The 72,089-nt window shown below is 45.5% G+C and overlaps 1 pseudogene; it reads left to right on the forward strand.

Annotated features, from left to right (window-relative positions):
* Positions 1-9,522: 9,522 nt before the first annotated feature.
* Positions 9,523-28,335, forward strand: LOC121835905 (annotated as a pseudogene).
* The last annotated feature ends 43,754 nt before the right edge of the window (positions 28,336-72,089 follow it).

Raw genomic sequence — 72,089 nt, forward strand, 5'->3', positions numbered from 1 at the left:
CCGGGTCTTCTTACTACCGATCACGCGCACTAACCACTCAACTAACTGAAGAATCCGGAGACACGAAGTTTGAATTTAGGCCCACGCTCATTTTGAGCTTTGTTTTTCAATTGTTTCTTAAAGTTCAACTTAATTTAATAGGTGCGGTTCTTCATTAGCGTATCTGGTCGAGTTGATTTCAGAAACTAGGAAAAGAGTGCGTGAATACCATCTGATACCTTGTCTCACACAAATACAGAAACAAAAGGGAATATAATAATTCAAGAGAAGAAAAAATAAAGACGTTTACTATACTCTGTAAGGCCGAATGAGAGCGCAGCTCTTTAAAGGGAGGAGGGGAGGCTATGCCCATCCCCCCTCCGTACCCTCCCATCCTGCTTTCCTGCTCCCCTCCCATTTGGGGCGAAATCTTCGCTACATTTTCCGCGGAACTTAGGGGGAAATTTAACAGCATTTTCCAGCTGAATTTAGCGTGAAATTTAGCGAGAATTTTTACGCTAAATTTAGCGGGAAAACTGAATTAGTGTTTACGTCACGTGACTTCAATTTCCCTACTAAATTTAGCGGGAAACTTTTTCCGCTAAATTTCACGCGTCGTCACATTCATTCAGTTGACGACACATGTGATGCCACAAGGGTAAAATTTTCCGACTAAATTTGGCGGGACATATTTCCGCTTAATTTCCCCGCTAAATTTACGGGAAAAAGTTTCGCCAAATTTAGGGGGAAAATTTTACCCTCGTGACGTACACGTGACGTCACGTGTGACGTAATTATGGGAAACCTTCCGTAAGCACCGCGCGGTTAAGCCGACGGCGACGGCGACGCCGCTCAGCCCGGAAATGGTCTTCTTCCAAAAGCTGCGCTCTAAGAATTTAGCGAAAAAAATTATTCGCTAAGTTTAGCAGGAAACTTTTTGCGCTAAATTTATTTGCTAAATTTATCGCAAAGAGTTTTCTGCTAAATTTATTCGCTAAACATAGCTAGAAAATTTCCCCGCTAAAATTAGCGGGTTCCCGCTAACCTTAGCGGGAAAATTTTCCCGGGTTGAGTTGCTTCACGTGCAACGTCACGAGGCAAAAGTCTTCCCGCTAACCTTGACGGGATATTTTTTCGCTCAATTTAGCGCAGAAATTTTCCCACTATATTTAGCGAAATCATTTCCTGCTAAATTTAGCGAGAAAACTTCTCAGTCAAATTTAGCAAACCAATTTCCCTGCTAAATTTAGCGAAAAACTTCCCTCCAAATTCAATGGAAAAATTTTACCTTCGTGACGTCACACGTGACGTCACTAGTGACGTCATTATGGGAACCTCCCGTAATACAACGCGCGGTTACGCCGTTGCAATATGGGAGTATGCCGCTAATTATGGCGTAACAGCGCCGTCAACGGCGCGGTTACGCCGTTGACGGCGACGGCGTCATCGCTCAACCCGGAAACGGGCGCCTGAGTGCTGCGCTCTAGAAACATTATCTAATCCACACCTCGCACAAGACTAGAAATAGACAGATCTTTGAAATAAATTTGCATAATTTAAGGATGAGCTTGTGAGGGATGAGACACATATTAGAATTCATTACTACAAAATAACACATCTGAAGGCACACATATTAAGGCTCTTTTACTCTCCGACGTAACGCGTTCGCGCGTGCGAACGCGTCACACCGACGGCGCGTCGGCGAAAAACTGGCGTCGTAGCGTAACCGTCTTAAAATAACAAATAGCCATAATAAAGCAAAAAAAATCGCACCCAGTATTTGACATTGCAACGGGTAATTCTTGTTTTATGGCGATGTCAAAACCATACTGTGTTACAGTAATGATAATCAGAATTGTACCCTATTTCCGACTCCGCTCTTTCATCTCACGTCTCTCTTGCAACATAAATATCTCGCAAAAAATGTTTTCCGGTGACTATTTATTTTGAGGCATGCCTGTCGTCTCCAGACAGTAGGAATGGCGTATTTATAAATTTATTGTTTTTTAAAGCAGTGTAGCGCCTCTATTTTAAGTTACAAGAGAAATGGCTGACACGTTATGTCTTTCACTATTTCATCACTGCAGTAGAACAAATACATGTGAAATAAAAAAAAAAAACAACAACAAATCGAGTTCAAGAATGAACACTTCCAGCACACAAAGTAATACTGACACAAGGAGCCAAGCAAAAAAGGTTTTACACGCGCAAGTGCTTCTCAAATAGTGAAAGTGACTGGCAAATGCAGTGCAATATGTCCAAATAAAGCAGTTTAGAGCAGGCAAGATGAAAATAGTGTCTGTTTGCGAAGGAAGATGGTAACACAGGGTCACGTATTAGCAATGCCTGACAACTTTCAGCTGCCCTGGTAGAGAACCTTCTGCAGACATGAAATAGTCTTGGATCTCATCCCTCATGTCTATGGCTGCTTGAGTAGGGCGCTTGAGTTGCCGGCCGCATCAGTGCAAGTGCCGATTTGCGCTACAGTCTGCCTCCGCTTATCTTCCTGCACTGTCCGCCCCTGTGGCCTGTCACCATAAGCATTGGGACAGTAAGTATGCGTTGTCAGCCATGAGAAAGTTATGAAGACAGACGGCTGCCTTCATCAAGTCAGTGACAAGTTCGACGTCACCTTCGACCGTTCCAAGGAACGAACGCCACCTGGAGACTAAAATGCCAAAAGCATTCTCAACACATCGGCGCGCCCTGGAAAGGCGGCACTTGAACACTTTTTTTTATTGTCATTCCAGCTTCTTCCAGGGTACAACCGCATTAAGTAAATTCGCAATGGAAAAGCAGCGTCGCGGAGTAAACAGACGGGCCACCTAGACACACCCGACGGCAGCCTGAGAGTGTTTGCTTCAAAGTGACGTCTGATGGCCCTTTTTTTTTATGAAAAAGCCATCAGCCATACGTCCCTGTGCCGCTACATCGGCTAGAGTAAACCTCTAACTGGTGTCTGCGACAGCGAGCATAATCAGAAAATAAAACAACTTATAATTATAACAATCTGACCCACTGTTGTCTAGGCACTTAATAAAAAAGTACTTCCCGTCGATGCTCCGGATGGCATTCGGGAAATTCCACTTCGCACGAAACTCTTGTTGTATGTTTTGCCACTTTGAGGTGGTTAACTTTGTCAGTACAACAGGAGACAGGCAGTCCCAGGTGGCTGGCAAGGTTTCTTTCAGGAGTCTTGAGACTGTCGATGCGCGCATTCAGTAAGTAGCCCATGGCGAAATACTGCATTGATCCTCCGACAGCCAGGTATCTACAAAAAATATTATTCACATATTAACAAAAACCTGATGTGCTTTTCCGATGCAGGATTTTGTGAGAGAAGTGTGGCATGTTCTATTACACTGTGTTGAAAACAGATTTAATGGTTTGTGCAACCAGCGAAGTTGTAAAATATTTTTCCGCCGTCCTGTTGCATGTGAAGGTAATACATTCACAGAAGTAGCACAGCTTGTGGGAAATCTTTTGGTATCTCTCAAATTTATTCGCGAGGGAATGAACGGTGATTAGTGTGAAGTATGAAAAAATATATAGAAAAATGGAAAAATAATAATTTTGTTAGGAAGACGAACATACCCCATTTACCTCAACGTAACTGCGAGCCTTTCTTCAGGGGAGATTGACCTCCTGTGCGTTGGTGCGTGGAGGATTCGGTGATACACAAGGCACAACGGCCGATCGCATGATGCCTTGGTCATCCTGTATGAATACAATGACACTGGGGACCCACATGAACAGCTAATACTCAGCAAACGTTTTAATAAACTACACTTTTAAATACAGCTCTAGGCAGCATTCCAATCTAAACATGTTATAGGAGTTTCCTCCATAGTCAACCCAGAACCTCTAACATACGAATGTTTCAGAGTCCTGCTGGTCCTGTCCCATTTCCTTCGTACAAAGTAACGAACAGGGACAAACTACTAAGGTTAACGTTCCTTTGTTTCCATTTTTTTCACCTCTTCATTGCGAATCAAATCGTTTGGTAAGCTGCCGAGCACCTCCCCCAGGAAATTTAGTATGTAACCTAGTGTAAATAACTAAAAGAAATTTTACCCTTCATATGTCACTCTCGTCCTGTTGCTCTACAACAGTTATCTGTAGGACTGTCAACACTAGAAACAGGAATCGTTCCATTACTCATGATTAACAAGAATGAAACTGTATGAAGCAGGTTTGGAGTAATTTCGACATCATAAAGCACTGCATTAAGCAAAATCATCAACGCCTGTTCCCCGTCAAGGATCTTCTGCGGTCATACAATAAGCTGCTTAAGGTGATGCTTCAGAGGCAGATTCTAAAATGAATAGAGAGAGCGAGGGGTACGTGCTTTGTAAAAACTGTTGTCATGTATTGTCCTCATTCGGCCAGTCCCATAAAAGTGCTACGCCGAAACGTAACACCAGACCAATCGATGTACTAATTCGGGCTTAATGGGCGCATGCAGGAGATGTAATCTTCAGAATGAGAAGCTCGCGGTCGAAGCTTTGTATCAAAGGTGGAATCATGCCGCTGGAATCGCGCAGCCGACCACTTCACTTTGCTATTTTGCCATATTTTCTATACAAGCTCTGGGATCGGAATCATGAAGGCCAAGGGGTATGCATGCCAACCACACGTTTTGTTCCACCACAACACTGCAGTGGTAGTGCGGCCCTCTGAAAGCAGCAGGAGCTGTAACCAGTATTGCTGTTGCGAAATAAAGCTAAGAGCGGTCAAAGTTGGTTCAATTTAACGACAAGCATATAGAGCTTTGGTATTTTCACTTTTTCCTACTTTTTTATTTACGTAGTGCATGAAAGTCATTTGGCTCACACTTCTTGCGACAGTTCGCCCCCCCCCCCCCCCCCCCTGAATTAAGCGGCATGCAGCTTCAAATTTTAAGAAGCATGTACCTCCATCAAGCACGAGAGAATTTTTGAGACGAATGATGGAATGGTTGAGGTGTATGCAGAGTATGTATGGCTGTCCTTGAGACTGCTTTGCGACACCCGAGAAAGCTGTCGATGTCCAGCATTCAGAAGTTGATAAAAAACGAAAACCTGGCTGGAATGTGGAGGACGTGCATTCAACAACAAACAGGATATTGTTGCTGTCAGGTGACACTGCAATTAGCACCAACTTTCCAAAGAACTGGGAAAAACTGCCTCCACCGAGGACAACGTACTTTCCGGGCTTATAAGTTGTTCCGCGAGTTGTCACTTCGGATACTTGTCAGGCTAATTGCTTCCCTTGATGTCCTGACCTCTAAACGTCTTAAGCGTCCTCATCACGAACACCGAGAGGATATGAATCCTTAATGTCTACTTTTGGACGTCAAAGACCACTTTCGAGGAGGTTACTCTACAGCAACTAGTGCTTGACTGACAAAGTCTCGGTTACATTCTTGAAATATACAGCCCTCCTAACACAGCGCTTAAAATTTGTATGCTTGCATTCAAAGCACATGGTCCATACATGACACAGATGGCCAAGCTGCAGGAAGAAGAAGGGATAATGCGTGACATAGTGTTGCTTGGGAGCAAGTGGTACTCTTGGAATCAGCCGCCTTCTTTCAGCGATGTGCACTGAGACGAGCGACGACAAATAGAAAATCTGGTCCTCTGTAATGACTGGTGCCATAAATAACTCGACCGCCTCCTGAAGTATAAGAAAAAAAGGCACTGACTTCATTTGTTGTGTCGTGCACTTCATCTTCATCACCAGTCATAACCGGCAACAGCAGCAGCAACTTGTAGTTTTGGAGAGCTTCATTTCCTAGTTTCAGGCCAATAACAAGAACTGGTCGTGGTTTGTTGCGCAGGTCTGCAGTATTGTACTGTATTGTACTGTAGAAATTGAAATGGGAACCATTTCAGTTTCTTGATCAAATGCTGAATGATCAGGGCTACTTCAAAGTCAACAATGCCTCCTAATACGTCGTGGCCAAGGCAGGGTGGTAAACCTGCCCAAGTAGTACAGAATTTTGCCGTAAAGTTACTCCAATGTAACGAAGGTTATCTAACGTTATGGCACATTCTAGCATTGTTGTAGAAACATTTCAAGCATAACATTGCAATAACGTTTTCTACTAACGTTTCCTTGACGTTGCTAAATGTCATGCAACGTTATGAAACACAAACAAATGTTTCAGGAACATTAATGAAAGGACATTGATATAACATTTAGAAATAACGCCTTGGTAACATTCTGTATGAACACTGTGGCAATGTTTTTGGTGTTGTGTCTAATATTGCCCAATGCAATATATACTGCATATACGTATATGTATACTGGGATTCGAGCACGGCACAACCACTCCAGACCATAGCCAGCCTGCACTCTAAACTGCGCACAGTGAAAACTGCTGACGGTGCTGAGATGACACTGCAATCACACCGCGCGCCTCGGCTCGGAACCAAGCTGACCGAGCCACAGATGTAGTGAACTTGAGGATACGGCACTGCAGCCAGTCACTGCGGCAGGACGTGTTGGATGCAGATCAGTTTTATAAAAAGACTTTTGATAGAACTGCAAGGTAAGTTTTAAAAGTTTACTAACTCTTAATTCAAGGATAATTTACGTGTTCACTTTTCAATCATTTTTTTACTAGATGACTACCGTAGTCACAGCGGTACCCGCAGCCAGCCCACTCCTCCTAAAGCCCGCGAAGCGATGGCGAAACTAGCCAAGCCAGCCAACGGTTTCTATGTCTTTTTCATGTTGGTTTAGCGGCTCAGCGTGGAAACAGATGTGTCATCAAGGTACGTTGGTCATACTGGTTTTTCTGTTGGTTATTGCCATTCACGCCGAAGCCGAAAATGGAACGGGTAAATCGTTCGTTGTCGGAAATGTGCGAGCGACATAAAAGACGGAGGATAGCTGAAGGCGTTCACAAGGAACTTCTAAACTGTTTTGAAAGGAGCGAAAGGTTTGCGAATGTGGACGGCGAGAATGGCGAGGACGCCTTTCCAGTGGAAACTAGGAACAGATTGCGACGGATGAAGAAAGTTGTTCTGAAGAAGCCGACTGCCAGCTAGCGTCTGAAGTTGGATCCGAGATGGACAAGTTTTCGTTGTATGACCGATTGGACGACTCGGATCGTGAATCTTTCTTGTGCGAGGACGAAATAGAGCAGTCGCCATGTCTCAACATGCAAATGCTGAGACATTTGTCTGTACATGTTGTTCTTGCCTGCAGTCTCGGACTTATTAATTAGGGTGGGACTATTTTGCCGGCAGCCGGCACAATAGCCAGGGGAAAAAAATGCCGGCAGTTTCGGACGGCGCGTGGATCATGGGGAACGTGTTAACCCCCCCGGCTTCCGTTCACGCCGCTTCGCAGCGACAGTCTAAGCCTGCTCATTAGAGAAATATTAACCCAATGGGGCGACCCTTACACGCCCCCGCTGTCCTCCACTCGTCCCTGGAGAGGGAGTCTCATACCATTTAGTTCGGCGAAGTTTTGTCAAAAACGTTAGTTTTTTTTAATCGTTTTCACAATTCGTTTTATACGAGATTTAATAGGGGACAACTGCCGGCATTTTTTTCCGGGTTATTGTGCCGGCTGCCGGCAGGATATACACTTCCTATTTAGTATGTTGTTCAATTGTTGCAGTACATTGTGGTGATTAGAGAAATGTGATAACCGAAGAGCACCTCACTCGATCGTGGCCTTTGAGAGTTTCTGCTCAGATTAAGGTGTTTGCAAATTTGCAGCTGGTTAAGTAGTTTGCTGCTGCTAAGTGGAGCACGTACTCTTCTACTTCAAAGTAAACAAGTTGCTCGATTAACATGGGTAGCCTGAAAGCAATTGATTTTTGTTTTGTTGTGTCACTCTTCGCAGGAGCAGATTACTCCTCTTAAGGAGTAATCTGGAGACTACCGTAGGTCGAAAAGGCCTTTATGCCTTGACCTTTATGCAGTTCTAAATGCAGCTTTACTTTGCTTCCGAATTATTTATCAATGTTCATGACCAGTTCCAGTATTTTCATTTTAGCTAACTCTTCGAGCATGAAATTGGCAATGGGAAACCTCCAATTTCCAGCCTTCTGAATTGGAAAGCTTTCATATCTAATGATTTACTGTGTTTTTTACAACCATTCTATAACTACCGGGCTCCTGCTGTTTGCATCTTTTCGTCATCTAGCAATTTTAATTTACGAAGGTGGTGCATTTCTTTATGCACCCTAGCTCAAGACAGTTTTATTTGACGGATGATTATAGGAGTTTTTGAATTAATCATGTGTACATTTGCTTTCCATTGATGCAATTTCTTAACGGTTTCCAGCATTTAGATTTTTTTATTTATGTGATTAGCCTCAGCTTGGTCAGTCGCAATTGTGATAATCAATGATATCGATATCGTTTATTGAGCGCCTGCTGTTTTGGTGTCTTGTTTTTATCTAGTCGTTTTTAATTTACAAAGCTGCTAATTGTGGTATGCATTCTCACCCAAGGGTGGTTAAAGCCTGAGGGATGGTGAAGGGGAGATTTTTAATCTGATGGTGCATATGTTAGATTTATATTGTCGCAACCTTATGTTTGAATGTTTCTGCTGTAGTAGTCATTTTTAATTTACAAAACTAGTAATTGTCGTGTTTATTTATGTATGTTTTCTGGTCAAAGGATAGTTTTGGCATAGGGCGAGGCGAAGTGAGTTTATTTGACGCTGTGTATGTCTCCCTTGTATTGCTGTAATTAAATCTTTCAGCAGTTACATTATTTTCTATATGATTGGCATCAGCTTGGTTAATCACAATTTCTATCGTAAATGGTCTAGAGTTTGCTTACAATTCAATGCAGCGCTTAATAACCTGTATAAAATGTATAATAAATAGCCTGTAACTTTGTAAAAAAATTTATTTTCCAGTATGTTTATTTCAATTAATTTTTCTTGCTTGTTACCAGTGTCTAAGTTCTTCCACTTCAATGTACCGATGTTTTAGTAGCACCCATTTGTTCATGTCCCACATTGGACAAAGGGCGATCTTTGCTCTGATATGACGAGCTTGCTGCTGTTCTTCAAACACACAGAAAATGCACAAAACGTTGGCACTGCCAGTTAAAGAGGTGTCATTTTCGTTCATCACCCTTTGTATCTTTCCTTTGTATATTTCATAGAAAATCTGCTTCATGTTCTTAACCCAATATATTCAGTAATTTGATGTTTGTCTCCTTTTTCAATCTTGAGTATGAATAGCATTTCAGAGCATTCTACATTCACATTTTCTGAACACCTTCCATTGGCCCTCTGTTGGATTTCAGTGTCAACGCGTTTTTAAAACAACATGGAAGCGACTTACTGGTTTTCAAGTAACGTGCGTTGAATCCGACATCATTTTTGTAAGAAAATGACGTTAGTTGCGCCTTTAACGAATCGGAGGTATCAGAGGCGGATACGTCACTTCCATGTCGTTTTGAAATGCATTGACATTGAAGTCGAACATAGGGTCCTGGTGTAACTAAATATTGAGCAACATTATTGCAATGTTTCAATGTAACCTTACTGGATAGTAGATTTTTTGGACACTAGCAACGTTTGGCGATGTTATCCCAGAACGTTCAAGCAACATTCTTGATGCAACATCCAGGTAATGATAATAATAATAATAATAATAATAATAATAATAATAATTTATTTCCTCACACTCGATGGCGGCGACCAAGGGAAAAAGCTGCATACACAGCTTGACGAGCCCTTGACCGCCTACAGTACACGGCGACGGAACCACAACAGGAAAAACAAAAACAAAAAATACATACACATAGAGGTTGCAACACGCGAAAATTCACCATGGCAGATAAAGCAATATAATAAAATACGAGAACAGTGATTTTAACTAGTTATCATGACCACCCATAATATATAATGAACGGATTTCCCCTATTGACATTTTATTCCAGTCCAAGTTTTTCGATTCGTAAAGATTTAGTAAATTAGGAATATTGTGCCTCAGCATTTGAGTGCCATAATTTGTTCTTGGCGTGACCACCCCCCAACATTCAGCGCCACGAGTAGGATAAGTAAAAATATTTTTTGAGAGGCGGCCAAGGGTTACTAGAAAGTTTGTGTTCCTAATTAGCTCTATCTTAAGGCTTGTACTGAGCCTGTAAGAATACAAAGTGTGCACATTGATAATGCAGAACTTTTTGAATACGTCAGATGTATGCGATTGAAATGGGACATCGGCTATGGCTCTTATTGCATTTTTTGTAACAAATGAATCCTTTCAAGATTCGTTGAAATGGTGGTACCCCAAACTAAATTACAATAATTTAAGTGCGAGTAGAACAAGGAATTTAAGTGCGAGTAGAACAAGGATTGCTGCTACATCCTTGCAACGTTTCGATGTAACGTTACTGGAGAGTAGATTTTTTAGACATTAGCAACGTTATGCAAAGTTAGTGAACAACGTTTTAGTAACATTGTGGGTGCATTTCGTGCTACTTGGGAGGCTGACAAACATGAAAGGACAGCACTGCATTGAAGGGAGAATCAAATTTGTTTCTCATGCAGACATTTGCTTCGGGCTCTTCTTGCAACCTTTGAATTGCGTCTTCGTATGATTCGACTGTCCTTAAGACCCTTTCAGTCCCACCAGCTTTGAACTCATTCAATGTCAAGAGGCAATACCGGACAAAATAGGAAGCACTCGAAACGTTTTCAGTGAACCATCCAATGCAGTAATTGCCAGGGTTGTCGCCTGCTATAAAGGCAACAGATGCCTTTCACTGCTTTCTGTGTACCTCACCACCTACATCTTCAAGGTCCTTCAAATCATTCAGAAGGCGCTCAAGTACATTGCAGCATCAAAAACGTATGAAGTCCTCTTCAAGACAAAGAACTACCAACTGTTGGTTATTCAGTTCTTATCTTATGTATGGAGCAATTCTTCCCAAGGTGATGTATACTGAAAGGCCCTTAAATTTGCCCCGTGCTGCACCAAGTGGATTGATTATTTCAAACGCATCTCGGTAGATAATAGGCAGAATGTGGTCTTCTGGAGCAAAACTCTGCGATCTAAACACTACGCCACCAGCAAAATCTGAATATATCAGACCGTTTCCCTTCTCTAGGCTCAAACTGATATCCTCAGAGAGAGTGGTCATGCATCCTTATTTCAAGAGTTTTCATAATAGGGACATTATGACAATGTGTTTGATCATTTGTGTTATATATCCCAGTGAGATCTCCAAAGGTTCAACGAAGGAAAAATATTCATGATAGTACCTCTTCCGCGTCTAGCGTGAGCGAAGCCTCTCTTGATCGCTTAAGATCCAGGCAAAAGGTTCAGCTTTGAGAATATTGTCGGCATGGCCGGCTACCTGTCCTGAATGTCCAGGTAAGAGTTCGGTAATCAATTCTTCATGGATAACTTCTTGGGACAGCATGTGAAGTTGAGTAACAGCTTCGAGGAGCTCTTGTATGACAGGTGTCGGGAGCGAATGTTTGGCTTCGAGCTTTAATATTGCAAAGCTGTCATTGAAAGTCCTGGCAGGAAGTTGAGAGGGTGGGTGCAGCTGGTGCGACTCTTCCCTGTCAGAAATGGATCGCTCACCGGCGGAGGCAAGATCACAATCCTTGTCTCGAACACTTGCCTGAGTGGAAGTGGCTGGAATCTCGCAAAAACGATTATCACCAGTAGCACGTTCCTGCTTCAAACGATATATGTTTGTATTGACTGCCATCTAATAAGATGAAAAGGTCGAAAGTGTGAAAGCTATGAGTTATAGTTGTGGAATTCAAGGACCCATCCGTCAATCGCACAAGGCACACTCTCCAGTGTCGTCCCTTCGTAATGTAGTGTGTGGTTAAAAAAAACTTCTTTTGATCTAAATATTTGCTCACAAAGTTGACATTGATGTCTCATCAACATGGGACAAGAAACAACCAGGTCATTCAATCAGTGTCACAATCATTGCAATACTAAAAAGTGCGCCAAGATTAAGAGGTAGACTCTCTTTGAAATACCCAACTGCTTGGTGGACATTAGATGGGAATATTACCATCACCATTATCACACTAATCAACTAATTTTTTAATTAACGTTTTACTTGATGGAATTAGGTGATATGCTCATTTTATAAATTTTGAGGCGGTCGTATGCTAAGACCGTTCCATTTTGTAGAACTCGCGTAACTAACCCGTGTTCCGAGATATTTGACCCCGAAGTTTTTATGTAATCCGACTTCTTGTCTACTCATTCCGACAATTCCGCAAAAGGTGGCACTGTAGCCGAAGCTCGCTACCTTAGCCAGACAAATGTTCGAAATTCGGGGACGCATACAGCAGAACACGAGCTGGTTACGCGAATTCTACAAAATGGAACAGTCTTGGAGTACGACCGCCTACAAGTTTGTAATATAAATATATATCCTAATTACAGTAATTAACACATTAATTGACACATTTTTAGTTAATTAGCTTGATTATAGTGAAGGTTAGTTTCCCGTCTAATGTCCACCGAGCCATAAAAACCTGCAGTGATAACATTCATATAACTTCTTCCCCCTTAATAAAACACAAACTGATGCAGCTAAAAAAAAAGAGACACCTTGCATAGGTATTATCGGCTATTTTCGAAATACCAGAGAAGAAATTGAGACGTCAGCGTCGAAAGCAAGACGCGTTCTTTTCTTATTATTAGACACGCTCACAAGAGCGACAAGCTGGCGCGCTGAATACTGGGCTCAGAACTGGGTCCCCGCCATTGCTGCGCGTGGTCGCGCGTTGGGTCTGCTGGCTGTCACAACCCAACTGGTTGTAACATCTGGGACTCGACATTTATAAGTAAGGGAAGGAAAAAAAGACGCCCATGAAGCGGTGTGTCCCACTGCTCGTACATCGTACACAGGACACGGTGTGACAGAATTAGATGCGGACGCGAATCAGTGATCTTCGCGGCACGTTTGCTTCATACATACCTATTTCGAAAGACACAAAGTTTTTGTAGGATTGACAAGACCGCCTCAAAAGGGTTCGAAGAAACAAGCCTAAGAGAGTGCCTATGGAGGGAGTAGGTTCGTCTGGTTCTTTTACAGGGGTTGTGGTGACGTCAGAACGACGGCGAGCTCTGATTGGCTCTGATGGGAAGGATCGTGGGTAGACCTTGAAGCGAGCTGCCTTGAGGTCTACCCACTATCCTTCTAATCGGAGTCAATTGGAGCTCGGCGTCCTGACGTCACCACAACTCGTGCAAACGAAGCAGACGAACTTGCGCTGCGCACAGACTGCGAGATGTATGAGCTGTGTGAGCGTGTCTTTAGTCGGCATAAACGGTCAATTGTGCCGAGGACGAGAAAAAGTCGAAGAAGACAGGACAAGACATCGTCATCCCACGAGCCAATAAAAAAAAAAAAAAAAAATCTTCCCGTTCTTTCTTACTCTTGCCAAAGAATATCTAATGCGACGACATTTGGGATCCCCATATTTGAAAATCAAAATAAAATAACGAAGACGACGGACATAAAGGGGACAAACACAAAAAGTCTCACGTTTTGTCTGTTGTCCTCTTCGTCCGTCGTCTCCGTTCTTTTTTTTTTTTTTTTTCTTGTTTCAAATATGTGTAACGTCAACCAGCTCGTCTGTTTACTTACTCTATTATCAACTTGGGATTCTTTGCGCTATTTCTAACGTCCGCCGAGCTCGGTGTTTTCGGGTCTGCCCGAACGCGGCCCTGCTTCCGCTCCCATTCTTTCTACGTGGAATTAGTGCGTAAATAAGCGAGAATCCATAAGTTCCCGCTATGTTCACCGGGTTAAACGTCTAACACTAAAGGTAGCGGGAAAATTGCACTTGTGGGTATTTGTACACCGGTTCAGATTTTCCCACTAAATTTAGATGTCGAGCATGAGAAACAGGATGTAAATCGGATATGCGCCCCTTTGCTTTGACTATGACGCGTTCACGCGTGGAGGCATGCCGAAGACGGTCGTATGCGAAGTGAAGTTCACCAACGAGTTTCAGTTAATCCTCGCTGTCGCCATCTTTTTCACGGTATTATTGTGACCTTTCGAAGATATTCATTCATTGATTCATTGATTTGTTTATTTTTTGCTCTCATGAAGAGCTTTCGTTCTTGCAATGATGCACAATTAACATACAGCAAAAGGAAGAATAATTCTACAAATTGAATGATTGTGCGTGGTTCGCATGATCATTCAATGATCATCATTCAATGATAATCAATGATCGTGCCTGATCGTGCGTGATTCGGATCGAACGCCATAATTGCTCTTGGAAGTAGAACCTTTGATGACGACGAAACAGCCTCGCTTGATAAGCCGAGCCGGGTCACGAGAAATGCGCTACTTAGTAAAACATTACTGCGTACAGTAATATTTTATTAAGGAGCGCATTTCCAGTGACTCAGCCCGGCTTCTACAAAAAGAAGACTATAGTATTATTTTGTGGAACTGCATTTAGTGAAGCAGTAGGAAGGGACGTGCGCAGGTGGACTGAGGGTGGGTGCAGCAATATATGTATGTATATATATATATATATATATATGCATTCACCTACTGCTAGAGCCAAAATGCCCGACCATGTTGCGCAGTTTCAGGCGATTCAAGCTAGCCCGGTGCTTTGAGCAACCCGCAGTATTGACATTGTTTTTTTTATTTTATGAAAAGCGGAAATGTGTACCAAACATTACATACTATTCAGATATTAAACCTTCGACTCCTAAAGAAATAAAAAGTAAGAAAAAGTCGTGCCTTAGGTTCACTGAGACATTTTTTCTACCAAAATGAACAAGAAAAGGTACTCGCAAAACGCTTTTCTATAAATTTTTATTGCTTAGACTAACGGAATGCGCACGTTATATTAGATTATTAAGTTGTCTGAGCGCATGAACAAAATGGGTATTGACATTCACTCCCCTGTCGCTTTGAAGTAAGGCTTTGATTTAAAAACAATCTCCACACATTTATTTAGGGGAAGTAGGGGCAGGCAGAGCCGGGGAAATTTTTTTCACCTTGGTTGCTCGCTGGTCTTATTTGCTTGACTTCTCGTCCTGTGAAAAATGCACTGAAGGAAACAACTAACTTGATCAAGGAAGTCATTTATTTATTCATTCATTTGTTCGTTTATTTCCTGCGCTCATAAACAGCTGATGGTTGATTGCAACGGACCGATTGTAGGAATTATAATGTTTTGAAGTCGAACAACTTTCGAAAACATCCTCTCGATCAGCATAATCTTCCTGTCTCATTTTGTGCAACAATATAATATTTTCAAAACACCATCAGGCGGTCGCCATATTTTTGAGCATGAAGCGTGAGTTTGGAGCCGAGTTTTCGCTAAACGCTGACGGAGCACTCGTTTTCGATGGGGCTAGTTTACGCCGGGCGCTGACGGAATGTCGCGCTCAGTATATGCTCGGAGTACGCGCCCACACTACGGTGGACTGAGAATTGGTTCAGCACCTGTCTGATGGCGCGCAAAAGCGGAAATGGTAACTTTCAAATGGCTTTTTTTTTGTCACTGGCAATCGATTTTTCTTGTCAGAAAAGGGCAAATGGAAAAACCGTGGACTTAGGAAATAGCTGCCCTTGCCGAGCAGGCACGTGCCTTTCTCGTCAAGTGAGATCTACTAAGCTCCCATGGCGCAACCCCAAAAAGGGGTTGCGCCATGAGAGCAGCACTTATAAATAAATAAAAAAAAGCATTACGATCAGGAGATAGGTGATGGCATTCAGTTGGATGACGTGTCAGCGAAGGCCGACTTCTCATCGAAAGACACTTTAGTGAATTGTCGGCCGCCGCAAAGCCGTGTTTACGGGTAGGCCAGTGCGTTAACATTTTTGCCATGACCCGCCGCGGACTGCCGCCGCGAATCGGCATGTTGCATTATGGCATGTTTCCAATAATGACGTCAAACGTGACGTCACGAGTGACATCATGAGGGTCCCGCGCGTTGGATTATGGGAAACGTCCCATGATGCAACGCGCGGGTCTCACCCGGGAATCGCGCGTTGCATTATGGGACGTTTCCCATAATGGCGTCAACAGGGTGACGAGTGACGTCACGGGGGTCCCGCCCGTTGCATTATGGAACGTTTTTTATAATTACGTACCTTTGACGTCACGAGTGACATCACAAGGGTCCCACGCGTTGCATTATGAGAAACGTCCAATAATGCAACGCGCGGGTCACTTAAGACTCGCGCGTTGCATGATGCGTTTCACATAATGCAACGCGCCCTCCTCCACCCTCCCCGCCTCCTCCTCCCTCCTCTCCCTCTTCCGCCTCCTCCCTCCCCCTCGCTCATCCTTCCCTCCTCCTTCTTTCTCCTCCTCCTCCCTCCTCCTAATGTGCCATCTCGGGGGAGCACGCTCAAGATTAATGCTGAGGAGGGCCATACCCTCCTCTTAGTACCCTCCCATCCTCCTCCTCAAGAGCTGCACTCTAATCCGGCATTTCAGAACGTTGTAAATGTCTTTCATTTTTTTATGAAGCATGTTCTTTAAAATAATTTTCCCGAGTAAATCAACCGTTAGTCATGGCTTTTGAATGCGTTTTGAACTTTATTTTGTTTGTAAGATAAACAACTTCAAACATTTTGAAATCGTTCTAGAAATACATGTACGCCTCATTTGAATCTTTTTTTCCAAATATATCAACCCAATTCGTATTTGGTACATTTTCTGCAAGCACCTCCAAACCGTCTGGCGTAATACAGTGTACTGACACAAAAGTAACAGGCACATTTTCGGTATTATTTATTTTGATTAATGTTGTAGGCGTTACCAAAAAAGTAACAAAATATGTTACTCGGTAGTTCCACATAAAAGGAACGCGTTACCGCTCTACGCTACCTAAAAGTAAAAGGAACGGGTTACCGTTACCGATAAAAAGTAAAACACGTTACTTTTGCGTAACTTTTTCAATTATGAATCGGCACGTTTTACTATTTTGACGTTACAGGTATACATAAGCGCCATATTTAAATAAACATTATGTCCATCTGGAAATTGAACATGATTGCCTTATCTTTTTACGATTTCACCTAAATGCTCGCAAGAAAAAAGCGCAAAAGACCTGAGATCTATATGGCTTGGCGCCTAGGAACAGAAAACATTTAAGTGTAATTTTTTTGTAGATGGTTGAGCGTGTTGCTTATTAATTTACGGTAAGGAAAAAGGGACATTGAAGACAAACAGACAAGACAGGCTTTCGACTTTCAACAAAACGCTTACTGGCTCGACTTCGCCTCCTGAAGCTCGACGGGGGCGTCCGGGAGGTTGACAGGGAGAGTGGTGAGTGAGGGAAGCATGAGCCATGTGGCCCTGCTCGCAGCTGCGCGTGCACGGCGTAAGGTGGGGTCTGGTGTGTCAGTCGACACGTCGCCGTTACACGCAGGCCCGAATGTCTTGGGGAAAAGAGGGAGGAGAGGGGGAAGGGCACGGAGAGAAAGGGAGGAGGAGAAGATGCGCCGGCGGTACCTCTTGGGGAAGGAAGGGAAGGGGAGGAATGCGCGGAGAAGGGAAGGAGCCGAAGATAAGGGAATTTTGACTTTTTTATGTCTTTGAAAGAACCCTCTCGCCCCGCAGGAAGCGAATCTCTCGATCGGAAAGAGAAAGGGATGGGCTGGACAGGTTTGAGACAGAAGATTTGATATGTAGAGGCTCAACGATTTCCCTGCCGAATCGAGATTTGTGCCTGCCGAGAATTTTGGTTTTAGAGAACTCGGGGGTGCACGAGGGGCTGTTTTTGGCGTAAGCCACGACTGGATGAATGGAGTCGGGAGAAGGAGACGGGATCTCCTTGGCGTGCTCCAGGAGACGGTCATTCACGCAGCGCCCCGTCTGACCGATGTACTCGACTCCGCACGCAAGAGGGATACTATACACCTTCTTCCTTGTGCAGGGCCGGAAGCACTGCGCGTGTTTTTTCGTGCATGTGGGTAGGGGTTCTGGGTTGGTGACTCGCTTGCACATGCCTCCCAATTTAAACTTACATGTGAAAACAACCCTGGTATCGAATCGATGTGCAAGTGCGCGCAGTCGGTCTGCCGTGTTGTGGGAGTAAGGAATGCACGCAGGACGGGCAGACCGGTTCCCGGAGGGGGCCTCCTTTGAGCGTCTCCTAGACTGCAGGATGAGCTTCATGCTGATGTTATCTAGGAGGTCCACCGGGTCACCCGCCTTCCGGAGCCTGGTTGCTTGCAGCGATAGGCTCTCTCTGATCTTGTGATCACAGGACTTTTTGCAAAAGGAGGAAGGGAAAGTCTGAAGAATTCCGGACTTAACGGTTTTTGGATGTTGGCTAGAGAAGGGAAGGACAGGTTTCTGGGAGCGCTGTTGAAAAGACCAGCATAGTTTAGGATTTAAGTTTTAGGATGATTATGTAAGGAGAAACGTAACTACGTTACACATTCCTCGAAATAAATAATCCAAGGATGTTACCCGTTACCGTTTAGAAAATGTAACGATTATGTTGCAACGTTATCAAAGAAAGTAACGAGTTCCGGGTGAAGCCGTTACTTCTAACGCGTTACCGCCAACTGATGCACATAAAAGTCGGAAAATGGTCACAACCGTCATAAATCTTAACTCCAAATATCACGCTGTTTTCCTCGTAGTTGGTTATAAATAAACTAAAGTAACATTTATTCTGGTTGACGTAGTGATCACACTGCAACAACCATTTATGACTATCAAGGTTTCTAGTTTTCTTTTTGAAGCACCATGACTTACATGTTTACGTTAAAGTCGCCACCACATATAATATCCAGGTTATTTTAATTTGCGTAATAAAAAACGAGCACGCAGAAGATCTCGACATGTGGCGAACGCGCCGTTAGGTGGGGAGGGGGGAAGGGGGCGGCAGATAACAGAGATAGTATCATACGTATTTCGCAGTGATAAACTCCATAATTGATGACGCTAAACCTAGTCAACAAGTCGCAATCGATGCTCTCCCTAATCAATACCGATACCTCCTCTCCTCGGCTCTCGGAGCAATTCAGAAAAAAAAAAAAGAAACATTTGCCCAAAGGAAATCTTAAAACATTCCTATATTTTATCTGCAAGGTTTTTGAAAACATAATAACGGCAAAATCACAAAACTCGGCAAAAAAGCAGTCAAGATAAACGCATTTATATTGCAGGTCGAATATTAACATGAGGATAGCGGATCGAACGACGAAATTATTTTCCGATGCATGCTTAAAACAGCGACGGCCATATATATTCTGAGACTACCATTACACAAGTGATAAATAAAACAAAAGAAAATGACGAAAAAAGGGTTATAAGCCTCAGCTGCTTAGCTATTGTTCGACAAGCGAACTTCGATCATCACAGATATGGCGCGGTCACCGGCCTTTTTTCTGACGAGATTGTACAATTGACGAGTTGGCGATACAAATAATAACCGAGGAAACTGAAACGTGTCATGTAATAAACGTCTTCAAAAAAAAAAAAAGAAAAAAAGAAATAGAAGATAACAATTAAGCGTCGCGAGAGTCGAAGTCGGCTTACCAGCAGGTTCAAGCGCAAGACCAAGAATGACTCCGGCTCGCCACGCAGAGACCCTGATGTACACGTGTGAGCTTCTGGGACAATCGGCGCAGAAGATTCGACGTGTAGAATATTCTGACTTCGAACAAGCAACAGGGTCCTCAAATTTACCAGAACGCGACATTTACAAAAACAACAAAAAGGCGGATACGCGACCAGGCATCAAACCTCGGCCCTTTCGCGTTTAAGCCAAGCACGATAACCACTGGACCACGGGCGGGCTTGCTCGGAGCCAGGTGCGTGTGGCAATTTTACATCCATTTGGATGCCATGCGAACTGGAAATTGTGCTCTCTTACCCGCTGTTTCGTAGCCTGTCTTGCCGAGACATGCTTTCCGGCAGATACTCGATATTCGGAGAATTCAAGGTCTCGTTTTGAATGCGTTACCATTCTTCAGCTACTTCACCCGGTTTTAGCGATACGGGATCTGGCCTCGAATGCGCCGCGCAGGCGCCGCGCTTATACGGAGAGGTGGTAAGCACTCCTTCACATTCTCATCCTCTTCGAAGTACCGCACGTTTTTGGTGTCGTTCTCAACGTCGTTCCAAAGTTCGTCCTAGAGGTCGTCCTAGATATCGTCATTGACGTCGACTTCTGGGACGTCGTCCTCGACGTCGTCCTAGGCGGGGTTCTTGAGGTTGTCCTAGAGGTCGACCTTGAGATTACCCAAAAGCTGATCCTAGACGTTGTTCTACACTCTCAACAAAAGGGTAGTCGCAGGATACTACTACATTTGGGGTAGTCAGAAGCCGTCACAGATATCGCTACCCCCCCCCCCCCCCCCTTAGTAATACTAACGACCCTATGCGTAGTCACGCGGTATGAAATCAACAGGTAGTCACAGCTGGCAAGAGACAGTGGGGCAATACGAGTAAGGCCTAGCGAGCTGGACTGCTTTTTGCTAAAATACGATTCTCAAGTGCGCATGCCTGTTCGCTGCCTTCCGTGCGCACAAAAAACACTCCAAAACGCGCCTCGAAGCACCGGCACCGCACCTATTACGAGTAGGGGCGGCGATGTGAGGGGGGCACTCGAGGGGGTTTGTCCGCGACTGCTTCCGCGCGGCCGGCTGCATTTACTTCGCGGCCAGAAAACATTCATAGAAGGAATCGTATAGCGACAAATGAAACTATGCCTTTATTGAACAGAGAATCTGCTTGCTGTTCTTGCCACAAGTGATCCGGCGTTTTCGGTTGACACCGGCGAGGCATCACCGATTCAAGCGGCGTCGGTTCCGATCGTTCGACGCTCCTGCTCACCTGTTGGCATTCGTTATCCACTTTCAAGTCCCTGGTAATCCCCACCGCGTCTGTGCACGCACTATTCACCGAACGGAACACCCATTCAACTGGCTATGGGACTGATCCACTGATCCCACTGGGAGAAGAGGCCGAAAACCGAACCCTTTGTGGCTGCTCCGTGGAGCTATGCAGAGCCGTATATGTAGAGAGTTTGGCCATTCGTTGGGAAGTATAGGAGACAAATGAAGCGGCGCCATTGGCCGAAAGCGGGCTGGGCGTGTTCCAGGGCGTCTTCAGAAATTCGAATGTGACCAACCAGAAGCCGGGAATAATACCCTGGCGGTGGTCGCGAGAAACAAACCTGATAACTGCATTGGAGTAACTGTCGATGGCTGAAAATATGGTACACGTGATGTTTCAATCACACTGATCTAAAATGATGGTGGAAGAGTGCAACTAGCAGAAAGTTCGACATAATCCTTACGCCAAACGCCGAGCGCCGGGAATCGCCGTCAGAGCGGCCACACTCTGTCCGCGCAAAACAGAGTTCAGTGGCGCATTCGTTTCTTACGTATTTCTGCATGATCATAATGAAACAACACGTGCACCCTATTTTCAACCACAAAGAGTTACTACACTTCACTCTTACACACTTATTAAAACCATATACGAACATAGACCTTCGATGATCGATCGGCTCAGAACTGTTTCTCGCTACCACCGCTAGGGGATACTTTTCGGCTTCTGGTTGGTCAAGAGAGCATGCCAAGCCCTCTTTCCGAGTCTGCCACACGCCCTGGCTCTGCCCGCGCCTCCCATTGACCAAACTCTCTACATATACGGCTCTGGAGCTATGGAGCGCCTCCATGCTGTTCACTCAAATAAGTAGACACATAAACCCGGGACTCCTTGAATTGGGTGGCGACACGCGCCACCTAATGGACAGCGCTCAAACTAAGAAGAAAGAAATCAACAGTTTTTGCTCTGAGTGCCTCGCCTGACATGCACGTACGACATATTCCACACGACACTTCACACGTACGCGACGTGCAGACACCATACAATACTATACATGAACGCGGTCACAAAAGCACATGGTACAACATGAGATACTGACACTGTACATTCCTGTATACGCAACTAGTCGACACCACCAGGTTATATACTGCTGTATTTTCTGTGACCGATTAGGATGGTGACCACTGTCATATTTTGCACAAATATGAAAAGACTGTGGAACATTTATCCGTATATATTATTTTCCTCTACTGCCCCTTGGAAAGCGCTCGTATCTCTTATGTAATCCATTGAAAAAATGAACTGCAGCTTATAAATCAAATTGAATAGTCGCTACACGCCACGTTTTGATCAGTTTCGTTTTCTCGCTTGCCTACACTTCAAGTATACAGAAGCCTGTTTAATTAATTGTATTAATTATCGAAACCAATTTCAGCTATCATAACTTTCTGAACACGCTGATGCATTTTCTTTTCTCTTTTTACATATCGGAATGACTTCAGCGGCGGTTGAGTAAATGTTGAGTACACTGAGCGCGCGCAGGTGATTCTAGCGAAGCCCGTCCGCCGGTCCTCCCCCGAAGCGTTGTTTCAGTTTTCTTCTTTTCGCTACAATTGTTTCTGCTCAAGCGCGTGTCTCTCAAATATGCGTTCTATGCGCTCGCGCTCGCGCCAAGAGGACAGTGCAGAATTGCCGTTTTCGGGCCCGTGCCTTCACCTACAGCGAACGCGAAATACGTATGCTAAATTATCTGAAGCCTGCTTCAGACAGTTGCGTTTGACTGCGTTGCGGCTGCAAGAAACCAGGACATCCCTGCCGCTTATATCGCGTGCCAAGACGATTCCTTGAATTGGATTCCACGCTTCATACGAAGCACGAATGTGCCGGTGAGTCGCTTTCGGTTCTCGACGCAACGCTGTCAAACGCATTCAAACTGAAGTGTCTGAACCGGCCTCAAGCATCAAAGAACGCCGAGAATATAGTTCTCTGCGCTGCACCTGCTGGCTTTCTAAAAAAAAAAAAAAAAAAATCTAAACCGAATAACACGTGTATGTGTGCCAACGCCTTGTTTTTTGGAAATTTACTTGGAAGCCTTTATATAGGTAAAAGGAACGCGTGCCGAAAGGCCTGAAATCCTAGTCCCCTTCAAAGTACTCCACCTTGGATGACACACACTTGTTTGAAGCATTTTTTATCGAGTATGCTCAATGAAATGTGCCAAATGAGCCAGTGAGGGCGAATCATATATCCCAAGACAGAGAAATACTCGAATACATAGGCATGATCCCAGATATCTGTGTACGTTCGTCCTGTCCGGCCTCGGTTGTGGTGTTCAATGCTTAATACTTCACTGCACTTGAAAGCAAAAAAATTGGGTATGACAGGCGTGCAAGCCGAGGAGGCCATTTGAAACTGATCTGCACTCAGAACTGACCGATCACACCTTTAATGAGATCACGCTCTTTACAGAACCGCACAATAAAAGATGACAAGAGTATCTCGTCCGGCGAACATTCCAGTCAACTCACGCCTGTGCGTAGCTTCCTGTGCTTTTCTAGAGATTTGGTTAAATTCCTCGAGCACGACGACAGCTGCCAACTGTTTACTAGCAGTACATCGTAAAACCCGCGACGGAACCAAAACGGACAACCGCGATACTTTTTTATTTGCCTCGGGTTTTAGTAGGTGCCTACCAAGGTTGCCTGTACTCTTTGGCATGTTTGTTTTCTCGCAGTTTAGGCGAACTGAGCCACACGCCTGTTTCGACCGGTTCAAACTTGAATAAATGGTAACCAACGCACAAAGAAAACAAGTTTCAAGTACTTTTTGAGATTTTTGAAGTCACTTTTACTATTGAACGGCTGCATGTACTTGAATGTTCAATTCAAGAGTTTATAAGACGTGACGACCCCATGCTTGTCACTTGCCAACAGGGTGGTAACGCTCAATGGCTCGAGCCAAGTGGGTAGTTAAGTAAGCCTGTGGCGTAGTTACAGCCGTCAAAACGCATGATTACTAGGGGGGGGGGGGGGGGGGTGCTCACTTTTTCTTAGAGTGTAGACGTCGTCTTTGATGTCGTTTGAGACGTCGCCTTTGATGTCCTAGAGGTTGTCCAGAGGTCGTCCTTGATATTGCCCTTGAGGTCGTACTAGAGCTCTTTCTAAATGTTGTGTTTGTTGTCATCCTCTAAAACGTTCTCCTGTATGTCGACATAGCGAGGAGATAAACCCGTGCCGTGCGTGCAAGGAGCGGCAGTACGCACACATGCACATTTGCACCCAAGCTACGAAGTAATCAGTCGTGGCTGCGGCGCAAGCCGGTAAACCCCAGTCTTAGGTAGTAACGCGTTACTAGTAACGCGTTACTGTAACTTCGTTGCCTTTTTGGTAACTTGTAGCTGTAACGACTTACTTCTTCAAAATGTAACTTGTAACTGTAGTTCTATTACTTTTTTTTAAGAAACAATAAAAGTAACGACGTTACTTTTGTCGTTACTTTCCTGTTTTTTATGAATAATATATCAGTGAACGAGTACAGTCTAGTTGTTCCTTGCACTTTCCAAATTGTCTGTTCCGACGTTTCGAGCGTGAAGTTGGCCTTGCCCAAACTTGTAAGTACGTTCTTTCTCGCGATTCACGTCCCGAATATAGCCAGGTGTAGATGTGATGTAAAAAAAAAAATAGTTTTCTTTACGCACGCGCTTGTACTTTGTGACTGAACACTTTCATGTTAGTATCGTGAAGCACTATCAATGTTGCCGCTGTTAATTTTTCCCGAGCAAACGCTTTTTAATCGGGTGAATCAACCCTGAAACAGAAACACACGCAGAGGGCATTGCGAATGTTTCGTATTTTGACTGGCACCACTAATCTGCACTGCACATGTTTCGTATTTTGATTGGCGCCCCTACTCCGGCGTGGTGTCAACAGTAGAGGGACAATTTAGTGCTGTTTGCGCGTAGTTCGCCCGTTGCTCTGGTTGCGCGGGGTCTGTTCAACAAGGGCAGGGACCTGTTCGCCGTAAAACGAAGGAAACATTTAGACACTAATTTCGTGAAGCAACTGCTGCAAAGTTACAATATGAAGTAAAAAACGCACTTTTTTAATTTTATGCAATAAAACTTGGTGATGGGCGTTTTCTAGTTTTTCTAAATTTTTCGTGTTATAGAAACGTAACTGAAAAGTAACGTTGTTACTTTTTGTAAAAGTAGCTGTAACTATAACGAGTTACTTTTTTGTTGCGGTAACTGTAACGGTAACTTCGCTACTTTTTTCTGAAAGTAACTGTAACTGTAACGAATTACTTTTTAAAAGTAACTTACCCAAGACTGGTAAACCCACACAGTGCACACACGGAGCAGCAGTACGCGCACATTCACAGTGGCGCCCAAGCTACGAAGCAATGGCTGAGCCGGCTTGCTAGAACAGCGTCTCAGCCATCGTTTTTAAAACACTCAGTTGGGCACCCACCCTTTAAACCCGGGCCGCTCATGTACACCGATACCAAACTAAATACGATACCAGCGCCCCCTTTACCAACGAGTCAAAACATGAAAGTTGATTTCATAGCTACCGGAAACTCGCACTGCGAGATGGCGCCAGCGGCCACTGCGCGACTTGATCTGAACCAATAGGCGCAGCTTTGCAGTGTTAAGAATGGAACCTTCGGCGACCTTCTTCCGAGTTTCAACGCTGCGGAAACGAGTCAAGACGAGTCCGGGACCGTCGCCCGCTTGTCGGGGCCTGCGCGAAACGAGTCCCGACGAGTCTGGGACCGTCGCCTGCGTGACGGGGCCTGCGGCAACAAGTCTCAACGCGCCCGTGACGTTGGCGGGACGTGTGTGTGTGTGCGTGGTGGTTGGTGCGCTCGGAAAAGGGAGAGAGGCATGGCCTAACTGCGGAGAACTTTGGCTACGTCGCACTGGACGGCGGACTTTTCTGCGTCGCACTTGACGGCGGGTTCCTGCATCGCACTGGCTGCCCTGGCGGGGAGTGAGGGAGAAACGGACCCTATATAAGGCGGAGCGCGAGGCTGCTCCGTTGTTCTCTCGAATTTGACGACTGTATCGCTACCATGTAATTAAACCGTTCGTTACGTTACCAATTCTCCCACCTCCACTGGACCCCTGGGTTCTTCACTTCGGGGAATGGTCGTCGTCTCGAGCCAGGAAGCTTCCGGACGTGCGGCCTAAACCCCGCCTCGAACAACTGGTTGGCAGCAGTTGGGATCGGACCATGCGACATCGTGCTACATCTGTGGGTGAGCGTTTGGACTTTGCTTTGAGATTCGCCAGGCTTCAGATTATGGGTAATTAATTTTGAACTGCTGGGAATCCTTAGTGTTTGACTCGTGCGCTAGGTTTTTGTAGAACCTCGCGACAAGTTTTAGAACAAAGCCAAAGCTAAAAAGCAGCGATCATGGATCTAATGAGGTTACTGAGAACAGATTTACTCTGTTTATGTGAAGAATTGGGTGTGGAGGTGGAGCAAAAGATGAAGAAATCTGAGATCAGTAAAGCAATTTCAGTGAGCGCGGAAGCAGAGGATATTAAAATTGCGTGGGAATTACTTCAGAACGCTAAAAGTGAGGCTGCAGCAAAAGAGGAACGAGAACAGGAGCAGGCTGCAGCAAGAGAGGAACGAGCGCAGGCTGCAGCGAAAGAGGAACGAGAACAGGCTGCAGCGAGAGAGGAACGAGCGCAGGCTGCAGCGGCAGAGGAACGAGCGCTAAAAAGGCTAGAGCTCGAAATTGAACAACAGCGATTAAACTCGCAGAACAGTAGAGTTGGGGCTCCGGTACGAGCAAGTGAGGCCGAGTCGTATCAAATGAAGAAGCTCCTGCAGCCGTTTAAAGTTGGGGAAGACGTGGGCCTGTTCTTAGTTAACTTTGAGAGGACATGTGAGAAGTTGAGCTTCGCCCCAGAAACGTGGCCGCAACGGCTTTTGACTTTGTTGCCCTGTGAGGCTGCAGAGGTTGTCGCGCGCCTTAGTACTATAGACGCGGACGACTACGACAAGGTGAAGTCGAGCCTTTTGAAGCGGTATCGCCTTTCTGCCGAGGCATTCCGTCAAAGGTTTAGAAACGCATCCAAAAAGAGCAGCGAGGGCTACTCGGAATTCGCGTACGGGCTTAAAACCAACTTGATAGAATGGTTGAAGAGCGAGAAAGTGTACGAAAGCCGAGACAAGGTAGTCGAGTGTGTGTGCCTCGAACAGTTCTTTCGTAGCATTCCGCAGTCAGTCAAGCTCTGGGTGCAGGATAGGGTAGGAGTCGACTCTGTCGAAAGGGCCGCTGAGCTAGCCGAAGAGTACGCAACGCGTAGAAAGCTGAGCGGAGAGGAAAGCGAACCAGGCCGGAGCGATCAGCGCAAGCCCTTCCAACAGGGAAACGGCTCGCGAGAAAAAAGGCCCGAGAAGCCAGAAACAGGACGAAAGGTCCCAGAAAAGAGCGGAGATCCCTCGAACGGAGATCCCTCGAACGAAGACGAGGCACGGAAAAGCCAAAAAGGGCAGTTCGAGGCAAGGAAGCCGTTCCTGTGCTACAACTGTCAGGAGCCGGGACACACAGCGGCCAGGTGTAACAAACCGCGGGTTGTGTTCTCGTACGTGAGCGGTAGTGACGGAGACCTGGAGCTTCTTCGTCCCTATCTTCACGAGCTCCAGGTAAACGGAAAGCCGTGCAGGGTGCTTCGTGACAGTGCAGCGACGATGGACGTTGTTCATCCGTCGTATGTAACGACATCCGACTTTACTGGAAAGGTAGTTTGGATCAAGCAGCTGCTCGAGAAGCACAGTGTCTGTCTGCCTATGGCGAGAGTAAGGATAACTGGCCCGTTCGGAGAGCTAGTGACAGAGGCGGCTGTCTCGCAAACAGTCCCGTTGGAGTATCCCTATTTGTTTTCTAACCGGTCAGATTTCCTGCTGCGCGAAAGGGGTCAACAACTGGGAGGAGGACTAGTTCAGTCGTGTACGAGGTCCAAATCGCGTCAGCTCGCCCCTTTGTTAACGAGTGAGCCAGAGCCAAAGGCAGCTGACGGGGAGCAAGCACTCCCAGAGTTGGAGACAGGGAAACGGGATGAGGAGGTCCGGGTTGTAGAACAGCCCGACCTCGTAGCACCAGAAAGCGTACGCCGTCCCAACGCGCCGGCGAAAAAGGTGGAGGAAGACGGGATCATTAAAGGATCTCTCGTAGCTCCGGCGTCACGTAACTTTGGTCCTCTGTTACGAGTAGACAGAGTGTCTTTGACAGTCGAGCAGAAGAGCGACCCTAGTGTGTCAGGGTTTCGCGGTACTGCTCAGGAGATTGCTAGGACCAATGTGACGGGGCATGAAAAAGGCGGATTGTTTTATCGGCGCTATAAGGACCGCATTTTCACGTCTAGAAATCACGTGAAAATCGATCACTATGACTTCAGCGTAAGAAAAAGGAAAGGCAAATTTAACAGCAATGCCGATGGGTTGAGCAGATTTTTCTGATATCACCAAAAAGAGTAGGGATGATCTCAGAGGTTTTCGTCATCCACGGGAATGAGGATCTAAGTGGGGGCACTTTGTTAAAACCCCAAAATGACCTCACAAATTGCGAAGAGTTTTTGTCTTTTTGTATTTTGTTCATAGTGACCTCTTTGGAAAAATGAGTTTTGCTTTGGCGACAGCGGGTCTCGATACCCGAAATCGTCCTAAGGTTTTAAATTGCATTGTTTTGGCAAATTTTGGTAATCCGTAATCCAGTCTGGCGGGTCTCTGGCGGATTCCGAGCGTTTGACTGCGGAGTGGCGTGGTGTTGTGGGGGACGGTTCCGCTGATGCCTCCGTTGTGAGAGGTTTGGGAGTTTGCTTAGTGCTTGCAGCATCTTCTCAAGGCCTACTCCAAGCCCACCTCTTCAGGCCAGCGATAGTATCACCGGCCATTCGAGGTTTCCCTGGCCCCGGAGGGGCTGTTAAGAATGGAACCTTCGGCGACCTTCTTCCGAGTTTCAACGCTGCGGAAACGAGTCAAGACGAGTCCGGGACCGTCGCCCGCTTGTCGGGGCCTGCGCGAAACGAGTCCCGACGAGTCTGGGACCGTCGCCTGCGTGACGGGGCCTGCGGCAACAAGTCTCAACGCGCCCGTGACGTTGGCGGGACGTGTGTGTGTGTGCGTGGTGGTTGGTGCGCTCGGAAAAGGGAGAGAGGCATGGCCTAACTGCGGAGAACTTTGGCTACGTCGCACTGGACGGCGGACTTTTCTGCGTCGCACTTGACGGCGGGTTCCTGCATCGCACTGGCTGCCCTGGCGGGGAGTGAGGGAGAAACGGACCCTATATAAGGCGGAGCGCGAGGCTGCTCCGTTGTTCTCTCGAATTTGACGACTGTATCGCTACCATGTAATTAAACCGTTCGTTACGTTACCAATTCTCCCACCTCCACTGGACCCCTGGGTTCTTCACTTCGGGGAATGGTCGTCGTCTCGAGCCAGGAAGCTTCCGGACGTGCGGCCTAAACCCCGCCTCGAACAGCAGTTCCCGGAATGTCAGCTGCGGGAGAAATGGCGGCGTTGCGGTCGCCTGTAGTTCGGTTCTCGAGTACGGATCGGAGCCACTTCTTCAAAGCAGCCTCTATGGCAGTTTCCCAACTGAATTGTTCTAGTAACGTTGGTCTCAGCTGAGTCTGGGTTAAAGAAAGCACAGGTTGAGAAGCGAGCGTCTTCAGACGCGGCGTGAGTTCCGCTCAGCTCGTACGCTGGCTTGAGCAGTGCTCTCTTTCATCCTGTCTCAGCTAAGACGCTGTTTCTAGTAAGCCGGCCCTGGTTCCTCCGCAGGCACAGTGCCATCACCTCGTGTGGGCTTGTTTCTGAACAGCGCTTTGGCCTATAGACGCTCTTGTTTAAGGGCGCCGCCATCTTGAAAACCGTGCCGTCGGCGACCGCGTCTAGCGGCTTAAAACTTGAAACACCGGCTGGTTGTTGCCGCACAGTTGTCTGGGTACGCGACGGTGGCGGTAGAGCAACTAAATAATCTACACTTCTGAGTAACGACACTTACACATCTTGGTGTTTAAAATCATTTTGTCAGTTATCTGAATCTTTATCTCAAATCACAGGAAACGCTTTTCCGAACTCCACAAAGTTTTAAACAGTTTGAGACAGGGCAACGCAATAATATTACATCAGCTCCTTAACGCCGAATCTAATGCTCAGATGTCGCACTTGTTAATCATGACGATGGGTGTTTGCGTCTGCTCTGTACTAAGTATCAAGATGGCGGCACCCAAAAGAACGTCAGGGAACAGAGTGCCGATAGTAGCATCGTTCGATTTACCTGCACCTCCGGCAGCGGTGCAGAAAAGTGTAGGCCAGTGAACTTCCGCTATGTGCATAGAGATACGACCGGAAGTAGACTGCCTTACACTTTTTTTGTACCGATACAGGAGGTGGAGGTAAATCGAACGAAGCTACGCTAAGCCTAGTTCATTTAGTGGCTCCAGGCAACACCATCTTGCCTGACAGGCTTTTACAATGCCTCCTCTCCACATCGACGTGACGTAAACCGATGTGTCCGACTTCTCCGGTCATCTCGACTCGGCTCAACAAAGCCGAGCCGAGCCACTAGCAAGTTCTAGCCTGTTTATGTTTGATGTTCGCCCGCATCAAGATTAGGCGTCGAATACGCAGTCGTCAAGGGTAGTAGCTATTGAACCTGTACACAGAGGTTAGAACGTCCAGTTCGTTGCGTGTTTCGCGGGGGCTCGTCGTAGCTTTTCATCAATGAGATCTCGTGCTCAGCAGGGTTCAAACACTACACCTAAACCAATCAAGAAATCTGCGAACAAGTATTTGCCTTTACTTCAATACCAACCAGTTAGGGTTCCATACATTGCATAGAGCTAAACAGCAGCGTATTTGTCAAGAAAATTTACCGTTTGCAAGTCCAACAAAACGGGGCCTAATCGAAGCCGTTTTTTACTTATCCTGATCTCAAATTCCATTACGTGCAGGTATCGATGTGCCCACGTGTCTTGCACGTTTCTTCCACATCACAGTACGCATCACAGCACACACTGCCACGTACAGATTAGAGTCACTAAATGAGCTACGCTTAGAGTATCGACACTTTGTTCCCGATATTGTTGTGGGCGCCGCTTTTTTGCAAGACCTAGCTATGGTGGGTATGGCTGGATCTTGGCTGGTTGAATCGAGCGGACTAATGACATGCCATCACCTTGCCTCTTCGAAAGACCGATAAAAAAAATATTGGGTTGTAAGCATGTTTATACAGCCTGAACTTAGCCTGCCTGAACGGACGACTTGTCTCTCAGCTGTAGATGAGCAATTTAGCCATTACTGTACAACCGGTAGCCTGAGGTCTTTAACGAGAGCCACGCTGTAGTGATACACGACCTTACGCCGAAACGATGCTCATTGAGATCGAAATGGGCAGAAGTGGGGATTAAACCCAGGACCCCTGGGTTCTGCAGCGCAAGCTTTCGCTCGACGTGCTCCGAGCGGGTGTGCGCTAGACCACTCAGCCACCGATTTTTTGTTATATGCGTATGCAAATATGACAACATAACACCATACCAGAAAGGGCAGCATAACCATATCGACCCAATATATATGTGTGTGTGAATTTCCAATTTAGAATTATAGCCCACTTCGGGGGGGGGGGGGGGGAGGGGGTTATCTTCCTATTGAAAAAAATGTCTGTGAGGCCCACTGCCCACTAGGATTTCCTGTGAGGGCCTGAGAGGCCTCTTAGGATATCCTCAAATGTCTGATGGGCCCACCAGGCTCCTTTAGTAGGTCTGTGGCGCCCATCAAGATATCCTTCTGATGGGTGTGCGTTCCTTCAGGGACATTCCTAAAGGTCTGTGTGGCCTTTCAGGTGCGTTCTAAAGGGTCTGTGAAACCCACCAGACATTATCGGGAGGACCTCGCAGAATTCATCTGAAGACAGTAGTGCGTAAACGTGCTGTGTTCATCGGCCGACCCGCTTCGGTGACACGACTGCGTAAACATGTTGTGTCGCTCTTTATATCGGTTCAATGTGTAGACGCAATTGCAAGCGAATATTGCTTTGATCGAAACTCATTGAGTGCAAATGATGCCAACAAATTGCCGCCCATTGAGAACACATAGAAGTCTATCGAGCTAGTTTTATCGAAGGATCTCGCCCCAAGAATTCGGCAGTGCGAGTTGGCTATCCAGCGGCCCAGCCGCCCTCCCAACAACTAAGTAAGCCAAGCCGGTTCGAAATGTTTGACATATGCGACGTACAGCAGACGGACTTACACGTATTGCTTATTAGAGCGGAGCTGTTAAGGGCTAGGCTCCCCAGGATCGTGTCCGGTATGTCGACACAAACCTACCTGGACAGCTACCGCCATCTATAAGCGGTGGCAGCAAGCACACAACCATCTGGTTTCCGCCGTCGCTCGTAGATGGCGGCAACCTTCTTAGCTATCATAGAAGAATTGATAGTTGGGCACGTTGGTGGGAATCATCGTAGGAAACAGCGCGAAAAGCAGACAACGACGAAGACGAAGCATACGTAACGAGCGCAACGCTCGTCACGTTTGTTTCTTCGGTTTCGTCTGTTTTGCGCGCTGTTTCCTATGCTCCTACGCTCTTATCAGTTTCGGTTTAGATTCACGATGGGTCGGCCGTGCGTGGCTGCGGAAGGAGCGGCGATGTACGCAGCAGCGCGAATGGGTCCGTAACCGCCGCAAAGCCGCTGCCGCCTCGACTTCCACTGCGTCCAGCGCTTCAGCCGGCGGCGCCAAGAAAGCCGCCGCCGAGAACAGAACCAGCGATGTAAAGGGCGCCGGTGGGCCAAGGCCACTGACGACGATCGTGCCACGGAGGCGAAGCGCAGGCGCGAGGCCTGGCGACGACTGCACTCTACGCCGGCTGAACGGTTCCCGGGTGCGACGGCGAGGTTCTGGAGGGAGTTTGTGGAGAATCCGTTTGGCGTCACGTGCGCCGACTTTGGTTCGCTGGTTCGCCGGAGACGTATCCACAATCGGCGTCGTGTCGGACGAGAACAAGCGGGAATCGGGCGCGTGCACGTTGCGGCAGTGTGTCGAGTACAGCTCCGCTGGTCTTCCTTCTTTGCGAGATTGAAAAGGCTGAACGATTTTTTTGCTTACATTTCCTATCACCGTCTGCGTGTATACAGCGTTTCAATATTTACCAAATTCAAGGCCCATTAGCGCGTGATTGTTGCTTTAGAAACGGACCGTTGAAAATTTTATTTATTGAGAAGTTGCCGGCATAAGATCGCGGCTTCCAAACGTGTCTTGCGGCTGCCGAAGCGGATCCCGGCCTCACCCCCGCACTATGAAGATCCCTCCTTAGATTTGGGAGAGGGGGTTTCTGACCACGCAGACCACAGCATCCGGAATGTGGAGTGCCCTGAAAGCAAACTAGTCTTGTTTTACCATAGAGTTATTATAATGTACGCTAGAGGTTCATCTTGCGCTAGTGTCTATGCGACAACCGTGACGCAAATTGAAGCAGACAGCCACCAGCCTACTTTTGCGGTGCTCCCGGGCATTCCTATGGGAAAACGCGCGTGCATTTTTTCTCTTCGCCGGAAAATAACAGGGAACACTTTGGTCATTTCGGTCATACCGAATAGTATGTGCCTTAATTAACACTGTAAAAGTGTAATTGCTTTAGTTAGCGCATTTTTCTTCACCAGTGAGCGATGTTTAACTTCGCCACATTACAGTCCCAAACGCGTGTTCCGAAGCAGGTGTGAAAAAACAAGCGACGATTCAAAGCAAAATTACAATCGAAAGGAATATAGAGTGTGTTCAAGGCTCGCAAGCATTCCGGTGACGCTTATAAAATGATAATATGCCAGTCCTGTCACTATATGAAAATTACCCCGTCGTGCATGAGCGGATGAAAACATTCAAGACGTAAATAATAAAGCACGTGAGCTATGAAAGATGTCACTTCGTATTGTTTCTCTACCGGGAAGCTTTTAATCGGGCACCTGTTCTCAAAGATTTCGATCGTGCTGGTGATATTTTGAACGTAAAAGTTCGCAGAGAGCAGAAAAAATAAAGCGGTACTTACTTATTTAAAATCGGAATATATTACGTGGCCTTCAATTTATTTTGATCGTACATGCGCGGGTAGTTACTGATCCAGTGTTACTGCGTAGTTCTTGCCGTCCCCTTAATTTCCAGACGTCCTTCGTTCGTTTGACACGTATATCCCTCATGCTGAAAAGCGCCGACGTCATGTTCGCGCTAAGCGTGTCCGACAGTGCACATAAATACACGTACGGAGCCGTTTTCGCACCGTTTTTAATGCGATGAATTTGAAAAAAAAACGCCGTAACTGACCCATTATTTCGTCGGGCTGACTGAGAAATGTTCCAAGCTACCTAGTACATACGAATTATTCGGGATATTTGCTCTTATGATCAAGCGCAGGAAGAAAATGCACTCACTTTTTTCCATAGAAATGCATTACCGGAAGTCAATTTTCGACTGGTTACTGTCTGCTTCAATTTGCGTCAGCACACTAGCGACACTTGAACCTCTAGCGTAGATTATAATAACGCTATGTGTTTTACCAGCGCGGCGAGTGGGAGGGACGCCTTGAAATTATAGTCGCCGTGACATACCCGCGTCCGGATTGGTAAATTTGCTGCCGGTGGCAAATGGTCGTTAGGTCGGCGGGAAAGTCTGTTGGCTGTTGACGCTTGGTAAGCTCGTGTGAAGGCTTTGTTTGTGCGAGTGAAGTCTGTGCATTCCTGCGGCGACTTTGCTCGGCAGGTTCTTCGGGAGTGTGGGCGGCATGGGGCTGTTTTCGATATCTGAGTGGTGCACACGGATGGCACTACTCACCAGGAGTCGTGCGTCCGAGAACGCAGCCACGCTGGAAGTCGGACAAGCATCGTCGCCCTGGGCCGAAGCCTCCAAGCGATCCGCCTCCTCATACCCTCGAACGCTGCTGTGGGCTGGAAGCCACTGGAAAGCATTTCTCCATTCTTGCCGCTGCAACATGATCGCCGCGTTCGCCAACTTTCCGGTGAGCGGCAATACACGCTCCAGGTTGGCGAGCTGGGTCAGTGCTGCCTTCGATTCGCCCAGGATTACCAGGCGGTTGGGCGCACTCTCCGCCTCAGCCAAGGACAGTGCCCGGCGAAGCGCCGGCGCCGCCAGCTCGGCTCTGGCCGAGCGTTTAAAGGAAAGGCGCTCCGCTCCACGTGCTCCGAAGTCTGACAACACAGTTCTGCAGCTCTGTGCGTCCGTTGTGGACGACGAACTCGTCCGTGTAGCATCGCGCCCATCCCTTGAAGCACTCTTTGTGTTTCGGGCCCTCAAGGTCGGTGTTGATTTCCATTCCGAGTGGATCATCTGTTCGGTTTTATTAGTTGAACTACCTTACGTCTCAGGAATTTACCCACCGGTATTGTGAGTACCTCGGAATATATGTATATATATATATTTGTTTTTTTGTTTTTTTTTTGCGACAAACAACTTGGTTGTCCCCATTTGGTCTGATCACTTGTCTGCAGCGGCTTGCGCGCGGGATTGAGTAAACGCTTTACATGCATTTTGATTTGTCGCAGCTTTCCGGAAAGCTGCATTTCTAAGGTATGTTGGCTAAAGGCCTATACGCGCATTCGCGTTTGAGCGCGGTGCGTTCTGTTGCGACAAGCGGACGCGTTGCGTTACGAAGACCGCTGCGCCAAACTTGTACGCACAGTTGTGTTGACACGCAGTCAACCGCAGTCAAGAGCCAATAAGAACGCGCTATCGTCGCTAGTGGCTCACCAATAGTAAGCGAAATCCAAGGCAACATGGCGGCGCACAGCGACAGCGTCGAAGTGTTCGATCTTGGGACAATCTCGCCGGCTTCCCCGACGATTTGTCAAGCTTGAACCATCGCAGCCTTGGAAAATAAAGTCCCCACCGCTCCCCAAAACGAAAAAGCAAGCACTGCGACCAGTGAACCGGATACGTCTCGCCGAGTCGGCCGGGTGGGGCGAGCGAACACGTCACCCCTTCTCCTCTTTCGGACTCTGATTGGTCGAACGCACCCGAACGCACCGCAACGCTTCGGAAAGTTGAGCGAGTCTCTACTCGCTTCCGTCGCGCTACCGAGCGTTGCCGGAAGGCGCGCGTCGCTCCGCAAGCGACCGCGCCTGGCCGCAAAGACTCCGCAACGCACTCGAACGCGTTCAAACGCGAATGTGCGTATGGACCTTAAGGGGTTAGGCCAAACAGCTAGTGTCTGAAGTCTGTGAAGTCTGAAGTCTGAAGTCCTGAAGCCTTGAAATCTGAAGTGCTAATTTTTAAGTACTGAAGTCTGGAATGTCTAGTAGGGTCCCATTACACATCAGGGCGGAAAGGTCTTTTTTTAATGGGGCACTGACTTTTTTCAGATTCTCGTGGTCGGGCAGGATGGGGTGTTGCTCGGTGGTAGGATTTTTGGGATATAAGGATTTTGCTCTCTTTTTTCTTCTCTTTTTTGTTTCTACCTTCTCCCAGTGAGATGCAGAGCCAGGATCTGATGTGCATAGCCCTTTCTCAACCTTTCTTTTCCCGAGCATTTCCTCCTCGTTGGATTCCTCCATTTCGGATTCTTCTTTCTCTGACTTCGCTGGATCTTCAGCTTGGTAGATGGGGAGAGGTGTGTTGGATGCAATGGTGATGGCGTCCATGTTTACTGTCTTTTTTGTTGCAGAGCCTGACACTGTTGGAATATTTGCGCCCTTTTCACTACGTGTGGCTGTTTCGAGGTTGGTTACCTTGTGACTGTTGGTGGCCTCAGAAGACACTTCGGATTGTGCTGCTTCTTCTGAGTCCATGAAGTTTTCGGTAGGAATCTTAAGAGAGGCAGTTGTAAGGTTGGCATAGTCTGGAATGCAGTCTTCCGTTTCGTGCCCGTATTTTCGTCATGCGCTGCACCAGGGAGCGCGGCTTTTACCTCGAACGTGTCTATTTGCTTGCATCGCAGGCGCTGTGGCGCTCTACCAGGCACGGAGATAAGAACAGCGGTTCCTAGAATCTTGAGCTGCATGGTACGGCAAGTTGTCCACAGTCAGTCCCTCATTTCATTCAATCGATGCTACTCTTGTGGTTGTCTCTACCGCTTCCTAGCCGGAGTAGTGCCATTTGTCGCGAAGTGCACTCTTTACTTTAACATAAGGCATAAAAGCGATGGCAGTGTTTGCATCTGGGACACTTGTTGGGATCCAGCGCACCTTCATGAATAATGCGGTTCTACTTGCGTCAATATTCAAGCATTTCTTTTCTTTTACTTGAATTTGAATAAGTTGTAGCAATATTTTTTTTCTCTTTGCAGTACGCACTGTGAGCAACCAAACGTGGTTGTGTTAGAAGGCTCCGAGGGACAAGAGTTCGTTTGGGCTGATAATCTTTTTTAACGCAAAACCGAAATCGTCAGTGCGGTATGGCCTGGCCGATGGATCTTGATGGCGAATCAGTAAGTCGTCCAGTAGCTTACTGTTCGGCACAGGAGGCAGGATAATATTGTAATCCGTGATATTTGATGCAGAAGGGGCACTAACAGGATTCTTACTGTGTTCAGAGTATTCCCGGCTAGGCTTAGCCCTTGAGATTTCCTTTAAGGTGCTCATTTTTAACGTGGCCGTTCAGCTTGCACTCGGCCACCGATCCCCCCGAAAGAATGAGGAGAAAGCCGGTGGAGTGTTTTAATTGAGTTTCTACAACGAAGGAATATATGACCAGTTCAATGTAGCCTTCACAGGCCAGCTTTCGGCATTTGATAGCAGCATTTTGAGTGGTGGCAAGTAGAAGCTCTCATACCCTTCACATTTTATTTATTTTTATTTAGAAATACTGCTAATCTCACATGGAGATCATAGCAGGCGGGATGCAAACATAATGAAACATAATACACAATGTCAATTATACAGGCACTCACATCCTTCACCACGCAGTACCAAAACACAATAAATTATACTTAACACGCGACCACCAAATCAAGAGACCCTAATTCCGCTGTCTCTCGAGGAAGCCCATTCCACTCTTCCACAGTGCCACGAAGAAAATAAATTTTAAACAATTATGACGAGGCATAAATGGAACTATAAATAAACTATCTCTTTGTCTTGTAGAATAGCCTTGTGAAGGCGTTATGTAGTCATGCTTATAATGTTTAATATGCCCATGAATAATCTGGCATAAAAATGTCAGTCTGCACACCCGATTTCTTTCTTTGACTGACTGAAGGCTAGCTCTTTGGACAAGACTTTGTACTCATGTCCTCGCATAGGTATTAAATAGAAACCTAGCAGCATTTTTAGAGCGCAGCTCTTAGGCTCCCGTTTCCGGCTTGAGTGGCGTCGGCGTCGCCGTCGCCGTCGGCGTAACCGCGCGGTGCATTATGGGTAAATTTCCCCGCTAAATCTAGAGGAAAAAATTTCCCCGCTAAATTTAGCAGAAAATTTTCCCCGCTAAATCTAGCGGAAAAATTTCCCCACTAAATCTAGCGGAAAAATTTCCCCGCTAAATCTAACGGAAAAATTCCCCCGCTAAATCTAGCGAAAAAATTTTCCCGCTAAATCTAGCGGAATAATTTTCCCGCTATAGAGGAAAAATTTCCCCGCTAAATCTAGCGGAATAATTTCCCCGCTAAATCTAGCGGAATAATTTCCCGCTAAATCTAGCGAAAAAATATCCCCGCTAAATCTAGCGGAAAAATTTCCCCGCTAAATCTAGCGAAATAGTTTCCCTGCTAGCGGAATTTCCCCGCTAAATCCAGCGGAAAAATTTCCCCGCTAAATGTAGCGGAAACATTTCCCGCTATATTTAGGGTGTGCATTTTCCGGTTTTAACCGAAAAACACCGATAAACATCCGTCGGTGACGAAAATATGAGATCGGTTAAAACCGATAAACACCGGTGGCTGGATATTTTCGCCCTGGTTAAAACCGAAAAACACCGGTCGTTGCTAGTTTCCCACCTAGCGAAACTCTTTCCCCGTAGAGGCTCGTCAAACGTGTTATTTCGTGAATGCTGCATTGTTCCAGTGTTTATACATGCCTTGCAGGTGGCGCCAGTCCGCCCTCTTTTCTGGGGGTCAAAAGCGTCTAGTGAACGCAGTGGAAGCTAAGCTCTCATACGCCTTTCCCCCATTGTGTCTCCCATGGCCCCCTTTTGGGGAAAAATCAACACAGTGGAGGGTAGGCTCTCACGTGCCTTTTTCTCATTGTGTCTGGCCAAGTGATGTCGTGCTGCCATGACGGCAGCACGATCCTTGCGTGTAGATGCAAGCATGAAAGTATGCTTGCATCTACTATAATAACCAAGTGTGAGAAATAGTTGCTTCTAGAGAAGAAGTGTATGAACTATGTGAATAAAATTGGAACTATCTGTCTGTGATCAATCGCTTTTTTTTCACCGATAATCACCGATTTTAGCCTCGTCGTGAGACGTTCCACCGAAATACACCGGCGTTTTGAGAATAAGTAAACACCGAAAAACATCCGCCGATTTTTCTCACAAATAAACACCGGAAAGTACACACCCTAGCTATATTTAGCAAAAAATTTCCCCGCTAAATCTAGCGGAAAGATTTTCCCGCTATATCTAGCGGAATAATTTCCCCGCTAAATCTAGCGGAATAATTTCCCCGCTAAAACTAGCTGAGAAATTTCCCCGCTAAATCCAGCGGAAAAATTTCCCCGCTAAATCTAGCGGAAACATTTAGCGGGGAAATTTTTCCGCTAAATCTAGCGGAAAAATTTTCCCGCTAAATCCAGCGGAAAAATTTCCCAGCTAATCTAGCGGAAACATTTCCCGCTAAATCTAGCGAAAAAATTTCCCCGCTAAATCTAGCGGAAAAATTTTCCCGCTAAATCTAGCAGAATAATTTCCCCGCTAAATCAAGAGGAAAAATTTCCCCGCCAAATCTAGCGGAATAATTTCCCCGCTAAATCTAGCGGAAAAATTTCCCCGCTAAATCTAGCGGAATAATTTCCCCGCTAAATCTAGCGGAGAAATTTCCCCGCTAAATGCAGCGGAAAAATTTTCCCGCCAAATCTAGCGGAAACATTTCCCGCTAAATCTAGCGAAAAAATTTCCCCGCTAAATCTAGCGGAACAATTTCCCCGCTAAATCTAGCGGAAAAAGTTCTCTTGAGGTCAGGTGACCTCCGAGGTCACGTGACCACTGTGGTCACGTGACACCCGCAGGTCACGTGACCCCCACGTGGCCTTGCCGAGGGGGTCATGTGACCCCCCCAAGGTCACGTGACCACCCCTCCCCCCGATAACACGTGAACCTCAGTACCTTTCCCTCCTCCTCAAGAGCTGGGCTCTAATTCGGCGTTACAGGCAGTTGTAAACGGCTTTCATTTTTTTTTCAGTTCTGTCTAGTTTCGGCAAGTTTAACTATGGAAATGGGTCCCAGATGACGTCACCATATTCCGATATAGGCCGAATAATAGTTTTATAAGCTAGTAATTTCGTTTCGGAGGTGGAGTATTTCAGAATTCTTTTAAGAAAGAAGAGCTAACGAAGAGCATTCCAAGTAACGTTAACAATATGCTTATTCCAGCTGAAGTGGTTGGTAATCCAAATCTCCACACATTTGTATTCTGAAAAATCAACAAGATTGTGGGTTCCCATGTTAAATTTGAACTGGAGGGGTTTCTTTTTGTGAGTAGCAAACATTACACTTTTTTCCTAATTTATCCACATCTGCCAAGAGCTACGCCATTTATTAATCGAACCTAGATCTTAATTTTAGCTTATACTGATCACTAGAACCATTCACCTCGTAATGAACTATATAATCGTCAGCAGACAACCTCAGTTTTACAGAAATATTGTTCACAATGTCGTTAATAAATAACAAAAACAAAAGAGGCCCCAGAACTGATCATTCGAGAACCCCCGTGTCAACAGCCCCCCTATCCGAAGCAGCCTTGTTAAAGTCTACGTATTGTTGTCTATTAGAAAGTTACGCCGCAATCCCATATACTAGTTGGTCATTCTTTAAGATTTCGTATAATTTGGTTGCTAGCTTGCTATGCGAGACCTTGTCAAAGGGCTTCTCAAAATCTAAAAAAATAACGTAAATCTGACCGCCTTTATTTATGGATGACGTAAAATCATGTGTCATTTCCACTAACTGCATGATTGTGGAATTACCACCCCTAAAAACGTATTGCCTTTGGTTTAGAAGTGTATTTTCTTCAAGAAACTTGAAAATAGGGGTATGAATATTGTGTTCAAGTAGCTTGCAAGACGTAGAATTATGCGAAATTGGTCGAAACTTCGCGATGCAATTCTTATTTCCAGACTTATGTAAAGGTCTAATTCTGGCCTTTATTCAGTCCGCAGGGAGAGAGCCTTCATACAAAGCTTTTTCTATAAACGTGAAATAAAAACTTAGATACCCATTCTGCGTGCCGCAAACAATTGCCTTAGGCAAGCGATCAGATTCCATAGACTTCTTTTCGTTTAGATTCAGTAACATATTCAAAATCACACTTTCGCTCAAAACTAGACCTCAAATACTAGGCACGTTTTTATGCATTAAAGTGCTTGGCACTTTTACATTATTATATGTAAAGACAGATACAAAGTGTTCATTAAACGAATTTTCACTTGCAGTAATATCACTCCATAACGAGTCCTTCAGAAATAAACGTATTAGTGGTAGGACAGGACGGCTTATGGGTCTCCAAAACGTTTCCGGAGAAGTCTTAATAAATTGACGAAATGTAACATTGTAATACTTGTACTTGTCTAAATACATTTCAGTTTTTAATTGATCCGACAACCTCAATTGTTCGCTCTTTATTGCAGAGAAACCATTATTTCGATACGATTTCCTTGCTCTATCACTTTGACGCTTCAAGTGTACCGAGTCACGTGATACCCAAGGATTTTGAAGGTTAGTCTTCTTAGTTTTACTAGGAACAAAACGTGATATACAGTTCTCAACAAGGTTTTTGTAAAATAAAAGCACATTGAATTGGTATTACAACCATCAGATAAAGAAAAGTTATGAAATTTCTCAAGCTCAAGATCTAACAAGTCAAGAATGGAAACGCCATCCGCTTGTGCAAAATCCAACACAATAGACTCCTTCCCTTCTGTCAGCATATTTATGTTAAATAAGAAAAAAAAGGCACGGCTCATGGACTGAAATACCATCAAAAACTTCATACTCGTAACTATTTCGAACTTCGCCATTCAGAAAACGATCTAAAATTGATTCGGAGTCACATTTTACTCTAGTAAACTCATTCATGACTTAGTAAAAATCAAAAGTAAAGGAATGTCCAGCAGTTCATGGTTGTGCACACAGTGTACAGCACCAGCCGAAAATTTAAGCCAATCAATATAGGCCAAGGTAAAATCTTCGCACAAAATTACTTTTGTGTTCAACTGAACATGCTTTGTTAAGTAATATTTAATGTTCTCTAGGAACAAGAATGGTGAATTTGGAGGTCTATACACCACCCCAAAAGATATACAAATTGTTATGAAAATATGCTTTACAAAAAAATTGCCTCTACAATAAGAATATCTTCCATTCTCAAAAGTTCAATATCTTTGTTATAGATGACTGCAACGCCCCCTTCTCTTGAATCTCTGTCTTTACAAAGAACGTTATACTTCGGCGGGATGAATTCACTGCCAAATATATTGTCATTTTACCACGTTTCAGTTAAAACTAGACTTTTTGGACAATATAATGAAATTAAATGCTCAAGCTCTAGCAACTTATTTGCTGCACTCCGACAGGTGATATTTTGAGTTTTGAGAATCTTTGGCCTAGGGTCACGATGTCAAATGTCGATTGCCTTCTGTTACTCAACCATTCTAGCAGTTGACAGATCCCATTTATTCACATTTCTGTTTACTACTGCCTTATCGGAGATCAGTTTCACTTTTTCATTATTTGCTCTGCTTCATTACTCCAAAATATACGAAAAAGCCAGACAAAGAGGACGGACAGGACAAACATCTTTCGAAGGGGACGGACAGGACAGACATCGAAAGATGTTTGTCCTGTCGTCTGAGTCTTTCGTATATTTTTGAATCTATTACCAACGCGCTCAATCCAAGTTTTTCATTATTCGCTCTGCTTACAGCCGTACTGTCCCAAAGATGCGTACGAATTCCACGAACCGTAAGCGAAAAGACCTCTGTCACATATATTTTTGAACCGTTCAGTCTGCGGCAGTGTGGCAGTTTTGCAATACAAATAACGTTTTTAGGTATTCGATAAGTTTCAAGATGACAGGCAGGGTCTTATCGGCAAACTTTCTTCCTAATCTGTGGCAATGGTCAACCCGTCCTATCGAAATTCCAAGCTTATCTCGAAACACACCATTAATCATTTGGTCACGCAGGATATCTGCAGATTCGCCTGGCAGTTCTTCCAAGCCATGAACAATGTAGTTGTTTTTAGGTCCTCGGCTTTCTAGGTCGCCTATTTTACCTTGCAAAAATGAAACGTGTTTTTTCGATTGAGAAGCATGTTCCTCGCACCATGTCTATCTTCACTTTTAACTCTTTAATTGTTCGCAGAGTTCATTCGAATGTTTGTAGACGACTTTCAAACGACAACATTTTCTGTTCTTTGCTTGTCTGAGCAACTTTAACTTCCTGTATACTTCGTGCAATCTCTTTCTGACCTGTAATAAGCTGTAAAATTAGGTCTATCAAATGGGCCAGGGTTTGATTCCACATCACCAGAAAGTTCTAATAGGTTTACGAATGTATACACACATTTCATCAACAACTGTTTCAATCTCTGCGGGCAAGGCAGCAGCACGAGGAACGGATCATTGCTACGATAATTCTAAGCGGGATACGCAGGACCAACCTGTATTGAAAAGAAGACGTGCGTGCATAGCATCGTTGACGGGGTACTGCCACCTTGTCCACTGACAAACCAGGACATGTGTTTCCTTCAGTAGCCGCTTGATCCGGATAAGACGTCACCATATTCGAATGGCGCTGCAAGGCGTCGAGGAAAAGGCTTATCTTGATCACTTGATCCGTGATCGGCTGCTCAACAAAATCATCTCGGAGAGCGATGGCCGAAAGCGATTTAGATGCAGCGAAGTAGGCTTTGCCGTCCGTCACGTGCGCTCCGATAGCACAGCCCAGGATCTGTATAGCAAGGAAGACGTGCGTGCTCAGCATTGTTGACGGGGTACTGCCACCTTGCCCAAGCAATGGATTATATACCCTGCTGTGATAACCTAATTGCAACACCTGCTCCAGGTTGGAATGGGTCCGGGTGCCTTAGACGAATTAGTCGTGAGCATAAACGTGACGATAAGTTTGATACAAAGCCCTCGCGATTCACGGCCGAAATCGACTAACTTAATGAATAAGAGTGCATCGGGAACACGTGAAGCTCAAAAACATTAAAGCCAAACTTGTGCTGCAGCACCGCACTCGTGCTGCAGCTTCTTGTGGTCATTGCACAGTTTTCGCGATTGCTCTTACGTATATTAAAATTATTTGTGCACCCGACGATGACGCAGTAATATATTTTTTGAAATTTTAATACGATAACAACTTGGGGGACACTTAAGCTTCGCCTTTAAGAATGGAACGCGATGGCGTTATAGGGCCTCATTCGAATTCCTATCTCATTAAAACACGCACTCCTTCCCAAGGCGTGCAAACGCGTGTGCGTAGTCTAGTCGGTAGCGTCACTTGTTACGTGACGCCACACGTGAGGGTTGTGGATTGTGTGAAATTCCCACGCAAGGTCATGTTGTGTGACGTCACATGCGTAACGTCGCACGGGACGTCACACGCGGCTGTGACGTCATGACCCTATTGACCCGCAAAATTTCGCGGAAGCTGTTACCTAACCTAACCTAACATTTCCCACCAAATTTAGCAAAACCTTTAAGTCTCGTGCGTCACCAGGTGCATGCTGGGATTTTCCGGTCCCACCAACGCCGACTCGGACGCCGGACTTTCTGCGACACGAGCTCCTAAACGCTATCGCGTTAAAAATAAACGCTAGGAACTAACTCAGGCGCGACGTCCGTCCCTAAGCATTTTCACCGGGGGTTGTATACCCTCTTGATGCTCCGGGAGAGCAACCTGACTCTGCAGATGTTGGTTGCAATGAGATGACAAAGAACCTGTGGGTCAAGGAGGTGAAAACAACGACAAGAAGTTAGCTGGAAACCTTCAGAAGCATGTCAAACCAACCAGCTAAGCTCCAGACAGTCACAACTAATCTTCCTGGTTTTCAGAGCACATCCTGTCGTTCCATACACTTTGTCAGCGACATTGCAAAATAATACCGGGTCAAGGGTGCACCAGTCTCGCGCTGGTATGAAGATATGGGAAAAAGTAAATAGTCGTACCACTACCACCTAAAGAATGGCTGCATCTCCACCTCTCCTCCCCCTCCCCCCCCCCCCAAAAAAAAAGAAAAAAAAAAGAAACTGGAAAAGCAGAAACAACAAAAACAACATCAACAACAAACACACAAACGTCATTACAAGTGGATAGTCCTGCGTTGATGCTTTAAACAAACTGAGGTGACCTCATTTTGGATAGTACGAGCTCATCTAATTCGGCCTCGCACTACTTATGGTACGTTGGCAGATCTTTTTTTTTTCTGTGCGGTCCTGAAGAACGGAAATATATTTGGACGGAAGAAATTGGCAAGATTTAACGCCCCAAGACAATCGAAAGTGCCAGGTTCATGCCACCACCACTAGGCTACGGGTCATTTCATTCCAAGGGAAACGCGGCAGTTATTTCATTTCTGGGATATGTACGAAAAAAATTAATTGAAATAAAAACGCCTTTGAACTCTAAAAAAAGTTATTTTTTTTGTTTGAAAAAAAATTAACTTTAATTTTGCTGATATCATGTTTTAAATTTCTAACATTTGCATAAAACCCACTTAGTTAAGAAAAACATTGCAAAAAGCGGCTGCATAATAAACGAATTCAGGTGGGCGCCTAATTGCTTAACAATATGCCCTATCATACATTAAAAGACAACCATCGAAATACTCCATTTTCGGTTCAAATAGAAGCTCCAGAAAGGAGAGACTTTATGAAATTTATTTTTAGTCATATAGAGTTAGGGTGTTAGCTACAATTTGTTTTTTTAGTTTGTTCTCATAGAACTGATATTTGAATTTCATGTGTTCAATTTTAGTCTCGTTTGACCGCATTTTAATTAAATGACACGACCTCCGGTTTATGCAGAAATGGCACTATTGAGTGCCAGAAAAAGCAATGTGGGCAACGGTGTCCTGAACTTCGGAAATAGCCAAAAGTTTAACCAAGCTCAGGCGTTTAACATAAAAAAAATAGTAAAGTACTTTTTGTTGTTGCCGATAAATTATTTTTTCGAAGGTGATCCTCTCCGACCGTGGCTCCAGGCGCCCGCCTCGCAGGCGACGCAGGCCGACGTACTCCAGCGAGGCGTCAACGTCATGAGACGCCGCCGCAAGGTCTTCGACGCTCTCCTGAAAACATGTTATATTCAGTTGAAGTGGACATTATCCTGACTTCTATTCATCAGTATCCTCTTTACGTTACGTAATGATACTGGTGTCTTAATTTTACTCCACTTGTGTCCAGGTAATTGCCAAGAACGCAGCCCTGCATCGTCTGTTTCTCGAGTTTGGAAAGGCATACTGCGGGTCGGCCTCGTCTGTCATATATCCAGATATAAAAACTATTCAAAAACTCGGGAAGTTTTATATCCAGATATAAAAACTTCTCGAGTTTGGAAATACATATTGCGCTCGTCGGCAGTCACGCGGGCAGTAGAGTGAGATTAAGACGCCAGAATTACTTCGTAACGTTAAAAGAATACCGATGATTAAAAGTCAGGATAGTGTCCACTTCAACTGAATATAACGTGTTTTCAGGAGAGCGTCGAAGACCTTACGGTGGTGTCTCCCACCGTTGACTCCTCGCTGGCGAACACCGACGTGCGTTGCAAACAAATCGGATGCCTGGAGGCATGATCGGAGAGGCTCAGCGTTAAAAAATAATTTCTCATCAACAACAAAATGTACTTGTCTATTTTTATTAAACGAATTCGTTTAATATTATTAAAATATTAAACAAATAAGGTGGATCGAACTTTTGACTATTTCGAACGTTTCGAGCACCGTTGACCACATTGCGTTTTCCAGGCTCTCAATATGGTCGTTTTGGCGTAAACTGGAGATTTTGTCAATTAATTATTACGCTGTTAGGATGGAAGCTTTACTATCCGTTTGCAATACAAAAACCTAACTTCACGCCCCCCCCCCCCCCCCCCCCCCCGGTCAGTCGTCGTCGTCTTTCCCATCCCGTATTTGTCCCCTAACGGCATCTTGGTCCCTACGTGGCATGTGCGCCTGGCATAGTCCTTCGCCAGACACTCGTCACAGGTCTCTCCTTCTTGAGACGTGAACCAGGCGGGAGTAAATCTGGAACTGGCTCGTGGTACTGTGTCAGCTGGTCCGCGTGAGCCACGTGCCGGTTTCACGCAGTAACTGGGTCCTTAAGCACAAAGCCGTTAGCACCCAGGCACTGGACAACACAGAAGCGCCGTGTGCGCCGTGGAGCAAGCTTCGAAGTAATGCCTTTGGCCGCATCGCTCTATCTGTGGGCATCAAGACGGACAACGTCCTCTTGACGTATTGTTGCAGACTTCCGGTGCCGGTCGTAATAAGTCTTCTGGGCCTGCCTCGCTTTCTCTTTGTGATCTAGAATGAAATCGAGTGCGTCGTGCAGGCGGCGAGTGACTTTCGCCGCAAAAGCATAACATGCTGAAGCTGGTGGCTCACTTTCATCTTTGAGTCCCGCCACTTCCCACGGGGTGCGAAGCTCTCGGCCGTATCAAAGGAAAGCTGGGGTAAATCGGTGACGACGCTTTCTGCCGTGCGCATGGCAAAACTGATTTCAGGAATGTGCTGGTCGAGTCTCTGTGGGTGGAACAATATGCTCTAAGGCTCTCCTTTACCGTGTCATTGTGCCTATCTACCGTTTGTCCTGTTGACCTGAATGGCACAGTGTGGCGGTCGGCGATCCCGCTGTGGCTTTGGAGACCTCGCCACAGTTCACTGACGAATGGCTTGCCGTTGTCACTAGAGATGGAAACAGGTGTGCCGTGTCCGCAGAAAACTTGAACCATGCACTCTATAATGTTTTTGCTGGCTGCTGTTCGTAAAGGAAAATGTTCGATAAACTTTGTGAATTTGTCGATTATCACCAAAAGGTGTTTGTTGCGTCTAGGTGTGAAGGGCAGAGGTACTACAATATCCACACTTAGCTCCTCCATCGGTGCAGTGGCCCACTGGCTGCACATAAGTCCTCCAGGCTTCTGGCGGCGGGCTTTAGTGTGTTGGCACACAGCAACGAACGTGCCTGGCCACGTCAGCTCTAATTCCCAACCAGACATAGCGGGACGAGACGCGTTTTAGAGTTTTGAAAAAATCTCCGTGAACGCTTGTGGGATGGTCATGTGACATCTTGAGCAGGGTGTCGAACCGGAACCGAACCGAACCGAAAACCGGAACAGAACCGTTATTTTTGGCCGAACCGGAACTGAACCGAACCGAAATCTTCGCCGCCATCTTGGAACTGAACCGGAACCTAACCGAAAAAATATATAAAGGTAACCGGTTCAAAACGGTTCAAGGTAATTTTTTTTTCTTTTTTGTTAGCATCACGAAATGAACATATGGGTATAAAAAATTGGCGGCTGCAGTGTATTTCTATCTATGGATCAAATCGTCATATACAGAATTGAAAACTATGGTAAGTTGTGGGTTTTCATGGCACTATAATTAACCATGTGTCGCGTTGTCACGTGACGTCATGGTGTCAATACATGACCTCGTGACGTCACTTGACCTCGTGACGTCACGTGACTCACTGCGTCAACTCGATTTAATTTGAGGAAGTCACTAGATGTATTAACATTGTTGGCAGCATGACGTCACATGACATCACGATTTCGCACCGAGAGTCACGTGACACCGTGACGTAAGCGATTTTCATAATCCCTAGTCCAGTGCTCGGGTTCATGACAATCAGCACCGCCAAACATTCGGGTAACTGCTCATGTCAATTACATATGATAATAGCCCAACTCTAACAATATCTGAAGCTCAGCCCAAGCTTTTCCTTTCCAAACCCTAGCCGCCTAGAGCATGACTGTGATGAACACTGGCGGTATCAGATCACGTGGCCGCTTGTTTAAATTGCGAGTTCAGGTGGTTCAGGAGATATCGACAGCTGTCTCTTTCCTTTACTTTTTCTTCCTCTGCTATTAGGGAAAAACTAATGGATGTAGCCGCAAGCAGGGTTGTAAAAGTTACTTCAAAAATGTACCTAAGATACAGTTACAGTTACTCATACGAAAATGTACCTAGGTGCGTATCTAGCTACTCGCGTAAAAATGTACCTAGGTACAGGTACAGTTCCTTCAAAGGTACTTTTTATTTTCACGTCAAGTATTTTTCTCAAATTTGTCACATTATTATAGGAATTAAATCCTTTGTATACTTGGATGTAAACAAAAACAAGTTTGATAAACGTCAACTCGGTAGAAGTTGGCAAATGGCAAAACAGAAGGGCCCGGGGGACAATAAGGTCACTGGAGCGAGGCACGTGACGGCGCTGCACAGATTTCCACATCGGAGTTCAGTCCTCACGTGCCTTACTCTCACGCTCCAATTGGCTCACCGAGGACACAGCTTCCACTGTTTACGACGTCCCGCTCAAACTCGCTTGTTGACGTGGCTTACCCTTCAGCGCCAGCACTGGCATTGAAGCCATCGGCGGGCCCTGAAGACGTTGGCCGCATTGAGAAACGAAGACTCGGGTGCATACGCACCTAACCTTCGCAACGCAACGACGCGCGAAAGTCTTCAAGCTTTCACGTTTTTTCTTTCGTTTTTAGGAAGGAAGATAATACTGTAACGCGAGCGCGTTTAGGAGCTCGTGTCACACAAAATCCATCGAATGTCGGTGGTGTCGGTGGCGTGACGGGAAATTCCTGAATGGTCGATAGGGTCGTGACGTCACAGCCACATGACTTCGCGCGGGAATTTTAAACAACCCACAACGCTCATGTGAAACGTGACGTCACACGTGGAATGAAGGTGGTTAAAGACATACGAACTAATGGTCGCAGCATGTTTCAAATGATCCCACTTGATAAACTAATTCATTTGCCTTAAAGAAAAATTTGAAGAATTTACGCAGGATTCCACCCACGACCCTTGGCTGCTAGCCAGACATGATACCGACTAGGCAATGGAGGGCTTGGGAATGGCACTTCGATTCTGCCGTCATTAGAGTGCCTCGATGGCTGTTTGTGTCAGGGTAAAGGCATTATCGCATCGAGTGTTGTTAGCACGTGCCGAGCAAACACATAAATAAACCTTACGGGTCAAAATGGCATCAAAGCACTGGCAAAAGCTCCTCGATCACGCCGGGAGTGTTGTATCATAAGAACTAGGTCGCTGTGTGACTCAAGAGCATGAGAAGCGACTGAGAAGGCCATGCGAACGGGGCCCGATAACACTATCGCGTTCAACTCTTAAAGGCGAAGGTTAATCGTCCTCCCAGTTTTTTTTTCCTTCACAAACATTTCCAGTTTTGCAAAGTGCAAAATTAGAGTTTGATTTATTGAGTGGAAACACTACTTGATGTTAAATTGCTTTACGACTGTAATTATAATTTATTTTCAGTTATATGTTATATTGTATTTTCTACGATTTTGACGAAGTGAATAGAAGAGTACCTGCAAAAAGTAACTTCACTTAGTTACAAGTTACTGGAAAATGTACCTAACATACAGGTACAGATATTGAGAAATCAAAGTACCTAGGTTTGTACCTCAGGTACAACGAAAGTACCTAGATACCGATTTACAGTTACATGTACCTAGGTACTTTACAACCCTGGCCGCAAGCTATCAACGTTAGGAGTTATTTCTTAAGACTATTTATTGAAAGTACAAGAAAAAATGTTGCAAGACCCATTTTACTTTATTGAGGCACCCAAATATTTTTTCGTTGTTGCTGAACTGCATCCGAAAGATGTCCCTGAGAATAGAAGTACTGAAATTACTAAATGCGACTTATTAATGTGACGTTACAGAGAACTACACGTGTGTACGGAAGGAATACAAAAAAAAAATTTTTAGTGATCTCAGAGAGACAGCCGAACGTTGGCAGTCGCTGTAAGTCTCACACGATCGTCGTTCTCAAGTTATTGCCCAAGTTTCGACTCCCTCTGTACTTTGCTTAAAGAAGCTATAGAAATTATTTCTATACATCACTAAATACTACACAGGATCACTCCCCAACGTTAATAACTGCTTGAACTTGGCTTTGCTATTTTTTCTAGGCAATGACAATCGCCAAAAATTCGAGAAATATGAGCATTGTTCATCCCCTCAACTTCGGAGCCAGAAGCGGCCATGTGGCTTGGTGCCAATCCTCTGCCGCCAACGTTACCGCGCTGGGGTTTTAAAGGAAGAAAACGCTCCAGGCATTGTTAGAGTTCGGCTGTTCTCATCACCGCAGTGGTTGGACACGAGCCACTACCCAAGTGTCCGCCGAGGCATTGATTGTTACGAGCGGATGTACCGTGCTCACGCAGTTCTCCTGTCCAATCCATGAGCCGCGCTCGACGGCCGTCAGGCGGGTGGTCTTGATCCTACAATTGCGACTTCAATCTTTTGGGAAGGCAAGACTAAAAAAAATAGTCCCCTCTTATCCTCGCAATTTCACCGCGACAAAGAAGCTTCTGAATTAGTGGCGGCCTGTGCGAGTATACTTGGGCCAGAGGACCAGTACGCCTCGGAAAAGTCATGAACATTCCAACCCGATGTTGTTTTATGACCCATCTAAACTTCACGGGGTGCAAAATAAAAGCAATGAAGGGTTGCGGTTAACAAGCGTCAAATAAAATTGTTGAATGAACACACACCAAAACGGAGGAGGCAATTCCTCACGAATACTTTCAGCCTTTCCACTCTCGTGAAGATGCAAGACCAGCGAAGCTGTTTTATAGTGTAAATGAAGTAATGGCCGGCGGCAAGTCGGCAAGCCACCAGAGTGGAAAGGCCGGAAAGGTTGCCGCCATCTATGAGCAACGGCGGCAACCAGACAACCGGCAAGCCGGTTGTCTGGTTGCCGTCGTCCTTTATAGATGGCGGTAGCTGTCCAGAGTTTAGTGTCATCATTTGTTTGCTGACGGTCACGACACTGGGGAAACTAGCCCTTAACAGCTCCGCTGTATAAAGAGGTGCGTGTGTGTGTGGAAGGGGGGGGGGGAGTTTTAAAAACGCTCTGTGTTGTAAAGGTTCCTTTTTCCTGCATCTTTGGCGCAGACCAAAAAGCGTGACTCCGGAAATTACTTTGCTTGCAAAAACGCTCTTACCAAAAAGCACGTTTTTGTCGTGCCAGACACTCGCGCCGTTCCTAGTGAAAAGCGTCTGACTCGCAACTAAAGAGTCGTGGGTTCGTATCCCGCCCGAAATTCTTAATTTTTTTCTTTAAGGAAAAATAATTACTTTCAAAAGTGAAATAATTTGAGACATACGGCGACCTTTAATTCCCATTACATGTCATGTTTTAATCACTCTCATTCCACGCGTGATGTCACGTTTCACGTGAGCATTGTGGGTTGCTTGAAATTCTTGCGTATCTAGCTCTGACGTCATGAACCTATCGACCAATCAGGATTTTCCAGTCACGCCACCGACATCGGCTTTTCTGCGACATGAGCTCCTTAACGCTATCGAGTTGAAATCAACAGTTAGCAAAGGTAATGCTTATTCGCAAATTAAATTGACCGGCATCTTGTCAAGAACAATCATTCCTCAACAGCCAGGCGATGCCAGCTTATTCTGCATAAGAAAATGTTCTCTAGGGCAAGCGCTTTTTTGGGCCAGATTCGATCTGAGTGCGAAGGTGCGTATAAATTAGAGTCAGGGATCGGCAGAATACATGCAAATATGTATCGAAATACAAATACAATATACTTCGTCAAAAATGTGTTTAATTACGGATCTAATTACATTTCCGAAAAAGCATTTAAGTACAAGATACAAATACAACCAAATGCATTTGATCTCCTCCAAATACTTTTCCAAATACATTCCCCAAAATTTGCGTTAGCGACTTCAGGGCACCTGCAACGGGTTTCTGGGTATCTCATTTTAATTTTGCATCGCACACTTGGGAGTTAGTGTGCGGGGCTCTAGTAACGTGATAGAAATATAATCACAAAAAAATGTAATCAGCTTGGACCTAATAGGTGAAAAAAGTACAGAGCTTCAAGCAGCTTTTTTTGTCGATTACATTTTGGTATAGACCAACAAAGGACCGAGACGACCAAGACGCGCAGCACTAGGTAGAGAATTTTTTATTGTTGCAACTCACACCAGTTACGAAAATTAGGGCGACCCGCGCATTTAGAATGTTCCAGGCAAAATATATGGATGGAAATCAGGCTGGAAAGCATAACAGGTTGTCACAGGCACTTATTTAGCCAGTCTGCCTGTGAACGTCTATTTCGTCACTATTCTCGCCCTGGACTAGCACCGTAATCACAAAGTCACTAAACGCTTGTGCTTGATTTAGAGACACTTCAATCAGTGCAGAACGTAGTTTTCTTCCTGCTCTGGACAGTGACAATAAATTTGAGGGATGTATTTTCGCCTACAAAATTGTATTTAATTACAATTGCATTTGAAATACCCACGTTTGAGTATATAAATACACGCGTCAAATACATTAAATAATTTGTAATTGAATACAAATGCAAAATACACGAACTGTTTGAAATACATATTTCAAATACTTGTATTTGAAATACTGCCCATCCCTGATTAGAGTGAACAATTGCGATTACTTCTTGCTGCATGATTAGTGGCATGCATGCGGTGCTGAGTGTAAACAATGTTTGGTTAGAACAACAAGCATTTGGATTGCCACTCGGTGCTTCTATAAAAAATTCACTGAAAGGAATTATCCTAAAACTTTTGTTACATTCTGAAAATTTCATTGCTTTTAGCTCAGTTGTGTCGTCATCATATACATATATATTGTGAAGTGTATTTCGTAAACCTTATTTCATAATTAGCATAAGCACCGAGGTGCTCATTTCATAATTTTATGTGATGTATTAAATCCTTAGTTCAAGGACACAATCACGATTTCATTTTTAACGCTGCGACACAAAGTTGTACCGATCACGGGTATTTTAGGCGACCTACCACACTTCGCGACAACATTTTATACCGTGTAAATAGATAAGCTTTAACTTTAGAATTTTACTTAAACGCGAAGAAAGCACAATAAAATGCAGTATAGTTCTAACTTTGAAGCTGATCTATTTACAGATATGTACCAACAAGCTCAACTCTTTACTCCTGTACTTAAACATTTTGATTCAGGTAAAATATATGTTACTGGTAAACAAAGGGATGTGGAGTCGTATGAACATGACGTTATGTATGTTAATGTAGACTTTTTTCTACTCTTGCGTAGAAATTAAATAACTGAATTTAATATTTTTGGCACCTAAAAGCAAAAGTAAATTGCACGGACTATCGAAGGAGCTATATAGTTAATCGTTTCATGGCGTAAATAGTGTATATTACCAGAACAACGCAAAAAATATATTCTCAATTTAGCGGTTCAAACCGGTTCGAACCGGTTCGAACCGGTTTGAACCGTTATTTTTTGCTCCCCGGAACTGAACCGGAACTGAACCGAAAGCCATGAGCCCGAACCAGAACTGAACCGATAAAAATTTCGGTTCGACACTCTGATCTTGAGTGCCAATTGGCAAGGGTGGGTAGGGAACCAGGGCACCTTTCTTTCCCCGCGTAGTTGAACGAGCGAACCGTTGGCTTCTTCTTCGGTTGTTTCAGCCAAGTCCGCCAGCAGGCGCCGGTCAGGGTCATCATCAGGAAGCTTCATGCCTTGTTTGATTCTCAGGAGCGTCGACAAAAGAGTGCCCTGCTTTTGTTCGTTAATCAATTTTGCTTTGTCGCTCAAGCAGGTGGCACCGTCGATCAGGGGCACTGAGGCAGATGCCTCAAAGGCGATTTGAGGCTCCGACTCTGGTGCACAGATGGGAAGCCGCGCCTCAGGCGGGCTCTAATCAGGTATGTCCATCTGCTGGAGAGGTGCGCTACTGAGGGCATCTGCTGGGACATTCGCAAGCCCTCTCCGGTGCTTAATTTTGCAGTTGAAGCCCTGGAGTCGAAGCACCCAACGCTTGACTCTTGGGTAGGCCTGGTCGGTGCTGAACATTCAGGATAGTGAGGAGTGGTCGCAGCGGATTTCAAACTCGGTAAACTCAAGGAAAGGTCTGAATTTGTCTACTCCCCAGGCCACTGCTAGACACTCCCTCTCTTGGACGGTGTAACGTCGCTCAGATTTGGTAAGCACCCTGCTGATGAAGGACACCGGTTGCAGTTGATCGGGGCCTTCCTGTAGAAGCACTGCAGCTATGCCAACTCTGCTGGCATCTGTTTCGACGACGAATGGCTGATTCAGGTCTGGCAAACTCATCATCGCATCGTGAGCCAGTGCATCCTTGAGCAGGGTAAAGGCATGCTCCTGCTAGTGATTCCAGATCCACTTTGGTTTATTTCTCAAGAGATCGGTGAGGGGGCGGGCAATAATGGAAAACTGTTTGATAAAGTTCCGGTAATAGCCAACCAATCCCAGGAAGGGTTGCAGCTGCTTGACTGCGGTAGGTCGGGGGCAGTTGAGCACCGCCAACACCTTCCCGCCGTCCGGCCTACGTCGTCCAGGGCTTATTACAGCTCCCAAAAACTTGAGCGACTGGCAGCACACCTAAACTTTGTCGGTGTTCATGGTAAGTCCTGCTTATCTGATGCCGTCCAGGGCATCTCGGATATGTGCGATATGGCTGTCCAGCGTCTCTGAATACAGAAGTACATCGTCCATAAATGCCATAGCAAATTGGTGGTTGATTTCATTCAGGACTCCGTCCATCAGCGTTGAAAGGAGGCTGGACCATGAGCAACAGCAAACGGAATCCTTGTAAACTCGAAGGTGCCCTGTTGACATATGAACGCCGTCTTTGGAATGCCGTCCTCGCGCATAGGGATTTGGAGAAAACCCTGCGAAAGGTCAAAGCTTGAGAACCACTCCGCTCTCCCGAGTTGTGCAAGTAGCTGCAGATGGTTCGGGGCATCAAATACACAGGCACCCTGGTGCGTGCGTTGAGCGGCTGGCAGTCTGTGGCCAGGCGAAAGACTCCGGACTTTTTGGCCACCAGAACAGGTGGACTGGTCCACTCACTGGTGCTCCGACGCACAAGTCCCTGTTCCCGCAATTCTTGAAGGCAACTGTCAATGATTTTGTGTTTCTTGTAATTGACGGTTCACAACTTGCAACGAACGGGTGGATTGTCTCCTGTGTCAATTCGGTGTTTGGCAAGGCAAGTGCAGCCGGGAGGTTTGGGGAAGATTGGCCCAAAGATATCCACCAATTTCTTTATAGGTGCATATGCTTCCGGTCTCTTGGCAGAGTACCCATTGCCTTTGGTAGCACTATGGCTGGATGGGGTGGGGCAAGTCGACTCCTCTTTGAAAAGGTTCTCCAGAGAGTACGATTATTGTGCTGCCACAAGCTCGCTGCTTGCTTGCTTTTTGGCCTTCACCAATGGAACAATGCGCTGGTGCTCTGTTTCAATTATTCACCCCCAAGGGCCACATACAAGGAGATATCTGTCACTGTAAGGAAATCCCTTCCTAAAACAATGTCTCTGCAGAGGTCGGGCATAAACAGGAAACGTTGTCTTCTGGAACCGGCCGCCCACCGCATCTTGCACCGAAGAGATGCAGTGAACTGGGACCAACCTTTTGCCAGTCGCAGCGTGCGGACCTCCCTGTTTTGAGCAGCTGCGATGACCGGCCGTCTCAAGAGACTGACGCTGGAGCCTGTGTCGAGCAGCGCCTTGAACGTTGATGACCCAATGTTAACGTCAAGGCGAGGCTCTTTCCCCCCGGCAGTAGTCGCCACTTGCAGCGCTCTGTCGTAGGTTCTCACCGGGGCAGCATCTACCAGTGTCCGTTTCCCAAACACTGTGCTTGAAAATGGCCAGGTTGTTGGCACCTAAAGCAGAGACTTCGACCCAAACGCCGACCCGTGACACAGCTGCGAGGGGGTGACCGATTTCTCTACATCTCCGGCAATGGTCGACTCCTTGTTGGCGCTGATGCCACTGAGACATCGGCAGAACTGAATCTCAAACTCCCCCTGACGTTGCGAGTCCTGAAGGCTGGTCCTGTAGTAGGCTGGCTCGATTGCCGCAGGGTGGAGTGGCCAGCGATACGTCGATGGCATAGCGACTGTTGCAGATGACACAGCGGCTGCTAGAGCCGGTGCGAGAGTAGCGGGCATTGCAGCCTCCGTCCCGGGGATGTCGCTGTCACCTTGTGCCCGGAAAGCTAGCTGAGGCTTTTACTGAAGCCGCCGCCAGGCACGCTCCATGAGGCGATTCGCGGCCTTGGCAAGCTCGCTTAAATTTGCGTACTGCGTCGCTTCCACCAAATTCTGGAGCTGGGGAAGCATTTGGCGTAGCACGCGGTCGACCTTTTTGGAGTCGGGCACCTCTTCCTCGGTTCTCTCGTTAAATTCGGTGATGGTGTAAATGAATTTCTTACGGTTCTCATCGGGGTGTTGAGTTCGGTGTCTCAACTCGTCCTTTAGACGCCGCTGGGTGTCGATTGAGGCAAACTCGCCACGAAATGCCACCTTGAAATCATCCCAACTGCCAAAGTCACCGATAAAACGCCACCGTAATTCGGCACTCCCTTCCAGTGCAACGGGAAGGACCTGGCTGAGACGGTTTTTAGTGGCGACTCCCGTAATCAAGAAAAAATATTCTAGCCTCTCGATAAATTCTTCGGGCGACTGTCGATCACTGAAGCCTGTAAATTTCGGCAACTGCTCCGCAATTCTTGGCTGACGACCGCCATACGGGTCGACTGCAGTCGCGGTCACCTTGGGTCCGTTGGCTGGGGGCACTGCAGCAGCCAGTAGCACTTGGCGCACTTGAACAGAAACTTGCTCCCGCTGCATCGCGGATCCGTCGGTTTGTCTTAAAAGGAGGGCTATCAATTCATCCGGCACTTCCAGGCTGTCCATCTTCGATACCGGACGGGCCTCCACTTGTTAGATGGAACATTTACTATCCTTTTGCAATCCAATAACCAAACTGCACGTTCCCCCTGTTCGTCGTCGTCGTCTTTCCCCTCCCGTATTCGTCCCCTCGCGGCCATCTTGGTCTCTACGGGCCACGTGCGCCTGGCATAGTCCTGCGCCAGACTACAGTTTTCTAGCCAGACAGTCCTCACGAAGCAGCCATCGTATTTCCCTCGTGATCGCGTTCCGCACTACAGCAGGCACGCTCCTACAATGTGACAGTTTGCGACGCTCACGTTTGTACTAGCCAAAACAATTCCTCGCAAGTCCCTTTTCGCAGCGCCCCCTGGGCAACACGGGAGGCGTAACCGACGTCAACATGGACGCCAGGGCGTCCCGCAGCGTCTCACAACGAGTCCGACGCTAGCAATCGGCGACGCAAGGACGTACGCGCCTGCTGCTTCGCATCGACGTGTTTACCCTTTGGAGCGAGTCGGGATCCACCAATGAGGACGTCATGCAGCTGGCCTTGTCTTCTAGGTAGTATCGAGTCGACACTCCGTTGTGCCGGCGCCTGCACACGACCACCTGAGCAGACGAACTTACTCGCCGTATGGCTAGACCTCGGAAAGTTCGCAGACAGCCCAATTTACGTGACGATCAATTACGGCGCGCTGAGGATGCTCATAGTAGACAGAGTGCGGATGACGAACGGGAGCGGAATCAAAATCAGAAGCGAAAATCACGTGAGATTCCTCAGAATCGTGCTCAGGAGGTGGCGCAGAAACAACATCAAAATGACACTGAATTACACGAGGTGCGAGCTGTGGTCGCTGTAATACACGAAACGCGATAACGTAAATGTCTTCGAATTTTCGGGTTACACATTATTACAAAATATTTCTGTTTTTGTCTATTATCACACGATATACTGAGGTTCACCTAAGTTTTTGCTCCACCCGAAGAAGAGTAATGCTATTCACCGAGCCACAGTAAAATAATTCCAAACCTAGGCTTGCAAGTTTGCGCAAAGCTTAAACGGCAGCCTCAAAACGCACGCCCACGATGTGTTCTCGAAGCGCCGGACACTCTCGCCAGAGTCACGTGACTTCTTCATGACGTCGAAAATGCCAGCAACGAATTAATGGTCTCTGCCAACACACTGTCACAGCGGCTGACTGGGGGAGGGGGGGGGGGGAAGAAAAAAAAGGGAAAGGGGCGTCGAGGGGAGCGCTGTTTCCACTCCCATCCGTGAGAGCGGACCAATGAAAGGGGCCGCCGCTCTCGTGACGTCAGCCGTGATCAATAACTTCACCGTTCCAGGCTATATATTGGGGTCCCCGTTCCCGCGACGGGACGGTTGGAGTTTACTCCTGTCCGAATTTCGAAAACACGCAACGTTTCTCGTTCCGAACTCTGAAACTCAAAATAAAAAAAACAACGCTCTGTTGCTCTGTGCTCGTGATATCTTCTGTGACAACTTGGAAGAGAGCGCCGTGATCTGGTTGCGAGACGAGCCGAAAAGGCTGACTCGGTGACTGTATTGACTTGCCAGGGCTCAGCGAAAAAGGTGGTGAAGATTTTTTGTTCTCGGGAGCAAAGTGCATAAAAAAATACCGGAACAAAGTTTTGATTTCCGTTCGCGGAATTTGAGAAGAGGCTTTGCAACTGCTCACTGTCGTCTGGAAAAGATCCGAGCGCCAAGATGAGTCATCCGTTCGCGTTCATCGTGATTTCGAGCGTGGCACTTCTGCTACTGGTGAGTTTTGAACATCTCTTTTTTTATTCCGTCTTAGAAAAAAAAAAAAAAAGAAATAATGTTTTGTTTGCACGGTCTCATCCATGGCTTAAACAAGCAGGTGCATTTTTCGCTTGTGGCTTCTCAATGCAGAATGCTGGGCTAGTTGGTATTGGGAACTGGCTTGGCAAGTGAGAATAGCCAGGATACTTTTTTTAAATTAAAATATTATCCGAAGTGTTTTCAGCGGGAATATAAAAGTCAACTAGTATATGTGCTGCAAAGCGACGTGAGTTCAAGCTCCATGTTCTGCACACACAAAAAAGAAAAAAAGTCACAAAGGTTTATTCTATCTCGGTCCTTATTTGCAATCCTGTGAAAAGTACATTTGCGGGATGGTACTTCGTTTGTACGAGTACTCTTTTAAAAACAAAAAAACATTCTAAGACATCTGCGTCTGGGCATCCATCCACTCTCTTGAGAGGAAGTAAATTCGTACTAAGAGTATAGTAATTTTATAATCACTCTACTGCGGAAAAAACAAATCACTGACGGCTTAGAAGATTGAAAGAGCCCGGGGGTCGCGAGCCTAGATATTATAATCATCGCCTTTTAGCCAATGATATTGCCGCATTAGAACATAAGGCGCCAAACCTGTCGTCTGGTAAGCTGTCAGTGGGTGTCAATCTCTTGTCTTCAGGCTACTGCGGGATTCGCTATCGCAAAAAGGAAAAGTGGAAACCAGGAATGTCACCAAGTTAAGTTTTTTATCGGATGACGGAAGCTGACCTGCCCGTGCTCTCTTCAGTGACACTTTGTGTGGCGGCATTTTTGTTGATGTGAATTCAACAAGTTCCATACATTGAATTAGGTCTACGAGCAACAAGTGAGACAATGTGACGGCGCAGGATTCATGCGAACTACCAGTTCCAGTGTTCAGTGCAAAAAAAAAAGAAAAGTAGTTTTTACTACATGGGAAAAAAACAGTGCATGCGCTCTTGAAGGGTTAGAAATGTTGATAAAAATTAATGACCGAGTTGTCCGTGTTTCACGCGCCGTCAGCGAGGTCTAAGCATGGACCACTGGACGTCGCTGCCTATAAATACTTTTTTTTAAAAAAAAGCGCCAAATGAAGGTACTGTTGCACTTTCCGATCCCGCGAACCTCTGGTCAAATGCGACGACAAATAATCACCACCGTAGCACGGCTTATTGCAACGTTCATTAAATATTTTATGACCAGTCCTTTAGGTGCTTGGCTAAAGGACCGGTTAGGGAGATATTTCTTCTAAATTATGTAGTACTCCTGTAAGACCACAGATCTCCTCTTATTTGTTGAAAAAAAGCACAGCCAGAAGGACCTCGCTAAATCCCCCCAACTTCGTGATTTCCGTAGATCATCATCGGCCGAGGAAGTTCGATATCAACAGGCTCGAAAGGCCTGCCAAAACGGAATGATCCGGAAGTTTCTTGCGAGGCAAAGGACGGCTTGTGTTTGTAAACGTGAAAACGTTCTAAGTGTGGCAGAAACTATAAGGCTATGCATCTTTGTGCTTCATACCAGATGGTGTGAAGGCATCAACTTTTTTTGCAGCAGGGACCAGGAGAGTTGCCAGGTATCAGATATAATTGATGTATACAAAAACGTTCTCATATTATTGAGAAACATCAAAGTTTGAGAAGATCCAGTTTTTATGGTACGATATTGGAGCCAGGGGCTCGAGTGGCAATTTCGAAGCATGCTTTAATATATTTCGCCCGCGTAAACGACCGACCTGCTCTTTCTAAGAATTCCTTCTGAACTTTCTACGCATTTTGATTGTTGGTTTAACCTAGTGTTTTATTCTTATTATTAGCGCTTCCTTGAACAAAAAAAATCACTTAATTCTGTCATAAATCTCCTTGACTTGCTCGGCACAAACATTAAAAAATTGCTACGTTAGTCAGGAAATCCGGTTTAATGCACTTCACTTTGGACAGCAAGATTTGCATACGCCCTAGCAACAGTATTTCACCTGCTTTAGGATAAAAAATCCAGTTACCTCTAATAACTGTATCTGAATAAGCACATACTTGAACGAGTCATCTATATTAGAAAACGCGACAGGCCCTTAACCAGGGTGGAAATTGTTTTTTTAGAAAATGAAAATATAGCATTATGATGTTCATAACCCGAGAATGCGGTGAGGTAAAAAGAAGACACTTCGAAATGAAAACCAAAAAAAAAAAAAAAGGCACAGGAAAAGACGTTTTCAAAGCTTCTATTTCTCCCTCACCACAGTCTCGTGTTTTAAACATAATGATGGACGATCACCAGCTTGCCTGTACATTCACTGTCGCTCCATATTTTTTTTTGTAAATAAAAAATATTTTTTTGATCAAATTTATTTTATTTAAATTATTGAATCGAGAAAACAGCTCTTCATTATCACAAAGCATACACATAAAATACGGCAGGTTAATTTCTCGAATCACTGAATACATTGAAAAGAAAAAAGGATCATTGTTAAAAGTCATTGGTTAATAAAACTGTGAAGTATAGTTTAACTAACCACTTTTTATTGATGTAATTCACGCCATATTATACTTAGTTTCAACTTAAGTCGAGACACAGTTGACGCTACGTTCCATTAAGAGCAATCAAAAAGTGCCAAAGGTTTTATGCGCGTGTTCCTTCATTGCTGGGCCAATCACGTGCAGAGAATGCGGAATGACTTGCGCCTTTGACGCTCTTTGATTAGCTCCTTTAGCTTGGAGCGTCGGCTGGGTCTGGACTTAAGCTGAAACATAGAATAGTCCAAAAACAGCCTGATCTTTGTTTGAGAGTAAAAAGGTTTTTATGTTTTTTACGCGTTCTGACTTGATTGCAGTAGGATATTATTTTTATAGATTTTGTTTGTTTTGCGTTCAGATCATGTTGTAGTATGATTCTAAGTAACTGACAAAAAACGTGAAAGTTGGAAGTCGAGCTCAACGCTTCAATCCGCTCAGAAGAGTAATTGTTTCTGCTCGTGTCCAGTTTTATATGATTGAACATGGTTAAAATTTCGCACAAATAGAAGGGAACCGTGGAGAGAGAAGAGAAAAGAGACGAGCGCAAATTTTACACTTGTTGCATAAATGTACATAAACCCTTGCAACCGGTCTGTGGCAGCGTCTCAAGGGTGAAAATACAAAGTAGAAAGAAAAAAGTTGTGTAAAATACAGTTCGAAAGAAATGTTTTGGATGTGTATTTAATTTATGCCAACAAAAAGTAATAGAGCGTGGAGATACGAGCATCTGCTATTCTTCTCAGTTTACCGTTGAGCTCGCAAGGTGTTGTGGCTCTGTTTCCAGAGGATTGAATTGAATCTTATTCTTACATGTCTCAGCTTGTAATGCGGAAAGCAAGTCTTCTGCTTCTTGCGCTAGAGTAGTCATCTGTCCCCACCTGCCTACTCTAGCGGGTAGGCAGGTGGGGACAGATTGCGGAAACCAGGGCAAGGCGTTTTTTTTTTTCTTCTCTTTTTCGGAAGCCTGCGAAGTCCTGGAGAAGTAGAAAACTCGAAAGAAGGTTTGGCGGGTGTCGTCGGGGAAAGGGGGAGAAAGCATCGCGGGAACAGGATAAAAATACCAATTAATGAAGGTTTTATGAACATGCACGTTGGTTGAAAGAGAGTAAAGTTGAACAGATCGGTGAAGTTTTAGGTTGATGAAAACTTTCCTGGGAATATCGGCGAAACCACCGATACATAGAGGGCTATTTTCGGCTGGAATGCGATTGAAGCGAAAGAGAACGGAAAGGTGGACGTTTGGGACATTGGCAAAATGACAAGACTAACAAAGTGTGAAGGAAACCTGTGGGTAAAAGGGAGCACTGGGGGCTTGATCATGCCATCGGTGCTTGCTTATTCGGGAACAGGGTAATATTCCCGACAGGAACATGCACAGCACTTGCAGCTTATATATTGAGAGATGCAGAAATATGCGCCTTACTAAGAAAATAAATATTATAAGGGCGTGAATGGTAATACGAAACACTCTGATTGGATTAAAGATACGAGAGGAAGAATGTTATCAAAGTTCTGCGATGCCTTTAATTTCTAGCACTGGCTAAGGATCAAGTATGCGACGCATTCAAACCAAGCAAATTACCCGCAGAGGGACAGGCTCTGAATTGTTTAGAATAATATTTAAGAATAAAATCACAAATTTATGACAGTTAGGCTCTTCTATTGTAGTTTAAAAAAAACACATATGAAGGTTCCTTGTACGTCAAGATGAACGTTTTGATTAAAATATTTCTATATTTATAGAACTGGAAAACACAAACGGATCGGCAGACATGAGCGTCCGTCCGTTCATATTCTCTCCCTAAAGCTGCCAAAAGTTTCCCTGTTTTGCAAAAGGTACCTAGCCTAGCGAAGCACCGAAAGGGGAAGCCTGTGACAATGTCCCAAATCTCAAATTAAATAGTCGGGCCTTTTAGTGTAAGAAAATGTGATAACTAAATATTATACGAAAATACGTTTCTCATTCTGCACGCCGACTATACAAATCCAAGGAAACAAAGGCATCAAATTGTACTGTCCGATAACAACAACAATGGTGCTAAGCAGACTGCTTATGCAGACAGCAAATTAATGTGTTGATACGATGAAAGCAGACACTAAGTGAGCCTCAGAATCGGTTGTCGAAGGAATAGAAGTCTAAAGTCACTGAAGGCTCCACAAACGCAGTATTGTGTTTCCGCTTTTGGTTTGAAATTCCTTCATAGACGTTCTAATTGGATGACACCGCAATTCCATTGGTGGCGAACAGATAATTAGAGGCGCGTAGGATCTCCACGCCATGCGCCTCTTAAGTTGACTGCGACTGGAGAAAAAAACTCTTTCATAATGTCACAACGTCTGGAAACGTTGCAGGGAACATAAAGGGTGCGTTCGATAACCTGGTGCCAAAAAGACTCCGAGCCCAGTTGAGGGGGTGTCATTCAGATTCAAATGTTGTTAGGTTTTTAGAACATGTACACACAAATATCGAGCTTGCTCATAATGTGGGAATCAGAAACTACGGTGACAGCGTTAATAAAAAATGGAAGACGTTTACAACTCCTTGTAATGCCGAATAAAAGCGCAGCTCTTGAAGAGGAGGAGGAGGGGAGGGTACAGAGGGGAGGACATGCCCCGCCTCCTCATCTGTACCCTCTCCTCCTCCCCTCTTCATCCTCTCCTCCTCCTGTGCTCATCTCTCGTCCTCTGCTCCACCTTCTCCCCTCCTTTCCCCCTCCTCCTGCTCCGCTCTTGATGTATTTCGATATTGCGGTATACCGTGCTAAACGATCTGAGAAAGATATACATATATATAAAAAGTCAGAGCTCCGTACTTGCGGAATTGCTATGCTAGGAGTTTATTGTATGTATTACGACAGTTTCGCCGAGAGGGTCGGCTTTGTCAGGAGATCCTGACGAAGCCGAGCCTCTCGGCGAGAAAGACTGCGAAAAAGAAAATGTAGTTCTCACATCTGAAGCTCCACTCTGTTTAAGTTCTGCTGGTGCCAGGAAACAGGACAGAAGCATTAAGGCGGGAGAACAAGACAGCGTTAAATTCAACTCTTTGACGAAGCACGTGATACTCTCGATGTCATCCTACTTGCTGTTGGCTCTGTCGAAGACTGCTCGGCGTTTTGAATTTCCTCAGCATTAGTCTTGACCATGTTCCCTCGAGATGGCACAGCAGAGCAGCGATTGCACGTCCCTCGGGGCCAGTGGGATGTCTTCCTGCATGACTGGTACGAAGTTGTTCCTTGTCTAGCACGAAACATTTGGTGTGCGCCGTAGGCGAGAGATACAGAGCTACCACGAGCCAGCCGTTATCAACCTTGGCGGCACAGAATTCACCAACTTCGTCTGACGTGCTACAGAGATTGATGGTTACAGCACAGACCCGTACCCATGTAGATGATCACTTGGATAACGAGCGCACCACGTTTTCATACGTGCCTTTCTGTGATTTATGAATGGTGATATCACTTGCCTGCACAACGGGTAGCTGGCATCTCCCCTCCTCCATCCTCCTCCTACTCCTCCTCCCTCCCCTCCTCCTCTCCCCTCCTCCTCCTCCTCTTCCTCCCTCATCCACCCACAATTCCACGCGCGGGTGACCAGTGAGACCCGCGCGTTGCTTTATGGGAAACGTTCCACAATGTAACAAACTGATCTGAAATATCTGGTTTTACCCTGTTTGCTATCTGCTTCTTTTGTATGCTTCCTTGTTTTATAGTATTTTAGTATAGTTTTACAATATAAAAAATGTGTACGATATAAATGTCATTGATATCTATATTTTGTTATCCATTATATTTTCTTTAAGAGCGCTTCTTGTTTTAGTGTGCTCTGCTGTCGACAAGTTTCATTGTTTTTTAATATTTCATTTATGTAACGGTACCGAGGTCTTGTCGGACCCTGTGGTCTATTGCCTGGGTACTGCAGACGAAATGTATTGTCTGAACTGACTGAAATTAAAAAAAAATCCAACGCGCAAGAATCCAGTGAGACCCGCGTATTGAATTATGGGACGTTCCCCACAATGCAACGCGCGGTTACATTGACGGCTACGCCGACGGCGACGCCACTCAAGCCGGAAACGGGCGCCTAAGAGCTGCGCTCTAAAAAAGGGCTTGGGTAGACGCTGCCCAATTTACCACAAAAAAAAGGACGAAAATAACTCTGTTTAGGGTTCAGCACGACATGTATGCGAGGCGAAAAATTAAATAAAGGCACGCAGTTGACATATTAATCCTGGCCGGTAACCGGGGTATACTGTAGGAACAGCCTGGGCTATGTGGAGAGAAAATTTACACATTGGGCTTAACTTTCCGAAGCGACAATCTAGAATCATGGTAGTTTACGAAGAGAGGAGAGGGTTCCCCGAAAATTTAAGACCCGGTAATAGATCAGGTTACGCAAATATAAGTATAAATATATATGGGTATGGTTGAGTGAGAAATGGAAATACCTACAACATCGTGAAGAAATTAGGGTAAAACAGGGATTCTGTATTCAGCTATTATGAAACGCAAGGCTCTAGGTAATTATAAGAGATTTTTATTTAGATGTATGCCTGATGCGTCGTTAGTCATTATGTACGGGATACACTGTGCGACATTGTTAGCGCGGAGACGACGTCGGTTTTTTTTTTTTTCGCATTTTACTTCGGAAGGCTAGTGGCGGGCACCAAAACTTACTAAACGTCGTTTCACCTTAACCCTTTCAAACGCCGCTCACCATTTACTGTGGGAAAAATTTCTAAACAGTCTCTGTTTAGACTAAAAATGTATTCACAAACTTTGGTTGCAAGACGTAGAGTATATTCCGCTAAAATTGTTAAAATGGCTCAATAGGAAATACATTTTTAAAGCAAAGCGACGGTGTACTCATTGGTGTACATAACGTTCGAAAGACGCAGCCGACACTTGGAGCTAAAGGGACCAATCAGACAGCCTCAGAAGCGCGCACCATCATGGTGCTCGACATGGTTGTGTGCGTGTTCAATCATCGCTGATCCAAGAATAAGCAGAAAAGGCCTAGTGACTTACGATTTTGACGCTGTTTTATTTGTACCATTAGCTCGTGGCGTCGGCTGCATCTGGACGTAAACAGAAACCAAATATATCTAGGCTGTACACCAACTGAGTCTTTCCTAATTTTGATGTCAGTCCTTTACAAAGATATCCGGTAATTTTGATGTCAGCCCAAACAAAGATATCCGGTAATGGCTTGTTCGCGCTAGCACTCTCAAAGACTGCACATGAGCTAAACCATAAAAATGCGTACACATAAACGAATAAAACAGAATGTTTCACTTTATAATTTTTTTTTTCATTATATTGTAAAAACGAGTCATCAGAAACCATATTAACTCTTTGCTGCAGTACAGTATAATCCCGTATAGCTCCAACAATACAAAAATGAAAAGAAAATGCATACTTTATGATAACGCATTTTTCCGCTTTATTTTTTTAGAATGATTCACCCTTAAAAAGGCTCGAGGTACACATAAGCACTTCTTATGAGTTGTGAATGCGAAAGCAGGCACGCCGTTCTTCGCTTGCTTCTTTAATCTGCGGCGTACAACGCGCTTACCTTGGGCGTGGAACGGTGGTGTCGCTGCCTCGCGGACACGCAGCGCCATCGGGTGGGAGATTCTTCAAACTGTCACGTGGCTTGCTGCACGAGGAAGGAACAGACAGGAACGTAGTTCCCAGCAGAACGAACCCTTTGGTTTTTTCCATGCCCCGTACATATTGCCACGCGCCGTACAACCGATAAGAGGCGAGCGCACGCGGTGGTTAGTGATAACACAACAGTGTGATAACACAGTCAGGATGACACCACACAAACTGACGCGCAGCGGCTAATGGGAGCCTCGTTGACACGCGCCAGCCAATGGGACCGAAGTGTGAAAGGTACCATTGGCTAGCTTTGCGCGGGGTTTCATTAAGGTTCCGTTTTGCATAGTTTCAAAGCTGATGACACGTCGGCTTGCTTCATGAGACAGTTAATACTTTCGCATTAATAAAAACATGAAGTAGTTTGGAGCTCATGCAAGATAGGAATGGTGCCATGACTGACGTTGAAGTTTGGGAGCATGTGGGGAGCACACTAAACGAAGGAGCGCCGTGGGACAGTGTCTAACCATTTTAAGGCAAAACGCTTACTTGTCCCATTACGCGAAAAAGCCGTCGGCGTTGTCCCCGAAAGATGGTCGTAAAACTACGGTCATCAAGCACGCGTCTCAGAAAAAAAAAAACACAAAGAAAAAAAGTACAGCCACGCAGATGCTTCGTTACGGAAGTAGACGGGGGCGCTCAAGGTCAAAGAGGTCGGGCCTCAGAAATAAAACACAAAGAAAATCACAGCAAGGCGCGCTGCTTGTAAGAATGCGTTGCGTGTAGAAATGCTTTCGCATTCCTACATGTAAGCAGTGTTAAGTGTCTTTTTTTTTATTTTTTAGAGTAGATAAGCAGAAAGTTATTTGAGATTCGAACAAAGGCTAACTGAAAAGGAGGCTACACTGTGGGTAGGTGCAGGAAGTGTGCGAGGATATTTACATGCAACGTACGAAGCCGAAACGAGCAACCGAAATCGGGAAACTTAATCATAAATTCCTACCAAACGTTTTAGGGCTCAGTAGAATAGAGTGTCACCATGACAACCTTAATCAAACACTTGCACGGGAATGAGTGCAAACAAAAGAGGAGCGTATGAGACAACTCTAGTGAGGATGAGATTCGCTCTGGTTCAGTCGGTTACTTGACACTGTTCCACAAGGCTCGCTAGTGTTTGGCGACAAAGCGTTCGCCGCCACCACTGGTGCTGCGACCGAATTCCAACCTTGTGGAACCCTATTGTCGAATCGCTCGGACAGTGCGACAGCTATTTTTGTCGAAAAGCGACGGAACTCAGACTGCATTTCAAAAATATTCGCAGCGTGTAAGACCGGCGTGACATTGACTATACTTCGTTTCACCGTAACTTGGTAAAGAGGGCAAGCGCTAGTGTCCCTTTGGGCCAATCAAAGCCACGGAGGCGAAGCAAGTCACTGTCCTTACCAAGGGTACAGCGGCGAGAGCATAACCCAAGCGGTTAGAGAAGAGGGGATGTCCCAGAAGTCGCGTTTGTCTCCTTCGCAGATTAGCCTGCCACTCAAACTTTGACATAAGCGGCTTTCCTCTCTCTCGCGCCAAAGGAATCGACAACATTGGGCGCCACTAGTAAGATATGGTATTGAAACACCTCTCCGTCTGAACCGTTGGTTGACTTATTGTGACCGTAGCCCTGCCAAGCAACAGTGAGACAGGGTATATAAGAGTGTATACGCAGACTGAATCTCGGTGTACAACTGGTGTTTTGAGCTCGTGGCGAAGCTGCATGCTTCCAGACGTGTCTGAAGAAAGAACTAAACTGCCGGCCTGTTAACTTCTTCTTCTCGGCGGCTATGGGATTGCAAGAGTGCTTCGTTAGAAGATAAGCCTACCACGCCAACGCGCTTCTTCTCTTAAACCTGTGACTGCTGTTTTTTTTGTAGTGTAAATACACTTTTTTGTTTGTTCTACATGGAGTGTGCTTTGTCGAGTTTTTTTATATCCAATTAGGTGCTTAGCTACCCTAATTGCTAAGATAGGATTACAGCCCTTTTTTACGCTCGAGTTACTTTGATATCTTGTCGCAGTCTAATATTTTTCTTCCTTGTTGCCTGGCAAAAATTGGGGGAACGAGAGAAAGCTTGCAACGAAAGCGTTTTTAGATCGCCTACGTTTACGATAGCGCTCTCCGTCCTGATCCACACGCGTAGGCGACACGGATTGGTTCACCTGAACTCTTAATGCGTACTATTTTACAGTTGTACTTTTATGTTTGCCGATTCGAGTCAATAATACCGTAAAAAACGTAGGATTTCAGTAATCATCCTTGAACAGACGTCTCCCGGTAACGTCGCCCGTACCCGATGACATCTATAAAAAGACGGCGGAAGTTGCAACACATTATATTTTTTGTTGTTGTTCGCTTTCTATTTGACCCTGCGGCTTTATAGATCGCTTATCATGATCGCAGCCACAAATTGAGGCCGGAGAAAATCCCTTCTTTTTGTCTGCGTGCGCGGATTACTCGTTTCAGTAGATAAGCGCCTTCACCTCTAAGCCCTCGTGTGTTTACGTCTGCAGAGATTTGCTTCCGTTCATAACTGCTTCGTTCGGCCACGGCACTAAAGCTGCAGAAGGTTAGGGCCATTTCTGTATGTCTGTCTGCGTGTAAGTGTCACCCGAACTAGAGTAAGGAGGATGTTTTCATCAATAACGAGGGCTTAAGAGTGCTAATTTAGGATGTTTCTATCTTAGTCAGTTTGCAATTATGGCGCCTAAGCGTTGACACCCCCACCCCCACCCACGACATGCACACTCTTGCACACGCGCATGAGTGAAATTGAAGGGCCTTGGTATTGAAAACTGGCTAACGTTGCTACATCTTGGGTTTGGGTCTGCTAGCCGAAGACGAACTAATGAAAATTTACTTATTCAGCATCCTGGGTGAATATGTCATATTTAAGCGATAATATAATAATCCAATAAAACTCTAACCAACGTCAGCTTCTTGTTTGCCATGCAGTAATTAATCGTGTCTTAACTGCATTATGTTAAACATCAATTAGTCTGCCGACATTTCATACTATTTCTGCAGATGCACGAAGTAAACGTACAGGTGTTCACTGCCACACCGTCAGTTTTAAATAAAGGGGAAGGGAAAAAACTTTAGTCAACAATCGCCAAACTTTCAAATTACGTGATGCCGAAGAGTCTGACCTCTGGCAGTTTAGAGTCAGACTAGCTTAGTTGCCTTTCGTTCCAAGTAGTTCAGACAAGAAAAGGAAGTTAAAGTAGGCAGGCAGGCGAGCTGATTAAGGATAGGCATGGTAACCCTAGAACGAGCTGACAAGAAGAGACGGGCAGATGCGGAGCTTCGTTTCTGTCCGTCCCTTTTTGTACCCTCGTCCTAGTGTTTCCATGTCTAACAAAAAGAAGGAAACCGCGTAAGTGTCTCCGTCCTCATGGGGCTGTTCTTATTTTCTTTTTTCGTAGCAGAATAACGGGAGTGTCTCTAGGCGTGCAAAGTTGCCGCCGTTGGTGGTCTCGTTGAGTCATTGAATTCAGTACCCTGGAGTCTCATGACGTTGATGTAGTCACCGGCATTATTTCAATCCCATGTTTCTAGCATCTTCAAAGACCTGTGCAGGTTATCGTAATCAATGTTTTTTTTTTATGTTTTAATTGTATACAAACTCAAATACCATCACTAAAATCGCCTCAAAATCTATAATTGTTGTAAGGATGTTGACTCCGAGGGAAGTTCTAATCTTCTGAACACGTGGATCTGGAGTTACGAGCGTGTGCTCGAACTATGCACGAGTGCTGGTGCAGTACAACTACGCTCAAACCGCAGGGCTCTCTCGTGAAGCTTTGGCCTAAGCCACGCGGAAGTATGTCTGGCTCAGGTCGGAGACATTCTTTGTTGCATCATGTGCAGCCAGCAAGTTTCGGAGCGAACATAAACTTCCGGTGGAAAATCGCATAAACGAATGAGCAAAAGTATCGCGATCAAGCTTGTTCTGAGAAACGACGAAGCGCGTGCACTTCGAAAATGATCCATACATGGGTAAATTACTCTCAAAATGTAATTTAATTACAATTACAATTACTTAGCTCCAAAAGTAGTTTAACTACAATTACAATTACTACTACGCAACAGTAGTTCATTGCAATTACAAATTACTTTTTAAAAGTAATGCAATTACTTTACAATTACTTATTTCTGAGAGTTACCCCCCACATTGGGCCATATAACTGTAAACGAGTTATATGGCCGCTGTATAAATGTCACGCATTGTACTTTCCTTTTATGA

Source organism: Ixodes scapularis, unplaced genomic scaffold, assembly GCF_016920785.2.
Source record: "Ixodes scapularis isolate PalLabHiFi unplaced genomic scaffold, ASM1692078v2 PGA_scaffold1__304_contigs__length_218370807, whole genome shotgun sequence".
In the NCBI taxonomy this organism is placed as follows: Eukaryota; Metazoa; Arthropoda; class Arachnida; order Ixodida; family Ixodidae; genus Ixodes; species Ixodes scapularis.